Source organism: Bidens hawaiensis, unplaced genomic scaffold (genome assembly GCF_021521415.1).
Source record: "Bidens hawaiensis isolate Kalapana, Puna unplaced genomic scaffold, B.hawaiensis_p1.1 tig00005061_1, whole genome shotgun sequence".
Classification (NCBI taxonomy): Eukaryota; Viridiplantae; Streptophyta; class Magnoliopsida; order Asterales; family Asteraceae; genus Bidens; species Bidens hawaiensis.
This window is the reverse complement of record NW_027491322.1, coordinates 102,918-164,619: the sequence shown is the minus strand read 5'-3', so window position 1 is coordinate 164,619 and position 61,702 is coordinate 102,918. Positions and strand designations below refer to the sequence as shown.

At 35.7% G+C, this 61,702-nt stretch overlaps 7 protein-coding genes across 7 annotated transcripts; 3 read left to right on the top strand and 4 right to left on the bottom strand.

The window, feature by feature from the left end:
* Positions 1–15,345: 15,345 nt before the first annotated feature.
* LOC143628798 (putative nucleolar protein 5-2) lies at positions 15,346–18,952 on the top strand. The gene is made up of 9 exons (XM_077098282.1): positions 15,346–15,406; positions 15,501–15,602; positions 15,703–15,744; positions 16,580–16,759; positions 16,845–17,009; positions 17,075–17,275; positions 17,357–17,854; positions 18,105–18,239; positions 18,620–18,952. Exons 2-9 carry the CDS (start codon positions 15,525–15,527, stop codon positions 18,950–18,952), a joined length of 1,632 nt encoding a protein of 543 aa, XP_076954397.1. The 5' UTR covers positions 15,346–15,406; positions 15,501–15,524.
* Positions 18,953–20,468: 1,516 nt separating this feature from the next.
* On the top strand, positions 20,469–22,294 carry LOC143628725 (large ribosomal subunit protein P2-like). Its single transcript, XM_077098228.1, has 3 exons — positions 20,469–20,557; positions 21,829–22,058; positions 22,187–22,294. The coding sequence occupies exons 1-3, from the start codon at positions 20,470–20,472 to the stop codon at positions 22,211–22,213; spliced, it is 345 nt and encodes a 114-aa protein (XP_076954343.1). The 5' UTR covers position 20,469; the 3' UTR covers positions 22,214–22,294.
* Positions 22,295–25,730: 3,436 nt separating this feature from the next.
* Positions 25,731–29,901, bottom strand: LOC143628724 (protein kinase G11A-like). Its single transcript, XM_077098227.1, has 2 exons — positions 29,417–29,901; positions 25,731–26,526 (listed from the first exon to the last, which is right to left on the bottom strand). The coding sequence occupies exons 1-2, from the start codon at positions 29,899–29,901 to the stop codon at positions 25,731–25,733; spliced, it is 1,281 nt and encodes a 426-aa protein (XP_076954342.1).
* Positions 29,902–39,356: 9,455 nt separating this feature from the next.
* On the top strand, positions 39,357–41,615 carry LOC143628723 (uncharacterized). The gene is made up of 4 exons (XM_077098226.1): positions 39,357–39,685; positions 40,438–40,548; positions 40,673–40,753; positions 41,359–41,615. Exons 1-4 carry the CDS (start codon positions 39,425–39,427, stop codon positions 41,440–41,442), a joined length of 537 nt encoding a protein of 178 aa, XP_076954341.1. The 5' UTR covers positions 39,357–39,424; the 3' UTR covers positions 41,443–41,615.
* Positions 41,616–44,857: 3,242 nt separating this feature from the next.
* On the bottom strand, positions 44,858–45,808 carry LOC143628661 (uncharacterized). Its single transcript, XM_077098189.1, has one exon. It carries the CDS (start codon positions 45,806–45,808, stop codon positions 44,858–44,860), a length of 951 nt encoding a protein of 316 aa, XP_076954304.1.
* A 948-nt stretch (positions 45,809–46,756) lies between these two features.
* LOC143628722 (uncharacterized) lies at positions 46,757–48,713 on the bottom strand. The gene is made up of 8 exons (XM_077098225.1): positions 48,646–48,713; positions 48,300–48,428; positions 48,105–48,220; positions 47,934–48,015; positions 47,801–47,860; positions 47,592–47,699; positions 47,267–47,312; positions 46,757–46,984 (listed from the first exon to the last, which is right to left on the bottom strand). Exons 1-8 carry the CDS (start codon positions 48,700–48,702, stop codon positions 46,773–46,775), a joined length of 810 nt encoding a protein of 269 aa, XP_076954340.1. The 5' UTR covers positions 48,703–48,713; the 3' UTR covers positions 46,757–46,772.
* A 3,141-nt stretch (positions 48,714–51,854) lies between these two features.
* LOC143628797 (nucleobase-ascorbate transporter 12-like) lies at positions 51,855–59,417 on the bottom strand. Its single transcript, XM_077098281.1, has 9 exons — positions 58,997–59,417; positions 58,597–58,694; positions 58,342–58,512; positions 57,154–57,254; positions 56,735–56,870; positions 56,599–56,649; positions 56,231–56,518; positions 55,008–55,529; positions 51,855–52,112 (listed from the first exon to the last, which is right to left on the bottom strand). The coding sequence occupies exons 1-9, from the start codon at positions 59,415–59,417 to the stop codon at positions 51,891–51,893; spliced, it is 2,010 nt and encodes a 669-aa protein (XP_076954396.1). The 3' UTR covers positions 51,855–51,890.
* Between the last annotated feature and the right edge of the window lie 2,285 nt (positions 59,418–61,702).

The window sequence follows — 61,702 nt, the reverse complement described above, 5'->3', positions numbered from 1 at the left end:
ACAAAGTTTGGACCGACTAAACCGAACACTCGATTAACGGACGTTGTTAGTTCTAAAACAATAGAACTACATACTTGGTTAAGTCTCTTTAAGATTTATTGAGTTATCTCATACATTTATTATTTTGGGAAAGTTGACTTTGGGTTTGGTCAAGTCACCAAGACCCGACCGACCACCCGAACACTCGTTAAAACCCGTTTTAGTATCTATATTATAAAGGGACTTGTTTTCTTGCATTTTTACCCACCTTATTGCTTAACATAGGTTGAGTAAAATTAAGGACTAGATACTTTAACCCGGTTTCGAACAAACTTACATTTTTAAAGGACTATTATTATAATTTCTTAAATATTTACATTTTGAACCTTAAACTTTAAATTGTTTATATTTCTTATCATTTATTTTCATTTAAAGACTTCCAAGACAACTTTTCTAATACAAGACTTCTTCTCCTTTAGGCTTCGTTTGTTAAACTCATCGTTCCGGTTAATCACCGAATCATCAAATCTTTTAAGTTTATTACTTGAATGTGAGTACTTTCATCCCCCGTTTTCACTCTTTTATATTTTTGGGGTGACATTGCAAACTTATTCAAATCCAAATGATTTATACTTGAGTCTTAAACCACAAACTTTATTGTATGCTTCACTTAAATAAATGCTCGATTTGGTGATTATATGCTTATATGCTTAAGTGCTAATGTGTTTACCGCTTTTGGATGGTTGATTCATAAATCCGAGTATATCTGGCATCCCCTTATAGAAAGGTGTCGTTAATGTATTCTTATTAACGATTTCATACAAAATCCGAGTATATTTGGCATCCCCTTATAGAAAGGTGTCGCTAATGTATTCTTATTAACGATTTCATTTATCTAAATTGTTGCTATTATTTATTGTTTTGTATACAAGTTGTGGAATTTCATATTATATATCTATTGTTCAAAAACTATGAAATTGCTCACCAACCTTTGTGTTGACAAAATCTATTTATGCAATGTTACAGGTTTGACTTTAGGTTGACTCGAGGACTTGAAGGAAAAAAAAACGTTATCGAGACTATTAGGATATTAGCAAAACGAACAATATATTATTTACTATATTTTGAATTCGGTTATTGTATGAACAAGTTATGTGACTCTTTGTGTTTTTATGAATTTAAATGAGTTGATTAAATATTGTCACTTAATAGTGTCCTGTGCGATGAACAATCGGTTGCGCCCCGACGTTTCCGTCATGGTCGGGGTGTGACAGATTGGTATCAGAGTCCATCGACTATAAGATTGGTGGTTAGACGTAACGACCTAGTATAGTTTAGGCTTTAGGGTCCTTATACGTGATGCTTATACGTGTTTACCCTACTTGATTGTTTATTGCACTTATTTATTTATAAACTTGATTAAAATTCATTTTTAAATCATAAATGTACACATACACAAACTTTCATAGTATTCTAAGGTATCCTTACCTTTAAACGCAAAACATTAGTTTTTTTTTATTATGTTTTATGGATCACAAGCTTAACTTGGATTCCGTTGTTTAAAATCTCCTTAAAGATCGGCTCTATAATATTCGTTGCGATGACCGTAGGGACTGAACACTTGGGAACGGCCTTTTGACAAAAAAGATTCCAAGAATCGAAGGTGATATACTTACCTGGGAAGGTCGAGTTTAAGTGTTCTTTTCTAGGCCAAACGACTTACGTTATATGAGACGACAACTTTAAGTAGTCGAATGCAAGCGTTCCGGTTGCCTCCATATTTTGGTGTTGAAAACATGAAAGCCACGGTGATACGTGGACTAGTGTTTTTGACATCTCGTTGTATCTCCGTTTTATTATATGTTATTATCGCAATTTGAGTCAACGACATAAAAGACGCGGTGATACGTGCATATGTTCGACTCCATATATATATATATATTACATTTATATACAAATTTTATTGTCGGGATATCAAATCATGGTGGTTCATGTACGACTTTCCCGACTATATGTAAATTTCTATACTTCAAAACCCCCCAATTTTTAAACTCCAAAACTTTGAAACATATACTTATACACATTTTATTATTTGGTTTATGTACAAACTTTAATAAATAAATAAATAAATAAATAAATAAATAAAAAATTTTCTTACTAACATCTCATCCTCACTAACTCTAGGAATTCACAATCAAAACTTGAAATTTTATTTTATCTTTATACACCCTCATAATTATTTCCAATTTCTTCAAACTCATTCTATTTTCTTTATAAATTTTTTTTAGAATGCCTCCACTACGACGTCAACCACGCAAGAACTCCAACCGGCGTATGGCATCTTTCATCGTCAAGCAAATGGCCGATGTGATTCCCGAACTACTAACCCAACTTCAAGCTATCCAACCTCCTCCCGTTGCACCTTCCGTTGTTGCACCCGTTGAACCCAAACTCGCATCCTATACTTATAAACAATTTACCGGTGCTAACCCAACCAAATTCGTCGGCACGAACTGTGCAACTACCTTGTTGCAATGGTTTGAGAAAATGGAGAGTGTGTTCCGACACAGCGAATGCCCCGAAGTGAAGAAAACTAATTTCGCTTCACGCATGTTTGAGGAAACTGCTCTTACATGGTGGGGTAGTGTTATGCATCTCCAAGGGGCGGAAATTACCATGGCGCTTCCATGGACCGAACTTAAGGAACTCATGATGAAGAAGTTTTGTCCCAAACACGAGCTCCAAAAGCTTGAAGCCGAATTTTGGGAATTGAAACAAGAAAGTGGTGATAATGCCGCTTACTCGCTCCGTTTTCATAAATTAAGCACCCTTGTACCTCATTTGGTTACCCCGCTCGAACGTAAAATCGACAGATACATCGGGGGTTTACCCATGCTAATTCGGGACTCAGTCATGAGTAGCAAACCCGAGAACCTTGAGGATGCAATTACTCTAGCCGGTGCGCTATCGGAGAACCATGTTAAGGCGGGTACCCTAACCATCAAGAAGAAAAGTGATAAAAGCAAAACCGAACCCGCACCTCAAGCCAAAGTTGACCCACCACCTCAAGCCATCAACTACTCAAACTCTTCCCGCCACAACAACAAAAAGAAGCCCAAACAAAACCACCGAAACTATGCCGTTACCCAACCGCAACCGCAACAACAATCCCAAGCTCTCCCACAAAATCAAAAACTCTATACCGGTACTTTTCCACTATGCAACAATTGTCAACTTCATCACCCATCTCACTTACCTTGTCGCCATTGCACCATTTGTAACCGTTTTGGCCATCTAAATAACACATGCCGTTCCGCACAACGTACTCAACCGAACCAACTAAGAACCACTCCACAAAACACCCAAAACCGCTTTGCACCTTACCCACAAAACCCTCCTCAACAACCCGAGCTTGCTTTAACTGTGGTGACCCAAATCATTTCCGCAACAATTGCCCACGACTCACTCTTGCAAACCAAGCCCAAACCATAACCATACCCTACTATCAAACCCAAGCCTACCAAGTCCAAACCTACCAACCTCAACTTCCCCAACTCAATGCACCACTCATCCAACCCATGCAAGCCATCCAAGCACCTCCTCCTCCACCACCTCATGCACCTCAAGGAAATCCCGGTAACCAAGGACGAGCTTTTATGATGAATGCTAATCAAGCTCAAGTGGCAAACGATGTTGTGAACGGTATGTTTTTAGTGAACGAGCATTTGGCTTCTATATTATTTGATACGGGTGCCGATAGAAGTTTTATTTCATTAAAGTTTGAATCTACTCTTGCTGTACCTCGCACTAAGCTTTCTTGACCCTTTTCTATCGAAGTCGCCAATGGAAATTCTATCACCATAAACTCGGTCCTTCGTAATTGTTCTCACACTCTTTGTAAGCGTAAATTCTCCATCGATCTCATTCCGATGCAAATGGGAAGTTTCGATGTCATAGTAGGCATGGATTGGTTATCTTTGCACCGTGCCGAAGTCGTTTGTTATGATAAATTCATTCGGATTCCGCTTGTCAACGGTAAAACTCTCAAGGTCTATGGCAAAATGTTTCCTAAAAGGCTCAATCTCATGTCGTGTTCTCAATCGCAAAAATACTTACGCCAAAAGTATGTTCCGTTCCTAGCCCAAGCAGTGGTAAAAGACCACAAGGAAAGAAAAATCCAAGATATCTCCATTGTTTGTGATTTCCTCGACGTCTTTCCAGATGATGTTACCGATCTTCCACCCATTCGTCCGGTTGAATTTCGAATCGATCTTGTGCCCGGCGCAATGCCCGTGGCCAAGGCTCCTTACCGTTTAGCCCCGTCGGAAATGCAAGAGTTATCAAACCAACTCGAAGAACTTTCCGATAAAGGTTTCATTCGTCCAAGCTCTTCTCCTTGGGGCGCTCCCGTCCTCTTCGTGAAAAAGAAAGATGGCTCGTTTCGCATGTGCATCGATTATCGTGAACTCAATAAACTTACTATCAAAAATCGTTATCCTTTGCCACGAATCGACGACCTCTTCGATCAACTCCAAGGCGCAACGTGTTTCTCCAAAATCGAACTTCTATCGGGATATCATCAGTTGCGTGTTCACGAAGAAGACATTCCAAAAACCGCATTCCGTACGATGGACATTTCGAATTTTTGGTCATGCCCTTCGGGTTAACTAATGCACCCGCGGTATTTATGGATCTCATGAACCGCGTTTGCAAACCGTTTCTAGATAAATTCGTTATTGTCTTTATTGATGACATTCTCATCTTCTCTAAATCCAAAGCCGAGCATGGGCATCACTTGCGTTCCATTCTTGAACTCTTAAGGCAAGAACAACTTTATGCCAAATTCTCCAAATGCGAATTTTGGTTGGAAGAAGTTCAATTTTTGGGACATATCGTAAGCGACAAAGGTATTCATGTTGATCCCGCTAAAATTGAGGCCGTTAAGGATTGGAAGACTCCATCAACTACCACGGAAATTCGATCCTTCCTCGGTTCGGCCGGATATTATCGGCGTTTCATTCGAAATTTTTCCAAGATCTCTTTACCCCTCACCTCCCTAACTCATAAAGGAAAACCATTCGATTGGGGATCCAAACAAGAAGAAGCCTTTCACACTCTCAAGGACATGCTTTGCAATGCTCCCGTTCTAACACTTCCCGACGGAAACGACGATTTTGTTGTATTTTGCGATGCTTCTCATCAAGGTCTCGGTTGTGTTCTCATGCAACGAGGACAAGTCATTGCTTACCCATCGAGGCAACTAAAGGTCAATGAGAAGAACTACACGACTCATGATCTCGAACTGGGTGCTGTTGTTTTTGCTCTCAAAATCTGGAGACATTACCTTTACGGTACAAAATGTGTTGTGTTTACCGATCACAAAAGCCTTCAACATATTTTTTACCAAAAAGATCTCAACATGAGACAACGACGTTGGGCCGAATTACTTAGTGACTACGATTGCGAAATTCGCTACCATCCCGGTAAAGCAAATATTGTCGCCGATGCCCTTAGTCGAAATGTTAATGTCAAATCCGTTTTGCTCCTTAGCGTCATTATTCAAACCGATCTTCAAATTCGTATATTTCAAGCTCAGCGTACCTCCGTTGAAGAAGGCAACATGTATGACGAAATGTCGTGTGGAGCCGAACTGCAACTTGAAACCAAACCCGATGGTCTTTTGTACTTTCTCAATCGTTTGTAGGTTCCCGATCGCGATGACCTTCGTACTTGTATACTCGACGAAGCTCACAAGTCGCGGTATTCTGTTCATCCCAGTGCGAATAAGATGTACTTCGATCTTCGTGCTACCTTTTGGTGGCCGGGTATGAAAAAGGACGTAGCCTTGTATGTATCTAAATGTCTTACTTGCTCAAAAGTCAAAGCCGAACATCAAAGACCTTTTGGTTTACTCGAGCAACCACCGATTCCCGTTTGGAAATGGGAAGACATTGCTATGGACTTTATCACTAAACTACCCAACACCCAAAAAGGGAACGATAACATTTGGGTGATTATCGATCGTTTAACCAAATCTGCTCATTTCATTCCGATCCGCGAGAAGCATTCTGTTGAGCAGCTTGCTCAAATCTATGTTCAGGAAATTGTGTGCCGACACGGTTTACCATTGACTATCATTTCCGATCGCGATGCTTGTTTTACTTCTCATTTTTGACGATCTCTTCAAGAAACCTTGGGAACACGTCTCGATCTTAGCACCGCTTATCATCCTCAAACGGATAGACAATCCGAACGTACGATTCAAACACTCGAGGATATGCTGCGAGCGTGTGTTCTTGATTTCGGTGGGAATTGGGATTCCCACATCCCTTTTATTGAGTTTTCTTATAATAATAGTTTCCACTCTAGCATTGGCATGGCTCCCTTAGAAGCCCTCTACGGTCGTAAATGTCGTTCCCCGATTTGTTGGAACGAGATTGGTGAAGCTCAAATCGCTGGTCCCGAACTGGTTCAAGAAACCACTGACCGTATCGATCAAATCCGTAAATATCTTCTGGCCGCTAGAAGTCGTCAAAAGAGTTACGCCGACAAACGACGGAAACCTATTGAGTTTAATGTTGACGACCTTGTTCTTCTCAAAGTATCTCCTTGGAAGGGGGTAGTTCGTTTTGGAAAGAAGGGAAAACTAGCTCCTCGATTTGTTGGTCCTTTTAAAATTCTTGAACGGGTTGGAAAGGTGGCTTATCGACTCGAATTACCGGAAGAGCTTACTAGTGTTCATCCAACTTTTCATGTTTCGAATCTCAAAAAGTTCTTAGCCGAAGGTAATCTCCATATACCTCTCGACGAAGTACATGTCGATGAAACGATGATCATGGTTGAAAGACCTGTCGAAATCGTGGACCGAAACGAAAAGAAAACCAAACGTAGTCGCATCCGGTAAGTTAACGTTCGATGGGAATCACGGCGTGGCGCAGAGTTTACATGGGAACGAGAAGACGCAATGAAAGAGAAGTATTCACATCTATTTGCCTCATCATCATCATCATCATAATTTCGGGACGAAATTTCCTAAAGTAGGGGATACTGTGACAATCCTCGATTTCGGGTCAAATTGTATTTATTTTGTATTTGTTTTTATGTTGTAAACCGACCCGATTTATATCCCGAACATTTCAAATATATAAAATATTGGATTTTATGTTACTAAAACATTCCCGCTTGTCTAATTTGAGAAACCCCTTTTACGGATTCGAAAACGGACTTAAAACGCTCAATATACATCAAAAACGAACTTCCGGACGCGAACCGACGTGCTGACCAGCAGCCCATTTTTTTTGTTTTTATTTTTTTGTTGTTTTGTGACTTGTCTTGACCCCTCTTGCATGCAAACCTTGATATCACACCCCATGCTTGACCCTTTCAACTCACTCTATATATACACCCCTATCCCCTTCATTAATCCTTGCTCATTCATCTCTTTCTCTTCCAATTCTCAAGCATTCAAAGGTGTTCTTTCTATTTTTTTTGGCAGTTTGACTTTCCAAAGTCAAACTGACCATAGTCTTACATTATAATCAACTTGTTAACACTTATTTATGCTTGAAGATTGTTACACAACATATATATAATAGCACCCTTTGTACCTTCGGTGGGCATTTCTCCGGTCTCGGTCGGTTAAGTGTCCGGCCCATAAGACAAAGCTACATGGAGGACTCGTAGTAGTCCTTGATTATATATATTTTCCTTATCTAACTATCAAACTAGTTATACTTGTTTAACTTCTGCTCATCTTAGTTTTATTTTACATTTTGAGTTCCATGGTTATGGGTTTGTAGAGACTAGCCTCGGTTATTTCGTAAATAGCTTCAAACCGGAAGCCGAACTCTTGTTTACTAGTTTGTTTAAATAGTTGTATAAACATGTTTTATGTAAGATTTGAGTTTCTAAAATCATTTTAATTAGTTCCATGGTTATGGGTTTGTAGAATCTAACCTCGGTCTTATCCCGAAACAAGATCCGAACAGGAAACCGAACTTTCGTTTAAAGACTTTGTTGTTGACTTTTTGTATGTAAAACTTTGGTATTATTATTTATAAATTATTTTACAAGTTCTATGATGTTTGGACATGTGGTAACCATTCTTGGCCTTATTCCAAGATAAAAACCGAACCAAACCGAACTAAACCAAGTTTACTCGCTTAAGACACACAAGTGTGTTTTTAACCATTAAAGCTTATATATTTCTTTAAAAATACTTTATAAACTGATTTTAATTATTTTCACAAAGTACTCGGAATGTTGAATCCAACTTGATCCTATAACAAAGTTTGGACCGACTAAACCGAACACTCGATTAACGGACGTTGTTAGTTCTAAAACAATAGAACTACATACTTGGTTAAGTCTCTTTAAGATTTATTGAGTTATCTCATACATTTATTATTTTGGGAAAGTTGACTTTGAATTTGGTCAAGTCCCCAAGACCCGAACCGACCACCCGAACACTCGTTAAAACCCGTTTTAGTATCTATATTATAAAGGGACTTGTTTTCTTGCATTTTTACCCACCTTATTACTTAACATAGGTTGAGTAAAATTAAGGGCTAGATACTTTAACCCGGTTTCGAACAAACTTACATTTTTAAAGGACTATTATTATAATTTCTTAAATATTTACATTTTGAACCTTAAACTTTAAATTGTTTATATTTCTTATCATTTATTTTCATTTAAAGACTTCCAAGACAACTTTTCTAATACAAGACTTCTTCTCCTATAGGCTTCGTTTGTTAAACTCATCATTCCAGTTAATCTCCAAATCATCAAATTTTTCAAGTTTATTACTTGAATGTGAGTACTTTCATCCCCTGTTTTCACTCTTTTATATTTTTGGGTGACATTGCAAACTTATTCAAATCCAAATGATTTATACTTGAGTCTTAAACCACAAACTTTATTGTATGCTTCACTTAAATAAATGCTCGATTTGGTGATTCTATGCTTATATGCTTAAGTGCTAATGTGTTTACCGCTTTTGGATGGTTGATTCATAAATCCGAGTATATCTGGCATCCCCTTATAGAAAGGTGTCGTTAATGTATTCTTATTAACGATTTCATACAAAATCCGAGTATATTTGGCATCCCCTTATAGAAAGGTGTCGTTAATGTATTCTTATTAACGATTTCATTCATCTAAATTGTTGCTATTATTTATTGTTTTGTATACAAGTTGTGGAATTTCATATTATATATCTATTGTTCAAAAACTATGAAATTGCTCACCAACCTTTGTGTTGACAAAATCTATTTATGCAATGTTACAGGTTTGACTTTAGGTTGACTCGAGGACTTGAAGGAAAAAAAAACGTTATCGAGACTCTTAGGATATTAGCAAAACGAACAATATATTATTTACTATGATTTGAATTCGGTTATTGTATGAACACGTTATGTGACTCTTTGTGTTTTTATGAATTTAAATGAGTTGATTAAATATTGTCACTTAATAGTGTCGTGTGCGATAAACAATCGGTTGCGCCCCGACGTTTCCGTCATGGTCGGGGTGTGACAAGTGATCTTTAGGACTCTTGTGTCACTTAGATTGGAGGACTTGTTAACGGCTAGAGGTTAGAGTGACTTGACAAGGGAACGCTAGATTGTAGAAACACAAGAAGCATATATATATGTATTGCTTAGATGATATTATAAGTGATTTAAGTTACAAGTCACTTCAGTTATTATAGTGAAAGTGGCCATCCGTATTTGCAGTAGTTTGTTGGATTCTAGGAGCTTCTATATCTAGTATACTACTATACAAAACATCTAAGCATTTGTGTATAAATGTCTAACAAAATATCTCGCTACTATGCATCATATGAGAATAGTGAGTTTCTTCACCTTGAAGCAACTTTCCTAGTAAGAAAAAGTAGTAGATCAAGTCCCGATTGATAATCAAATGCGAAATAAATAAATAAATAAATAAGATAATCGGAAACTGAACTTCATTGTTAACACACATATCTAATGTCACATTTGATTTTGGCGTGCTAAATGAAAAGGAAGCATGATATAGGAGCCCCGAAGGGGAAGAAAGGGTATTTTGATAATTATAAGCATTCGAATGAAGAGTTTCATATTCCATCCATTAAGTGAGGAATGCCAAGTTCCAATGAATGAGGGAAAACATTTCGATACCAATTCCAGTACGTTACAACTTACTACCAAAGACAAATCCTAATGGAATCATTCCATTCCAATTCCACTTATGCGAAACCAAACTACCTTAGGGGGCGTTCAGTTCACTTAATTTTTTAAAATGACTTAAAATTGTAATTTGAATTGGATTTTGAAATGAAAATAGAATGGATTCTTTAAAAGTTCATATTGTGTTTTGTTGGTAAACTTGTTGAGGGAATTGGAATTCTCCTCCTCTTATCTCATTTCCTTAGGACTGACAACGGATCGAGTCAGGTCGGGACCCGCTCTGAATCAAAACCCGATCTACACAAATCCCATCACGACCCGAACCCATGCCGAGCTGAGATCCATCCCAGCACGAACCCGTTCCGAATGAAACCCATTCCAACCAGAGATCGTGCCTAGTCGAAACCTGCTATGCTCTAAAACTCGTTTCAACCTGAAAACTCGTCCTAACTTGAACTTGTGCCGAGGCTAAACCCGTGTAAGGCCTAAATATGTTACGATCCAAAACCAATCCGACCTGAAACCGTCTCGACCCGAACCCTGTTCCGACCTAAAACCCGAATCAAGCCAAATCTCGTTCCAATCCGAAACCTGACCCGACCTAAAACACGCTCCAACTCGAAACTTGGTCCGACCCGATTCCGTACCGAGTCAAAACCCGCTCCAACTTGAAACCTGCCTTATCTGAACCCATGTCGAGCCGAAACCCGTTTTGATCCGAGCCGAACTCAAACCAAATTAAACATTTCAACGTTTTTTAGCGTTTCTTTTGAAAACGGAAGGATTCTTGAATTTTTAATTCTTTCCATATCTAAACGAACAAGTCATATCAAGGGATTAAAATTCCATTTCCTCAAAAACCAAGCCAAGATGGTCCATAGTTGTTCAGAATAGCTTATACCATGTTTTAGAACGTCTAAAATGGTTAAAGGAGTTGAAGATACAATTTTGGATTTAAAAAAACAAACAAAAGCCACGTCCAACACCCCACAGACCGTGTAGTTGGTCCAACGGTCCATGTAACATCATTTTTCAATAATATGTAATTACATGCGCTCATGGATTGCGTGACGTATGTGGTACAAACCCTTATACGATCCGTATAATATTCAAATCTGAATAGTTTTCTGAGATAAACAATTTTAAACTCGTAAATGAACTAATGTTTTATACAACATTTCTATCCATAAGACTAGACCCTGTGAATGTATGAATCTAAATCGCACATGATTACCCAAATCCAAATACTCGTTTACCTAGACCATACACATGAGCGGTTTTAATTTTATTTTTATTTTTTATAAACCCTTGTTTATTAATTCTTCATTTTAGTTGGTTTATTGTATGAAAATTTAATTTTTATTCCAAAATGTGTATTTAATAACATCACTTGTATTTTATGTCTTGTGAAGTATATACATAAAACTATAGGGATATTATTTATTCATGATAACACTTATATGTGTGTAGGGTATTGTATTTTAATTTGTGTAGCTGTTATATAAATAAAAAGTATACAACAAATATAATGGGAAAAGGAATTTACCTGGACTGAGATTACATACAGGTATTTTTTTAACAAACTAACGGGAAATCATCAAGTGTGAAACTAAGATTACAAATGATTGACTCGAACTCGCCCCATAGCCATCTAGAAAATAAGAAGAAAAAACAAAGTAGATATGACAACGAAACCCAAACCGATGAACAAACCCAAAATCCAACATAACCGAGACATGTAATACCTGAACCATTAGGGTTTGGGATTAGTTTTGAATTTTTTCGTGGGTTTGTAACGAGTTTAGGATTTGTAATATACCCGATTACCTGATAACATTGACCACCCGATTATATACCAGGTGTACCTGACACAACTTATCGAGACTTATTTAAGACAATTATTTGAGACATCTATTTTTATGGTAATCATTGTTTTTCATCACAAAGTTATATTTTTTCAAAGCTTGATAGGTTTTTATTTTTATGGTAATCATTGTTTTTCATCACAAAGTTATATTTTTTCAAAGCTCGATAGGTTTTTGGGCCGGGTATACCTTACGGATATTTTGTTAAAACTTGATAGGAAACTCGAAACACAATGGGAAAACCCAATGAGTTTGAGAAGGGTTTGGAACAATATTTAATAATCGGGTATTGGTTTGGAAAGACCTAAACCGAACCATAGTCACTTTAAAAAAACCAAAATATATAGAACAACTAGTATTTAGTACCCGCGCGTTGCGCGGGTAAGTGTCAAGATATTAGGAAGCAACTTTGTAAAAACAATATAAACAAAAGAGTTATGGTTTATACGTCGGTATGTCAATGCCATAATTACAAAATAAAAGCCTTTATTGTCTTAGTTGCCATTCATCCATTTAGACAGTAGCACACCTGCAAGACCAAGTTGTAAAATTTAGATGCTGCCAAATATATACATGTAACAATTTGTGTCATTCTTAATTAACCATACTAAACATATACGATGGTGGTCGAATTAACCATGTCAAATGTGCTTTTCTGAACCAATTGCCATATAACAGTTGAAGCACAGAACAATTAAAAGTCACGTAAAAAAAGGGAAAACCTTAATTGCCTTACTGCTACTTATTTACCATTTTTGTTTGTTATACAATAGATCTAATACGGAACTAAGGTTATGTGCTAGCAGTTTTAGTTGAAGAGTTTTGAGTAATTTTTTTGTATATCATACTTATACGAAATTTGGGAGGTCCATATTGTCAGTCGTCTTGCAATAAAAATTTTATCATGAGCCTTTTGCATATGCATCTTTTTCGGACACTTGGGATGTTGTACCTGGTACCAATTTCTGTCCACTTGCATTATCATATATGCGTCCCAGTAATGTATGGATGTTTTGTACAGCGATGCAATATGTTAGTACTAAATTACTAAATTAACTAAAGAGATGTTGTCCTTACTCATCCTTCTTGAATATTCATCCAGATCAATTGCGATTGGCACGTGTTCACGTCGATATCAGCCGTTGATGTCCTTGGTAGGTTCCTCAACCTGAGATCCATCACAATATTAGCATAGGAAGTCATAACTCATATGCCTAATAATAGACTTTTAAATTGAGCATTATGCAACTACAGATTAGGTCTTACCTGTTTACTTGGTGTGTCATTTCTACATAGGCTGGTTTGATTGTCACGGGTCACCATTGTTGTTGGGTTGTAGTTTATCTTAAACGAAGATGCATGTGTTGTATTAATCTCAGCTAGCCTCGCAATCTGAAATAAACCTTTAGTACTTTAGTATTTTGATTCTTTTGATTGCTAAATTGATTTGTGCATATACGGAGGGTTGGTTTCAATATAAAATAAGCATATGTTAATGTGTATTGGTGTTTTAAGTTACCTTAGAGCATTTCGAAGATCAGCGAAATCAAAGTGATTGTTTCAGACCTAATAATGCAGAAATGACCAAAATACCCTTTGTGCAAAAGCTGAATAGTCATCAAATTCGCTGCAGCCTGACACTAAACTGCACATAAGCAAACCCGTATTAATAATAATAATAATAATAATAATAATAGACTTAAAACTTCCAACATTTATGTAAATGTATATGACATTAAGAATGTATAAAACAATTTTAATTAATAAATAATTTAAATATCTATGACAATTCCATTTTTTTGAAGCAACCCTCATCTCTTCCTGTTTTTCACTGAGCATGCCCAAATTTTGTTAGCTACCTTAGAGAAATATTAAAGTGCACATATAAGCATACCTTTAAAGTCAAATGATCAAATTTTTGGTCTGCTCTGTTTTCACTTAATAGATGTTGAAACATAAAAATATAAAAACAGATTCCCGACATGCTACACAACAACACAAGGACATCAAAATCCAATGTTCATATAGCGACCGGGTGTAAAAACATAGCCTAGTACACAAAACAGCATTTCCAAATACAAAAACAAACTAAAACACAAAAAACAAAAACGAAGGGCATTTCATCGAACACATGGCATGCACCAACAAAACTGTTATTGACACCTTCTTATTTAAAGTGTAATTCAAGTCTTGTTAGTCTAAGAGATCTGAGTTTGATGAAGTTTCAATTGTCTATAATACATCCATCAAAATAAGAAATTAAAGTCAAAGATAAGTCACCTCCTCGCCGATTTCCGGTATTGTCAACATCTTATGACAGACCCGGTGAACAAAGCCACAAAGACCCAGATTCAGTCAATAAGAACACACACATGCCGGTCGAAGCTCATGAGACGATCATCTTCATAGAAAACAATTACCATTATATGCTTAAGCATAACCATGAGGATCCAAAAAACTTCCAGACACAAAATCGATTAGAAAAGGAGGCACAGATAATCAATTATCAATGGCTAGTGGTCGATAAGCTTGGTTGTCGCCACCCGCCGCCTACAATTTCAAAACAAAACCCGGCAACATTACAAACTACCGGTGTTCAAATGTCGAGCCACCGCCACGGCCGCCTAGGGTTCCTAAATTGAACCCGGCAACGGTAAGATTACAATAAGATTTGAGAGTTATGCGTTTTCAGGAGTTAGCCCCATTGAAATATCGATAACAATGAAGTGACAACTAAATGTCAGAACCTTCAAATGGGTTCCTTTATAAACAGTAAAAAATCATACGCCACCAGCAAACCGCCGCCGCCACCACATAGGGTTTACAAATAGAACCCGATAGGTTAGACGTCTACACCCAACCCATCGGCGCAAATCTACAGCAGTAAAAGACCAGGCGCCGGAAAACACAACCGTACCACCACCGCCGCCGCCTAGGGTTTCCAAATAAAACCCGGCAACGACAGGTGGGGTTGAAGATGGTGGTACCGGAGAGACGGAGCAATCGAGGTGGAAGCGGTGGTAGAGAGAAGACGGTGTGTGATCAATATCTAGAAAGAAAGAATGAAAAGCAAGTGTAATGCTACAAAGGTGGAATGAAACAATTAAGTGGAACGGACACGTGTAGGAACACGTGGGATGCTTAAGGGCTGTGTTAAAATGTACAACAAAAGCAGCTACATACATAATATCTAAAGCAGGGTTTACAACAAAATAAGCTAAAGGTATAGCTTTTCTTGTTCTCTTTTAATATATATAATAATTTAGCAAAAAGAAAAAAAAAATTGTATAATTAATTATTTATATCTCATACACACTGCCTCCTTATTCTTTAAACCCTAGACCCTAATTCTCGCCCCACCTCTTCTTCACCAGCGGCTGCAACTCTTCACAGGTAAATCAGCTTCTAGGGTTCCTTCCTATCACTAATTTTATGATTTCTAGTTAAAAACAGCAATAAAAATCACTGCTTTATGTCTTGTTTTCAGGAATAAGTTCAAGAAACCAACAAAATGTTGGTTCTTTTTGAAACCCCAGCTGGGTTTGCCCTCTTTAAAGTACTTGATGAAGGAAAGCTTTCCAAGATTGATGTAAGTGTACATATACATATAAATACACATAAGATCTGTTGTTACTTGCATATGTAAAGGTATTTGTGTGTTTCTGATTGTGTTTATTATATGCTTGTAGGATTTGTGGAAGGAGTTCTCATCTGCTGATTCAGCCAGACAGGTTTGTTTGTTTGTTTTAATATTAGTATTCTAATTGAATATTATGGCTTATGAGTATTATTATTATTATTATTATTATTATTATTATTATTATTATCAACTATGCATCTTTGGTTAATTTATTGATTTTGTGTTCATGCATTCTTGTTTGTTACCAATAGGGGTGTAAAGTAGCTGAGCTTAACTTACGCAGAGCTAGAGCTCGGCTTGTTTCAAGCTCGATTTCTAAAACTTGAGCTCGGGTCATGAGTAGTTTTTCAAGCTTGAGCTTGGCTTGTTTATTAGTTTTAATTAAAGTTTTATATATAAAATAATGTATATTATTTATTTTTGTCATAGTTTTTATATATAATGGTTATTATTAAATAAATAAATATTTGGTACCGGGCCTGGGCCTGTGCTTGGGCTGTTTATTAAATAAGCTTAGTTTTAGCCTAAAAGTGATGAGCTCGAGATGGTACTAGTACTGATCCCAAAATTTGAAATATTTGGTACCGGTACCGAAGTGTTCGGTTCAGTACCGGTATTTCGTGCAAAATTCGGGAAATATCGGTACCGTACTGGTTCCGGTACAGTACCGGTACCGTTAAGTCAAAACTTGGTACCGAATTCGGTACCGGTACCAATCGGTACTGGTATTGAAAACGCTCATCCCTAGTTTTAGGCTCAATCTTTGGCTCGACTTCATTGAAGCTTGGCTCGATTCAAGCTTTTTGCGAGCCGATCTCAAGTAGCTTGCAGGCGGCTTGGCTTGTTTACGCTCATAGTTAGCAATAATTAGCTCTAATGAATATCATTAAACATGTACTTATGGAACTCAATTTAAACACAAACAGATTGTAAAGCTAAAAGCTTTCTCCAAATTTGAGAACACATCAGAAGCACTATCAGCAGCTACTTTGTTACTCGACAGCAAGCCGAGCAAAGGCCTACGCAAGTTCTTGCGTGCGCATTGTGATGGTGAGTCGCTAGCTGTTGCAGACTCCAAACTTGGAAATGCTATCAAGGAAAAACTGGTAAGTTGTACATACTGGTAAAATAGTTGTACTTCGTATAAATATGTCGGGATTTTGAGTTTTGACTTGAAACTAATTGCTGCAGCAAATCGACTGTGTTCATAACCAAGGTGTTATGGAGCTTATGAGGGGAGTCAGAAGTCAGTTGACTGAACTCATAACCGGTTTAGGTGCACAAGATTTAGCTCCAATGAGCTTAGGTTTATCTCATAGTTTGTCTAGATACAAGCTTAAGTTCAGCCCCGATAAGGTATGGTACTTGTATGCATATGATTTTGAAAGTGTTAATTTTTTAATAATATGATTGTGTATTAGGTGGATACAATGATCATTCAAGCTATTGGCTTGTTAGATGATCTTGATAAAGAGCTTAACACTTATGCTATGAGGGTTCGCGAGTGGTACGGGTGGCATTTTCCCGAGCTTGCGAAGATTGTACAAGATAACATTCTTTACGCGAAGGCGGTAAAGCTCATGGGTTACCGCACAAACGCTGCAAAACTTGATTTTTCTGAGGTGGGTAGCTCTCTTTTTGGCGTCTTATACATAAATTTCACTGCTTTATTTTAATGACTTTTACTTTTAAATTTTTAACAGATACTCCCGGAAGAAGTTGAGGCGGAATTAAAAGAGGCTGCTGTGGTTTCAATGGGAACCGAAGTTAGTGATCTTGATTTGGTGAATATTAAGGATCTTTGTGATCAAGTGTTATCTCTTTCAGAATACCGAGCACAATTGTATGATTATTTAAAAAGTAGGATGAATACAATTGCACCAAATTTGACTGCTATTGTTGGAGAGCTTGTTGGTGCTCGTCTTATTGCTCACGGTGGCAGTTTGTTGAATCTTGCAAAACAGCCCGGGAGTACGGTTCAGATTCTTGGTGCTGAAAAGGCTCTTTTTAGGGCTTTAAAGACGAAACACGCGACCCCTAAATACGGGCTTATTTATCATGCGAGTTTGATTGGTCAAGCTGCACCAAAACATAAGGGGAAAATTTCGAGATCGCTTGCTGCTAAAACCGCATTGGCTATTAGATATGATGCTCTTGGTGATAACCAAGATAATTCTATGGGGATGGAGAATTGTCTCAAGGTATTCTTGATATTATCTGTGCTCGTAAGATGTTTCTTTATGCAAAAGTTGTTGACTTTCGAACAATCGATTGGACACGGACAACTAAACAAACAGGGTTTTTTTTGTTTGTTGTGTTCTTTCGTTAAGCAAATGAATGTGTTTGTGTTCGTTTATGTTTGTTTGCTAACGTTATAAATGGCTGGTTCACATAACCAGACATGTTTCTTTTTACCAGAATGTTAAATATATTTTTTTTGTCCATTTTTAGCTTGAAGCAAGACTAAGAAATCTTGAAGGCCGGGAACTTGGTCGGTCAGCAGGGTCAACTAAAGGCAAGCCCAATTTTGAAGCTTACAATAAGGATTTCAAGAAGGGAGATGGTGCAATGATCACTCCTGCAAAGGTTTGCGTTTTTCTTTTTTTCGGTATTTTTTATAAAAATGTTAAGCCTTTTGGGATATACATATCTAAATCTTGAATGAAAGATGATTCAGGAGGTTTCTTTATGCATAAAGCATAACACTTTGTTTGACTTTCAACTCTTTTATGTGTAACTATTTGTTTCTAGGCTCATTTGACCTATTTATAAGTAAAGTGTCATCTTTACTTCAAATGTTGGTTTTTGTATGAATAAGACATAATATTTTGTTTAACTTTTAACTCTTTCTTTTGTAACTATATATGTTTTCATGTTTTATTAGAGCTATTTATAAGTAAAGTTGTCACCTTTACTTCAAATGTTAACTCAGTGATGTATGAAGCTGATATCGAGATGTTTTGCAGACTTACAATGCATCAGCAGATTCGGTTCTAGGGCGGATAGAAGCAGAGGCCGAGAAAGACACGGAGATGGCGGCCCCACCATCCGACGAGGCGAAAAAGGACAAAAAGAAAAAGAAGAACATTGCCGATGAAGAAGAAACCGCAGCAGATGAGGATGTCGGTAAAAAGAAAGACAAGAAGAGAAAGAAGCAAGCTACCGAAGAAGCTGTTGAAGAGGAGGATGTCGAGAAGAAGAAAAAGAAGAGAAAGCATGCTGACGATGACGAAGAAGAGGAAACCGAAAAACCGAGTAAGAAGAAGAAGAAAGATAAGAAAAAGAAGTCAGAAGAGTAAGAAAGAATGTATGGTTTTGAGTTTTGGGTATGCTGAGGACAGATTTGATGTTATTGTAGTTGGGTTGATTTTGGGATTTTTAGATGGTGTAAGATGGACACATTTTGAATCTGTTGGTTTGTACTTTGTAGGAAATGGTTTTGTTTTTTTACTTGATATTAGTTTCCTTTTCAAGTTAAAATTCTGCCTTAAAGCTTGCCCAAAGTTGAATCAAGTTTTGATTTGGGTGTGTGTTTATGTTTGTTTTGATTTCATGATTGATTATTTATAGATAAATAGGTTGCACATGTTTTGTTGTCATATTTGTGATATGGTAAATGTCTGAACACAAAATATATAGATCTTGTTTGGATTCATCAATTCAACAGTTAACAAAGTTGACAATAACAATTTAACAACTGTTTCATTCAAGATTTAGATATGCATAGTCTAAAATAAGTAAGGATGCAATTTCTTTATACCTTTTCAAGGTATGCGTTTACTTATTTGTCATATAACTTTATTCACTCCTTGGTCATGTTATAACTTACAATCCCCTATAAGCCTATAAGCAAAGACTATGTAGTATAGAAGCCGCCGTCCAGGTGCCCACGTGGCCCCACCACTCATTAGTCATGCTATAACTTACAAACCCCTATAAGACCATAAGCTAAGGCTATGTATAGAAGCCACCGTCCAGGTGCCCACGTGGGAGGAGCCGCCGTGGAAGACCACTCTCTAGAGTGGCCTCCTAAAGTAGAAGAAAGCGTTGCAAATGCCACACAAATCTCCCCGCCAGACATAAATATATTTTTTTAAAAGAAAATAATACCGTCGTGTAATAACAACGCTCATAAATAAATATCCGTACACATCTTTTTCCACACTTCAAAAATACAAATTTCACACTCAAATACTCAAATCTAGAAGGTGATGGATTTTTTAGCCGATGACAAATCTAATCCTATAGTGCCACTTTTTATAAAACGATCATGCCCGCTACATCCGCTATCCTAACCAAAGAGGTGAACATTCAACACCGATTACGAGAAGCAGGTCACAATTGCCTAGTAGCTGATTACACAATATGATATTGAAATAGAAAAACAGGGAGGCGAATTGTACCCATGCTACAATCGATGTTTAACAACAAGAGATTGAATATGCACAACAGGCAATAATCAATCAACAAATTCATCACTTACGAATTCATCAAAATCTTAAGTCGGATTTAGCGGATCATATTCTTGGCCTATGAAAATAATTTTTACTTATTATTATTATATGAAAATAATTGAAACACTTTTTAAACTTGGTTACTATTTTATAAGATATTCTAACATTATTATTATTATTATTATTTAAAGATACATGGGCCATCAATGGGTATAAGAGTATAGCCCAGCCCAGTTACCACACAACCAAACCTAGCCCACTAACGATGCATCAAAGATCTTAACTGTTATAATAATAACTAGGGTTACGGCCGCCATAGAACCCGCCTTTAGTTGACTGATTTGTGTTTGGTTATAGAAAAAATGAAGGTTGTGGCTGCATATTTGTTGGCTTTGTTGGGAGGTAACACCTCACCTTCTGCTGATGATTTGAAGAACATTCTTGCTTCAGGTATATTGTTATTTTAGTTATAAGCACAGTTTCATGATTCTAAAGATGTTGGATTAGTTTAATAAATGTGCATTGTTGTACAAACTAAGAGATCTTAATTATGTGTGTTTTATAAGTAAGTTTAAGTTATGTTTTGAGCTATTTTTCTTTTTTGTATTTTATAAACATGCTTAAAGTCAGGGGTGGGTGTGCATGGTGCGGTTCGATGAGGTTTTGGGCTAAAACCAAACCCGTTTGGTTTTGGTTTTTTCGGTTTTCGTATTGGTTTCAGTTTTTTTGGTTTTTTTCATTTAAGCTTGAAAATTTTTGGTCGAAAAAAGAGTTAGGTCGAAAATAATGAATTTAGGTATTAATAATTTTGATAATTATTAACTAAGTGACTATTATATATTTGGCCCAAAATATTTGAGTTATATATTTATTAATTCTTATAAATTACTTGAAATACTTTAAAAAATAATACTATTAAAAATCTAGAAATTCGGTTAGGTTCGGCTTTCTTGGTCTTTTTACATGCAAAACCAAAGTCAAACCATGTGCTCAGTTTTTTCGGTTTTTCTACATGCAAAACCAACACAGAGCAATAAGTTTGGTTTTTACAAAAAAAAAAAAAACCAAACTGCTGGTTGTTGTTTTGGTATTTTTGGTTGCTGGTCGGTTTTTTCGGTTACTTGCACACCCCAACTTAAAATTAGGTGTATTTTGAGATTTTGATTCTTTTGTGTGTTATAAGTAGGTTATGTTATGTTTGACGGGAAGTTTGTGTATGTTCGTTTAATAAATGAACACACGAACAAGGAATTTCGTTTGATTAAGAGTGGCCATGTTCGTTCAATTGTGTTTGTGAATGTTCGTTAATGCGTTTGTTTGCATCCGATTATGTTTGTTTATTTAAGATTTTTAATATTTTATAACGACTTTTCTAATTTAAAACATAGATTTAAGCAAACGTGTTATCTTTAAACAATAATAATGTATGTGACTGTTATGCGATGAATTTATATGTAAGATTAACATATGAATATGAATTAAAAAACAACACCATCATTAATCTGTAGATAGGCTTAACCGTTAACACTGACTATTTTTGGTTAGCCAAATCAAATGAAACATCGTTTTGTGTTTGTTTGTTTGTTTTCATTTCCTTAAATGAACAAACACGAACACGAAGTTTTTCTTGGTAAGCTGTTCAATTCTCTGATAAAATCTCGACGGGCATGAATAATACGGCCCCAATATTAATTGTTTGAAACTTGTGCTATGGTATGCAGTTGGAGCTGATTGCGATGATGCAAGAATTGAATTGTTTCTATCAGAAGTTAAAGGTAAGGATATCACCGAACTAATTGCATCCGGAAGGGAGAAGTTGGCTTCAGTTCCTTCAGGTGGCGGTGGTGTTGCGGTTGCTGCTGCAGCTGGTGGTGGTGCTGCACCTGCAGCCGCTGCTGCTGTGGAGTCGAAGAAAGAAGAAAAGGTTGAGGAGAAAGAAGACACTGATGATGTAAGCCTTCTTATAAATCTTTATAATTCATTTGTTTGATTGAATTCTGATTTAGTTATTATGTGTTCGTAAATTATTGATTTTTATTTCATGGTATGCTGATTCTTTTGTTATAAATTGTGTTGCAGGACATGGGATTCAGTTTGTTTGACTGAGGAGCATGGAATCTAGTATTTTCTTGTTTCATCTATATTATTTTTTGGTAGTTGTTTTTTTAAATGTTGAGTTTTGTAAGACCCTGCAAAAGTTTTTCATAACTAGTAATCAAGTGTTTCTATTCAATTTTCCTTGCTACTGTTATTATTTGTTTTTAATGTATGCTATTTACTCTAAAAAGTATAACAAATTAACAATGTATATCTATTTCATATTTTAAAGAACTTAAGTATAATAGATAGATGGGTTTGGATCAAATACAAATGAAATTAATGTGTTAAACGTGAGAAACAAATAGAGTAATTATATATACAAGTAGAGTAATTATGTAATTTCACAATAGAATAATTACTCTATTGTGAAATTACATAATTACTCTACTTGTATATATAAATATTCTACTTTATTCTCATGTTTAACACGTTAATTTAATCACTTGTGTTTTTCTTTTTACTATTTTACTATTAAAACTACTAAAAATCTATTGTTATAGCTTTTAGCTTTTTTAAATATAAAGACGGTCACCATTTAGTAATTAAATTTATATTTATATGTAACTAAATTTATTTAAGTTACTTAGTTTTATAAAAATTCAATAATTAAAAAAAAGTATTTTATTAAAATAACATTAATAAACATTTAGTTGGATAAATGACAATCAAACTGATAAACTGGATTGATAATTGTATTTGTTAAAGTTTACTCAAATCTATCTACTCTAATAAAAGAATACCACTTTGTGCCAGTTGTCACTATCTCAGCTCTCCTCATAGTTTTAAACCCATTTGCAATATATGGTTTCATTTTCGGATCCCGCGTGGGTCTTACTCGACTCAACTATTAATTTCTTGATCCATATATTGTTATAACTTTATTTCTTTTTATTCAACAAAATCACAACCCTCCCCGATTAGAAACCCTAGGTCCGCCTCTTCTTTCCAAAATCTCTTCTTTGTCTGATAACGTTTAGGGTTTCTTACATACTAATTAAACACAAAGAATCTCGACGTACGAATTTGTTTAAGGATCCTTCATCTGATAAAGTTTGGGCTTCTTACATAATTCAAAGCTACATGAAGTTAGGCCTTCAAGTGTGTTCTTCGTATCTCTCTACACGAATTTAGGGCTTCAGGTGTGTTCCTCAACGACGGATTTGTTAAGATTTTGGGTATATGCTTTTATGAAATTCGATGATCGATAGTTCTTTAGAATATTTAGTATCTGATTTTATTTTTTCAAAATATGAAAACTATACACAAATTTTTTTAAAAAACAAGTTACAGTTAGTACAAATTATATCTTTAGTATGGTTTAATTCACAACCTATGTTAATGTACTTTGTTGTATTTTTACAGTATGGATTTAAAATTCTATCATCAGTTGATGTTATTGTTATGAACTTATAATGGTAAGTATCAAATTTTGGTTATGATATGCTTTTTAAAATTCACATCTTTATTGGTCAAACTATAAGTCAATATACAGTTAAATATGTAGTCCAACTTTCCGTTAGTTACTTACAGAATTTCAACATTATTTTTCATTAGCTGACTTTTAACATTAGTATGTCTTTTTTAATTTTTCCTAGCAATTACATTCATATGAAGAATGTATGACTAATGCAAGAGTTTTATTAAGATTTATGTATGGCCTTGTCAAGAGTTCTAAGTATACATGGACAAAAGATATTGATTCTTGATAAAACAAGGTATTGATCATATATATCTTGACAAAAGATATATATGAGTGTTCACTATTTGGTTCAAACCGATTAAATCGAAAATCAAACAAAACTTATCATATTAACCAAACCTAATTACATATTCGATTTTTGTCAAAACACAATCGGGTTTTTGGTCTGATCTTCGATTCAGAGATGTGAATTCGGTTCAAGCGGAATATCAACTAGTGAATATTTAAGTTTTGACATCCAGCCCAATCCAATTACAACTTCTGCCCAATCTTACATAATAAAAATTTGTTTGGATATCAGTCGGAAACTAAAACGAATCAAAATCAAATTTGGTCTTGGACTTCGTGTATTTGTTCCGACGGAAAAAATATCAAACCGAAAAACCAAAAACCGAACCGATATTCGTGTATGTCGGTTGAACCATGTAATGATGACATGAAGTTGATCTTTGTCACATATTTTGTTCATGCCATTTTTTCAACAAGACAACCACCTACCTACCCAAAGTATGTGTTTATACACAAAACCAAATGTCATTTTTGTTTTAATAATCATAAGACAAATGACAAACCCTCCAAACCCCACCATTGCACCGCCGCTGGGAACAAACTCACATGGTGGGGACGCCGTCGAACCACCACCCGTCGCAGTGGCCACCTTTAGCTCTCCTCTTCTAAACAGTTTCAACCACAAACGTACCTTTCTGTCATTGCCACATTGTTGTGGTTGATAGACACAATGACTTGTTGATATTAATTTGTTGTAACAAGCGTATCATATCAACAAAGATTTTTCAAAGAGAACAAAAAAATCGACATGTATAAATGTATGATGTTTCAAACATTTATTAATATTGGACCTAATAATATTATTATTCAATTTGTGTATCTTTGCATATAAATACATTAAATGTTTTTTTTATTATTAAAAATCATCAATAATTTAATTCATTATATCTTTATTTAGAGACAAACTACAATCATAACAAAAAAACAAGAACTATAAGTATTAATCAACTTTCAAAGTTAGTGATAATGCAACCAGTTTATCAAATTAATTTTCAATCAATTAGTTAAATTCGGATCTGGCTACTAATCGGTTTGATTGGCATGGGCTAAACCGTCACTGGTTGGACCTACAATTTTCGACGTTGGCAGTTAAACCATTCTTGGTTGGATTAGTTTATGTGGGTCCCGCTTACTTTAAATTTCAAGGTTTTTAAAATTTTAAGAATAAGTATAAAGAGGTAAATTTACATTGATTTAACGTCCAAAACTAGCACCGTTGTGTTTTTGGATCACTGATGAAAGAGAAAATAGCATGTAAGAACCACGATGTAATTTTAAAATACTAGAGATGATATCCAAAACTTAGCCTAAACCATATAGACCATTAATATAATTTACTCAATAGATTATATGATTAAAACTCAAGAATACACATTAATATTTTGAAACCGGTTTAGCAAATTGTTGGTATTGTATTCCCGATTAGCTAAATCATTGCCTACTGGTCTAGTGATATGGTGTCGCCGTGTGAAATGGTGGGTTCAAAATGTTTGGGCCTGAAAAGATTAGCCTAAACAACAATGATATTGGTAATTGGTTATCAAACTTTTGCATCAAATTAATAAAAATAAAACCATAAATCCAATAACAAGCATTCAAACAAGTTTGTTATTTAGGTTCAGTTTTATTGGTCATTTTAGATAAGTGCCATCTTTTTACCTCATGAAATATTACTTATGATACAAAACCAAAAACATGCTACCAAAAACATGCTACCCTTTTCAAGTGAGTTAGATTCATAAGTGACTAGTCTCACTAATAATATTCCACTGGAGTATCAGGACAACTATCATCCGACACCGCTTCCCCTCCGTTAAACGGCGGCGGCACAAACGGAGGCTTCGTACATCTCAGCAATGCCCAATTCACCCCTCGAAAAAACGAATGTTGTTTAATCGCCGACGCCCCCATTGTCGACCCCAACCGCCCGACAGGATCCTTAACCAACAACTGCGATATCAAATCCTTCGCGGCAGCCGGAATAACCGGCTCCTTGGGAAAATCCAATGCCCGCGCAATAATATTAGCTAAAGTCATTTCATTATCCACCCCTTTAAAAGGCGTCACACCATAAAAAAGTTCAAAAATAAATACCCCTAGGGTCCACCAATCCACTGCGCTCCCATGCCCCTCGCCCGACACAATCTCGGGCGCTAGATACTCGTGGGTCCCCACAAATGACATTGACCGTACGTCCACAGGCTCGGCAACTAACTGTGGGCCCTGATTACGGATTCCGTGTTTCTTTTTCTTTTTTAGTTTTTTGTTGAAACATGAGACTGATGGAACAATACATGTTGGGATTATGCATGATGACGTGGCTTTTGGTGGGTCAAAAATGCGGTCTGGTGGTGGGTCGGGCCGGTTGATGTCGGTGAAGACTTGGGCTAAGGTGGCCGCGGAGACGTCACATTTTAACGAGAGGTCGAAGTCGGTGAGCATGATGTGACCGTCGGATCGGACTAGAACGTTTTCGGGTTTGAGGTCACGGTAGACAATGTCTAGCATGTGAAGGTACTCGAGGGCTGCCACCACCTCCGATGCGTAAAACCTGCATCCGAATATGTTTATTGTTATGACATTAATAATTTGCTTGAATCATGGGATTAAAATTAAAGACTTTGGTTAATGAATCACATTAATCACCATAATTTAAGGGTTTGGAATAGAATATTGTACGTGATTATATAAACATGTCACGTTTTTGTTTTATATATGATTTGAAAGAGTAAATTGTGATTTTCGTCTCGGTGGTTTGTTCAGATATGCAGTTTTAGTCCAATAATTTTAAATTTATGATTTTCGTTCTTATGGTTTCATTTCACTTGCAATTAAACCCGATCCTACTAACCTCGTTAAATCTGGTCGTTAAACCCATCATCGTGTACCTCACATTAGGGATGAGCAAAAATCGGTGCAGTACCGATTGGAACCGGTACCGAAATCGGTACCTCAAAACCCTGGTACCGACCCGGGTACCAAGGTTTTGAGTTTTCGGGACCGGTACGGTACCAGTATTTCCCGAATTTTACCTTAAATACCGGTACCGAACTGAACATTTTGGGACCGGTACCGGTACCAAAAATTTGCGATTTTCGGGATCGGGATTTTCGGTACCGGTACGGTACCGAGCTCATCCCTACCTCACGTGAGGAACAGTTTTGTACTTTTTCTCCCCAAATAAACCTCAGCGCTAATTCGCAAGCCCTCTCACGTAAAGGGCTGGAGTTTATTTGGAAGAAAAATGACAAAACTGCCCCTCACATGAGGGGCACGCTGATGGGTTTAACGACAAGACTTAATTGGGTTAGTGGGCTCGGGTTTAATTGCAAGTGAAATGAAACCACATGAACGATAATCACACATTTAAAACTATTGGAATAAACCGCATGTATGGACAAACCATAAGGACAAACACCACACGTTACTCAAAAATATTAAGTACAGTAAAAAAATTAAATATATAAAACTAGACTAGACGGGTGCCCGCGCCATGTAGTGGGAAACGTAGACCTTGATAATCACGTAATAAGTTTATGGGTGTTCATTGTTCGGTTTGAAACCGTAAAATCGTTCAAGCCAGTCTTCGATTTGATTTCATAGTTAATTTTTTTTCTTGTAACTTTTGGCCGATTGCTTTCAATTTTCAAAGGTTATGTTTTGGTTTTCGATGACAAAAAACCGCTACTACTGATTTAGCCCACAATTTAATTTAAAACCATCAAAAGCAGACCGCAAACACACCTACATATGTAAAATGTTATTTTTTTAACTGAATAAAAAACTATAACAATATTATACTCAAATTAAAGATAAAAATATACTCGTTTTTATGGTGTAATTTTTTTTAAAAAATATTAAAATATGAAAAAGTTATTAACGTTAAAAAATCATGGGGGTAATTGGGTTAAAAGTGAAAATTAAAATATGATATAGGTAAAAGATTAAGGGTAATTGTTGTAAATATTCTTTAAATTTATAAATGTTAATTATAGTTGAGGGGGAAATATTGTAAATATATGAAATAAAATTGAATAAAAAGAGAGTTTTAATTTGACAATTACTTTTTTAAGTTTGTATCATATGCAAGTTTACTTGTAAATCCCTTAATATGAAGTGTCATAATTTGCCCTCCTCTCCTCTATTATATACATATACAGTATAGATCCATCTTTCCCTTCTCATTTGGGGGGGGGTTAACTTTTTTATTTTTTTTCTTTTATTTAATTCTTTTTATTATTAAATAATGTAATAGAATGGTGAAGAATGATGTATTTTCTTAGTTGAAGGGTGATGTTGAATGATAAGTGAAAAGTTGACATGACAAATTAGGGAAATGACGTTGAGAGGCGTATACCATTTATCCTAAGTGTAAATCATAATTCAGGATCATCATTCATTATGAATAAAATTTTATTTGTCATGATCATTGAGGCCAATGAGCGAAACATAGAAACTTTAAATGTTAGTAGTTGTAGAGACAACAAGCAATAATTTTTGTATTATGAATTTCAATAAACCTACCCACTTTACCTGTCTAGATTTAAAATCAAATTAAATGTAATTAGATTAATGCAAAAAAATATTTTCCATAAATAAAATCTATTGACGCGTAACTAATAAAATCATTTCTTTTTAAGTTTAAAATTTTCAAAAACTACTTTATTTTGGTAACAAATATTGATTCATTTCAACAAATATATGTTTTAAAATACTAAATCAATTGGTGAAATTATGAGCCACGTGGCAATAACCGAGACTTGTATTCTGTGTGTACACGAACTCACATGGGCTCGTGAATATGTAACGTGAAGAATGAAAATCAGGTTTTTGGGTTCAATGTTTTCATAACCAGATCAGATACTAAACTGGACAGATAACCGGTTTACCGGTTCAATCGATTAAACTAGTTAAGCCGGGTAGGCTAAACAACTTTGGTAAAAAAAAATAATAACAGGTAGGCTGAACAAAATACTTTTCAAAAGAAAAATATTATTTTCATAGTAAACCGTTTAAACCGGTCCAGTTTTCCGTTATACATTCTACCTTTGTGATCACAGACCTCACAAGAATTACAAATACTAACCGTTGATCTTGACTAAAATAGCAATGTTTTGAAACCAGGAGGCGTACACATAGACAACCCAACTGTATAGCAATTTTGTTTAAACTTACTTTAGAAACAAGTTTTGAATTCGATTAAATACTTACGTTATAAATTCTCTATTGTGACTCTTAGTTTTATCGATTCCAACAACAATTTTTAAGCAATCCGATCCGAACCAGGTTCAGATCGAACATTCATTCATAGAATTAAAAAAAAAATAAAACACCATGAAATAGACTTTACTTATTTTGCGCTTACTGGTCCTCTTGCTAGACTAGTTGACCAGGTGAACCAGTAAGCGCATGAAAAAAGTAAGTGTAGAATGCGAATAAACCTGACGGTGGATTCAGGGAAGCGTTTACACTGCTGGCGTTGGCGGAGAACATGAAGGTCACCACCCGGACAAAACTCCGTCAACAAACACGACCATTTCGGGGACTCTACCGACGCGTACAGCGTCGGTAGAAACGGGTGATCCAGCATTTGTAAAACCTCTTTTTCTGTCTTCTCTCGGCCTGCCTTATTACGACTAGCTAACTCTTTCTTATCCATCACCTTTGCGGCAAACACCGCGGGCGAAGAAAACCGCTTGATCTCGCATAGGTACACCGAGCCGATATCGCCAGCGCCAAGGCGGTGGATGAAATGGAGGTCAGAGAAGGATAAGTTGGTGGTGGAGGAGAATGTGGTGGTGGAGGAGGTGGAGCTTGGGCTGCGGTTGGTGTCGGTGGTGGTGGAGTTGAAGCTGATGCTTTGGAGGTCGTCGGTTAGGCCGTCGAGCCACGATGATGGTAGTGGTGGTGGTGGTGGTGGTTCCATGGGTGGTGGAAAATATTGGTTTGAGGCTATAAGGAGTAATGAGATTGAGAAATATATGTTTTTGAGTTGAGTACATAAATGGTGGGATTTGGAGTATCTCATACATTTGATATCTTTCTTTGTTATATTTTTAAAGCGTCTGGAATCTCATGCAATACCTGAGTAAGTCTTTCTAAGATAGGATAGCAACTGTTCATACTGATTTTTAACGTTTTAGGTCGGGTTTATTTAGAAACACCAAGGAAGAGAGTCAGAAACCCACTATTGTGGGAAAATCTCTTACAGTTGGGTTTTAAACATGAAACTAGACATGTAAACGAACCAAACGTTTGGTGAACTGTTCATGAACTGTTAGATGGGAATTTCGTAGCGAACGAACATAAACAAAAAAATTATTTTCGTTTAATTAAATGAACGAACATGAATGTACACATTTTTGCTCGTTCATTTATGTTCACGAACATTCGTTTATTTATGTTCGTTTACATACTAACAGAAAATAAGTAAATATTATCTTTAAAAAGTAATCTACTTAATAGTTTTATATTTGTTTATTTGTGTTTATTTAAGTGTGTATATATGTTTGTTCATGTTTGTTTGTGTTCATATATGTTCATTTATGTTTTTATCTTTGTTCAGTTACGTTTGTTTGAATTCCAAGCATTAACCATCTCCACCATGTTATTAGACCGGAAGGCTTGCTCATGCATTTGATATTATATAACTTTTAAAGATTGTAAGTTTAAGGGTTATGGCTTTAATTCAGTAATATGTTTGGGTCCAAAAGTGACTTTTGTTAAGGTCGTACTAGATGATTAAAATATCTTTAAAAGACTATTTGTGTAACTAACTTAAATATTTACACTTTAGACCATTTAATATCCATCTCCAAGAGCAAATAAAATCAATTTTCAGTATAAATGGTAAGGAAGACACGAGTCGATTTTAACAATTCTACCAAGAACTTCTACAAATCGAATAACGACTGAATACCCGTGATGTAGCGTGAAAAAATCCTACTAGTTATCGTTTACTTATTAAAAAAGTTACACGTGGTATTAAATCTATGTTGTTCAAAAAACTATAATACATCTTTAAAATATTTAAGTAAACAACTGAACATGTGACATGAATTAAGGCATGAGTTGTCTCCACAACAACTACGTGAGACAAATGACTTTCGATTTAAAAATGTTTTAAAACTTAAACAATACTCACATCAATAAAGGTTAAGTGTCTATCAAGTGTCTTTCTATTTGGCATGTCTCCTTATTTAAAAACATTTATTCTTTATGTTATGTTGTTTCCTTTATTATCTTTTGTTATGGTGGTTATTGGTCCGGTTACAACTTACAAGACATTAGCTGGTTATTTATTTATTTATTTTTTTGAGAAGTACATTAGCTGGTTATTTAAATTTTAATATTAAAAAATTGCATTTGACTCGTTTCTATCTCTATTTTTAAAATTCGAGCTCGGCTCGTGAGTATTTTTTTAAACTTGAGCTCGGCTTGTGCTCGACTTGTTTACTATCCTAATTTATTGTTATATATTTATAATTATTTTTTATATATTATTTTAGTTATAATTTTATATATAAGATAAGATATATGATTGAGTTATTTTTTCATAATATTAAATAGATTAATTAGTAATTAATATATATATATATATATATTATAAAATGATTATGTTAATGACATGCATGACATGCTCATTTAGGCTCGCGAGCCGGCTCAAGCTCGTTAAGTGAAACCCGGACTCATTTATTAAGCGAGCTTACTTTAAGTCTCGAACTCGAGCTCGGGCTTTTTTAAGCTCGGCTTGATCGAGTATTTTCACGAGTCGATCTTGAGTAGCTAACGAGCAGCTCGGCTCATTTGCACCCCTACCTTGCAAATTTGGCGTTAACAAAGTTAAGCGTCAAAGACCTGTCTCTGTCTGAGGTTTGGCGTCATCATCGAACGTCAAACTAACAATGGACGATTGTAATTTTGTCTGAGGTGGATATAGGCTATGAATATGCATGTCACCAGGCCCAATACGTCGCCAAAACCTATGTGATTTGTGGCGTACATATAAAAAATATTTTGTGTATTTATCTAAGGAAACCAAAATATTATCTAAGTAAATTTAGAAAAAAAAACGATTTAATTGAGTGTAGGTTTGGTAGTAAGGTCACTTGTTAACAAATGCTTTGAAAATAGCAACATCGTTGCGTTTTCTTCTTCGCAATTGAGTGGTTATTGTTTGAAGCCAGTTGTATACTTGATATTCGCTTTTAATTCTAGTGTCACATCTCAATTCAGGGCCTGGACGTGTGATCCATAGTTGGTACATGTTTTGTAAATATGTCAGAGTTTATGGTTGTAAAGCGGAAGACTTTAATTATTATATTATTATAATCAAAACCCGAGGTTTTTAAAACACCCGTTAAGTTATACAAAAATGTTTTGATATTAAAACCATGATTTACATTATTTTAATATTAAAACATCCATTAAGCCATCAGATCCTCTAACGGCTATCATGTGTCTCGAAATACCTATTCTTCATTACCTGAAAAATAGTTATAAAAATACGTCAGCAACACATGCTGGTGAACACGATGACACAAAACATTTTAAGTTACTTAGTCATCCCCTCGGGTATCTTATGACCCGACCATCGTGGCTTAGGAAACAACCAAGTTAAATATACTATTATAAACCTCCAGTTATACTCGAAACCTCTCAGCAATACCGCAGCATCGAGGTCTTAGCAACTATTCAATATACACAAGATAATCCCCTCTCGGACATTACTTAGGTCCGGCCCAACGTGGCGGAGGCGTTAGCAAGTGTGGTGCGGTGTGCCCACCGTCTATCCACATATGTAAGGATCCAGACAAACGTATACAATAGCCTGAGAGCCAGTATTACTTTTGTTTATAAAGTTTTAGGGATATAATCCCATGCAAACATTCAAGACTTTGTTTTAATAAAAGTTGGACATATTCACCTTTCTTCTTGGTTGGTGTTTCTCACCAATTTGTCTCGTTACCTCGGACCTATAGTACGAGAATAACATTTTATAAGTACTAGATCAACGATCTAGTTTCAGACCTTTAGTCCGATTGCATAGCCTTTACCTTGACATTTTGTCTCTTCATAAATATAAGGAGATCTAGTCATTTCTTTTGTTATTCATTCATAACTCTTTGTTTCTTCTTCGTGAAGACACGTATATCTCAAATTTCTTTGTTTATAAGAAAACATTTAATAAAATCTTTATATAAAATAAAGAAATATTACTTTATTCATCATCTCGACTTTATGAAATTTTATTTTACTTTATAAAATCAAGGTATGGGCTATATCCCCGACTAAGGTCTAAGCCACTTATAATATAATATTCGGGCAGAACCCCTACCTTGAATGGCTTATTTATATAAATGCTTGTGTTTTACTTGAACAGCACTTCTACTTGAAGGTAAGTCGAGAGGGTATTTAAGTAGGGTTATGACACGCATTTCGAGGTAAGGCTTGGGGGGATATCGCCATATCGGGGTCGTGGCACGTATATCGAGGCAACGTGTGAGATTTGAAGTGTGTTGGATGAATGGGGATCACCCCCATGGCCGGCCTATTTATAGAAATTTTTCTGCATCTTCGCGTATCGCGAAGATGCACTAGCTTCGCTGAGTCGCCGCAACTTGCCATATCTTGATCTCATCATCATCCAAAAATACAAAGGCGGCTCTTGGCGATGCGAGCGTGCGAAGTGCAAAGTGCGCCATCAAAGTGCCCATCGCCCGTGCACGTCGGGTGCTTCGCACCCTCCGCTAGGACTAGGGAGAGTGGTTGGCCACATAAGAACATTTCCATAGAATGTTCTCTCCTTATAAAGTGCTTTATTTTTCTTTCTTCTTCCGATGTGGGATGGAGTATCCTTACTCCCATAAGCTTATTTCCTTCTTTACTTTATTTTACCCATTACTTATACCATAAATATTTTTAGTCACTTGACTTTATTATTTGTCAAAATTTGTCCAAAATTTTCGTGATGTTACATCCTCCCCACCTTAAAATGAATCTCGTCCTCGAGATTTGCTTAGAACAGATGAGGGTATTTCCTTCTCATCTCTGACTCTAACTCCCAAGTAAACTCGGGTCCTCTTCGAGAATTCCATCGTATCTTGACTAATTTTAGCCTTCGATGTTTAAGTTGCTTGACTTGAAAATCTTCAACTTGCAAGGGTTGTTCTACAAATTTTAGATTTTCATTGATTTCAACATCTTTTAATGGCATGGCTAAAGTTTCGTCAGCCAGACATTTACGTAAGTTAGAGATGTGAAATACATCGTGTATTCCTTTCATCTCTTTTGGCAATCGTAAGCGATAAGAAACAGTACCGATTCGTTCTAGTACTTCAAATGGTCCCACAAAACGTGGACTCAACTTTCCTTTCTTGCCGAATCGTACAACTCCTTTCCATGGTGATACTTTTAGTAAAACCTTATCGTCTACTTGAAATTCCAATGGCTTACGGCGGACATCTGCATAGCTCTTTTGTCGGTGTCTTGCCGCCTTAAGTCATTCACGGATTTGTAATACTTTATCTGTGGTTTCTTGGACTACTTCGGGTTCAGATATTTGATTATCTCCTATTTCGGACCAACACACAAGCTTTCTACATTTTCGCCCATACAAAGCTTCAAATGGTGGGGCTTGAATACTTGTGTGATAACTGTTATTATACGAGAATTCCATCAGAGGCAGATGATATCCCAACGTCCGCCCAAATCGATCACACAAGCTCGGAGCATATCCTCAAGCATTTGAATTGTTCTTTCGCTTTGCCCATCAGTTTGAGGATGATAAGCAGTGCTAAGATTCAACTTAGTTCCTAACGCTTGCTGGAAACTATTCCAGAAATGAGACGTAAATCTACTGTCTTGGTCAGATATGATAGATAATGGCACACCATGTAATGCTACGATGTTGTTCACGTAAATTCATGCCAATCTATCCATAGAATAGGATTCATTGATAGGTAAGAAATGAGCGGATTTAGTTAACCTATCAACGATTACCCAAATAGCATTGTGCTGTCGGGTAGTCTTGGGGAGTTTCGTAATGAAATCCATTGTTATCATCTCCTATTTCCATATAGGAAGTTCATGTTGTTGAAGCAAACCTGAAGGATTTTGATGTTCTGCCTTGACTTGTAAACATGTTAAGCATTTAGCAACGTACAAAGCAATACCTCTCTTCATCCCATTCCACCAGTAGTTTGGTTTAAGATTTTGATACATTTTATCACTACCGGGATGCATCATGTATTTTGATTTATGAGCTTCACTCATGATCCTTTCGCATAAATCACCAACAATTAGTACCCAGATTCGGTTTCCAAGTCTGAGTATGTCGTCATCTCCTTTTACTAAAGAATCAATGGTGCCGTTACGCTTTTCTTCGGAGATATGGTTTTCTTCAATTGCTTGCTTCTGAGCTTTCTTGATTTGTTTGATTAGATCTATTTGTAGTTCTAATCTCAAAGCTCGAATTCTTTTGGGTCTCTCACGTTCCTTTCGGCTCAATGCGTCAGTTACAACATTTGCCTTTCCTTCATGATAGATGATTTCACAGTCGTAATAGTTTAAAGTTTCCATCCATCTTCTTTGACGCATGTTAAGTTCCTTCTGATAAAATATATGCTTTAAGCTCTTATGATCAGTGTACACGATAAACTTGACTCCATAAAGATAGTGTCTCCATAACTTTAAGGCAAAGATTATGGCTCCCAACTCTAGATCGTGAGTCGTATAATTCTTTTCGTGTACTTTCAATTGACGAGAAGCATAAGCTATTACTTTCTTTCTTTTCATTAGTACGCAACCTAAACCTGAATAAGATGCGTCACTAAATACGATGAAATCTTCCGTACCCTCTGGCAAGGCCAGTATAGGTGCATTTGTAAGCTTTTGTTTAAGTAAATCAAATGCTTCTTGCTGCTTGGTTCCCCATTCATACTTAACGTTCTTCCGGGTTAGAGAAGTTAAGGGAACTGCTATACGGGAGAAGTTTTCGATGAATCTTCTATAATATCCTGCCAAACCTAGGAAACTTCGGACCTCGGTTGGCGACCTAGGAATCTCCCATTTAGCTATTGCTTCAATCTTTGAATCTGTTCATTTTTAGTCCCTGATCTTTTGGTAACTTGCCATATCTTGATCTCATCATCATCCAAAAATACAAAGGCGGCTCTTGGCGATGCATCAAAGCGCCATATTGCGCCCATCGCCCGTGCCCGTGGACTAGGGAGAGTGGTTGGCCACATAAGAACATTTCCATGGAATATTCTCTCTTTATAAAGTGCTTTATTTTTCTTTCTTCTTCCGATGTGGGATGGAGTATCCTTACTCCCATAAGCTATTTCCTTCTTTACTTTATTTTACCCATTACTTATACCATAAATATTTTTAGTCCCTTGACTTTATTACTTGTCAAAATTTGTCCAAAATTTTCGTGATGTTATATCTGGTGCAACCAAGCCTATTTAATGTTTATAAATGCAACCCAAAATGAAAAAAGAAAAAGAAAAGCAATATCTTATGAAGAATGTGAAAAGAAAATGTTTGTCAAATGGTTGATGACTTGATGTGCAGACCGAAAGAGCAAAAAGAAATACTGCTATTTGGCTTTTTTCAGTGCTAAAATTTCTGCAGTATGTAAATCACATTTGTAGAAATTTGTAAAAGAAGAGGTGGACTAAACCCTGGTGGTCTGTAAAAAAAGAATGTTTACTTTTTAACATTTGTATACTGCTAGAATAAACTGGTGGTGGTGTACGAAAGTGATAGTGGGTGGTGGTAGACGGTGGACGGAGGTGGTGGATTGAGTTGTGGTGGACGGTAGTGGTGGGTGGTGATGTGGTGGTGGACGGTGGTTGTGTCGTACAGTGTGTGTGTGGTGGTGGTGGTGGTGGTGGACAATGGGTGTTGGTAGGTGGTGGTGACTGGTGGTGTTTAGCCCTCTATAGACCTTAAGGGTATGTTTGGTTGGAGGTAATGGAATGAAGGGGGAATGGAATGGGATAAGGAATGAAATGGACAAGAAAATGAAATGAATCATTACCATTTCTTTGTCTTGTTTGGTTAACCTATGGGAATGAAATGAATTATTATTTTATGTTGTTTGGTATCCAAAAAAATTGTAGGAATGAAATAAAAATAATAAAAACACTCCTATCAAAAAATATATTTTTTTTACAAAAAAAAAAAAAAAAACCCGCAATGGCGATGGTGATAGCTCCGGCGACGAAAATGGTGGCGACGGTGGTGGTGGGCGGTGGTGGTGGTGGGGGTGGCAGTGGTCAAGTGGTGGTAGCATTGGTAGTGATGGCGATGGTAGGGCGGTGGCGGCGGTGACGGAGGTGGTGGCAACGACGGTGGCGGTCGGGTGGTGGTGGCAGCAATGGTAGTGGTGGTGGTCGTTGTTAGGTGGTGGTGGTGTTGTTGAAGAAATAGGGTGAAGGAGGAACGAAATGAAAAAAAAAGAAGGGGTTGGGAAGGAATGGTTTTGATGGAATGAGATTCCATGTGTAATGAATGATTCAATTACATTGAGCAACCAAACACCACTTTTTTCATTCTTATGTAATGCATCATTTCATTTCCACTATTATTCCTGCATACCAAACGCTACCTAAAAGATCTTAGAAGTAAATGGGGCAAGTCTTCATCAAAAAAGTTCGCATAAATGTTTTTTAATGAAATGTTTTTGAAAAAACAAGCAGTCTACATATAGCAATGTCTGCGCGTGGTCTGCACAGCACAGACATTTTCTAGAAAAACAAACACCGCCTTAATGGTGGCGTAATTTTCCTTACTTCTCAATGGCATGGAGTGATGATTAATGTTGCAGATTTTTGTAGTCTCATATTCGAAACCTGACTTTAAGGGGTTTTTCCATAATGATGGGTTTCCTCCTTAATAATATTTGGTAAGTCAGAACTGAAACGCTAAAATTAATATAGTCAGTTGACATCCCTTCTAAATAAGGTTCACTCAAGTATTAAGGTTCGTTCCAAATGTTGTTAAAAAAAGGTAAAGTTGTTTTTTGTTAAACTAAAAAAATTAATAATACTAGATAATGCTGTTGGGCTTCTCATGCATATCAATGAATGCCATGAATCATGATGTTGGTTTTCTTGGCCTTTTTTTCCAGTGCTGGTTTTATTGGGCTTGCCAATTTTTCCATGTTGTTTTCTTGGGCTTATCAATTCTTTTTAATCTTTTGGTTGTCACTCAAGGGGTCAACCCTTCAGAATATTTGTGTCGTAGGTTAGTTTTGTGTTTTAGGCGGGCGGCTTCGGGGGGAAAAACTGTTCTCGAACTAAAACCGATTACAAAATCAAAATTCCGTGGATTACTTCTATTCTTCATGAGCTACAGTTATCCTATTACTAATCCACCTACACTATGATGTGACAACATTGCTGTCCTATGATGTTTCATCAACATAAAACTTGAGAGTGACTTGCATTTCATACGAGATATGGTTTCCACTCAAACTCACAAGGTTCGCTACGTTCCTACCTCCGTTCATATTGTAGATCTTCTGATCAAAGCGTTGTCTTTCACACCGTTTGACACTTTTCAGTCCAAGATTTATGTCAATGCAGGCGTCCAACTTGAGGGGACTCATAAGAGTTTATGTCTTTAGAGTTTCATTGTTTTTGTTGAGGCATTTATTGTGAAATTTGTGAACAATATTTTATTTTATGTATTAGTTATGAATAATTAGGCTAAATTTGCGAACAATATTCTACTATAAGTATTAGCTATGAAATTAATGGCAACATTTGTAGCCCTAGTTTATTTTATGTTCTAAACCACTTATTTAATCGAATTAGTTTGGTCTTTATCGGGTTCTGTCGGTCCAAGCCCAAGATCAAAACCGAGAAGGCCTTAGAATAGGAACCAAGGAACAACCTTCGCTCGGGTTTTCTCTGTTCTTTATCGGGTTTTATTGGGTCAGGTTTTCTCGGTCCAACCCGAGAATTGGCTAGCCCTGTTAATATATATCTTAAATTATTTGGTGGGCCTTAAGTGTTTTGCTTTTGGGCCCTTTTAAGCTCATTTTGGGCCATTTAAATTTGCAGTCACAACTCACATGTCACATATATTTGAAAAGAGTACTACCCGCTAATATTTGAAAACAATATTCTCAATTTTGAGCAAACCCTTTGATTTAGAGCCCATCTTATTTGCTTTTTAATAAAAGCCTGGTCCCTTCAACTCATCTTTATTTAAAAAAAGATGAATGGTAATAATTTGGTCTCACCTTTTTATAATAAAAAATAAAATACATGCATTGGTGAGTTGGGCATAATAGCACAATGGGCTTTCCACCTCATCTATATTTTTAATATAAAAAAGTTAGCTACTACTTGTTCTCATTTTAAACACAACCTTGCATAGAAGCAAAAGAGAGCCATTATTGTACTAAAAAAGGTTACTCTTCATTGTTGGATATAATGGCATGCTTGTCTACTACATTGGATCAACAACAACAACAATCGTCTAAAAAGATGATCCAGTTAAAGAGTTCGGGAGCAAGCACTTGTCACACTAGTCCATTGATTGATTGTGACGATGAGTTATCGAAATCGGCCTTGTTTGCTTTTCGGGCTAAAGAAGAAGAGATCACAAAGAAGAAGATGGAGGTCAAGGAGAGAGTTCAAGCTCAATTAAGCCGTGTTGAACAAGAAACCAAAAAGTTAGCCGAAATTCGTAATGTGAGTATTTGAATATTTTTGAAAACTGAATTTGTCGGTTTGGTTTAATTTACCTTTTTCTTTTTAGAACAACAATTCCTAGTTTTTCTAGAATAAATACGCCCCAATCTGCATTATGTAGGATTTGAACCCTCAATTAGTTTTCATTTACTTACTTTTATAAAAGTATAAAACCGAATTAATCAAGAACTTTTGCTTGTGGCCTAATCATTAAAATTTTGCCACAATTTTTTTTGTTGCTGTTAGGAAATATTTGACTAATGGGCAACAATATCCAGGACTAATATATATTAAATTTGTTGAAATATATTACTTCAAAAACCAAGTCTACATAAACTTGATTCGTTAAGCCAAATCTAAGTATGAAGGTCTAGTGGTTGGTTAACCAAACCATAACCAAATTGTTTTAATACAATTAACCGATACGTAACATTAAAAAAATAGCGGAACTCATCGGGTTTAGTGATTTACATTTTCAAAAGCTAAAACTTAAGATTTTGGCTTGGTTCCGGGTTAAAAACTTAAAAGTGATCCAAAAGTATAACCATGGGCAGACCCAAGTGTAGTGAATGGGAGTCGGCTGCTCTTTGTGAAAAAAAAAATAGTAATATATATGTATTAAAATCCCGACCAATCCCATACATTTTTACACCAACCCCTATAAAATAAATTTTCTAAATTTTCTAGATCTGCCACTGAAAAATAGTTACTAAACATGAAAATGTGAATAATGAGAATAAATGTGAGTGTAGGATCTTGAAGCACTTGAGGATCCAAGGTGGAAGGAAGGGTTGATGGTTAGAAAGAAGGTTGACTTGGTCAATAAAGAACTAAAGTCATTGGGGCAAAACTGTCAAAAGAAGGTGAGAATTTGTTACAAAGAAGGTTGACTTGGTCAAACATAGGATTCCAAAGTGTTCATGTTGTACTAAATTTGTTTGTTAAACTTTATTTCTTTATTAATTAATATTTTGTTGTTATGTGTAGGAAAAAGAGTATAAAGAAGCTTTGGATGCATTTAACGAGAAAAACAAAGAGAAAGCACAGCTAATTGCCAGATTAATGGAGGTAATTTTACTTATTTATAATTTTTAGTTTTAATCAAATAATTTAATTATTATTTAGGGATGAATGAAAAAAAGAATAAGCAAATCGTAACCAAAATAATTGATCTGACTAAGTAACTTATGGCTCGTTTCATGATTTCTATAACCACATTTATGGTTCGGTTGTAGTTATATGCATATAAATTATCGAATTAACTTAATTGGCATTAATAATACATACACTTTTTATAAATAATATGTTATATATTTGAAAATTTTGTTATTTATATTTTATATGAATAATATATTAGTTGTTCATTCGGCTTTACAAATTAAAAGTTGAAAGAGTCGATACTGTTTTATTTGATCAAATATATGATTGTATTTATTAATTGAAATTAGCTTCAATCTACTCATGTCCAAAGCAGACAGTTACTATAGTTAATCAAACCATATTTTCCCAATAACTAAACTGATCCGTAATTAAAATTGAAAAATTAAACATCGATTATAGGTTTAATTCTAAGTTCTAACCCTAATCGAACCAAACTGACTAATGCTCACCCATGTATATCACTATTTTATTTACTTACGTAAAGTAAAGCAATTCCGTTCAATTTTTTGCAGCTGGTTACCGAAAGCGAAATGGTGAGAATGAAGAAAATCGAAGAATTAAATGAAAAGTTTGAGCTATTTGTCAAGAAACAATGAATAAATTTATTATTATTTTGTTGTATTATCAAAAGAATTATGAATTTGTGATTAGTTTGTAACATAAATACTGCGAGGGTAAAATTAGGGAATGAAGGTTGCTTTTGTAAAACAATTATTTGCATATCTCGTATTTGTTGTAAGTTTGGGTTTATAATTTATAGATTTTGTGTATTGTTTCTTGCATTTCTAAATTAATCCTTCATGTTTCCAATTTGGGCTTGTTCAATCATCTAATGTATTCTGGATGATTGACCCAATAGCAATTGCATCTGGTGGGCCTGTTACTATGCTCGACTGCTCGAGCTCGGCTCGTTTAACTTATACAGAGCTCAAGTTTGAGCTTGGTTCATTTCGAGCTCTATTTTCAAAGATCGAGCTCGGCTCGTTTACTATATATCAATTATTTTTATATAATTATAATTATATATATATATATATATAGTTCTATTATAGTTTTATGTATAAAAAATATATATTATTTAGTTGTTTTTATTTTTTTCATAACATTATATATATATTAATTAATAATTATTAAATATATATTTTAAAAATTATATAAATGACATGCTTGTTTAAGCTCGCGAGCCGGCACGAGCTTGATGAATGATGCTCGGGCTCGGGCTCGAGTATTAAACGAGCTTACTTTTGGGCTCGAGCTCGATTATTAAACGAGCTTACTTTTGGGCTCGAGCTCGATTATTAAACGAGCTTACTTTTGGGCTCGAGCTTGGGTTCGGGCTCGATTGAGCTTTGAACAAGCCGATCTCGAGTAGCTCGCGAGCAACTCGGCTCGTTTGCACCCCTAGTTTTAAATAACATCAACACCAAGTAGGCTGGACTATGGATAAAATCCAAAAACCATACTCATAAGTTAGATTAATTTCCTCCATAATTACTATATTAAATTAAATGCTAGTATAGTAAACAAGCCAACATTTCTTAATTTACTCAAAAAAGGTTACTTAAAATAATACTTTAGCATAACCCATTAAGTTCTTCAACCAACTTACTTTATTTTATTAACTTTTGAAGCAACCCCAATATCTAAGTAAGTCTTTCTGAGACGGAATGTTGACTGCCTATATTGATTTTGACGTCTGAAGCTTGACTTAGAAACACCATCAAGAAGGAAGAACAATTTGCAACCCAACTTACTATACTAAAGTTTCTACACTTGTGTTTAAAATACATGTACTTATTTTTTTTTAAAGAAAAATTAATGACTCGTCATAGTTTAATTTTGTCAAAATAAGATTATATATTTTTTTTTGTTAAAAAATTGAATCTCAATTCTCACCTCATCTAATTCTAACTACTCAAGGGGTAAAATATTATTATCTTTATATATATTTTTGACAATTAAATGTAAAAGTCATGTTAGAAAGTTTAATTCCAGTTATTAATTACTCAATATAGATATGTAGTTTGTCAAGTGTAACCTACATTCAATAAATTCAATAAAGGTACCGATTACCGAAACCAGTTACACGAATACATCTATTACTCTATTAGATTCGATTCACCCTGACTTTGAGTACGACTAAGCGATAGTTTTAAGCACGTATTCAAATTAGTTGATCATTACTACTTTTCATTTGCTTATGGTTGAAGATTTGTTGTATTGTTTGATCATTCTTGTTAGCTACAAACAATATGTTTGTGAGAAAGTGTACGTATTACATTATTACATGCATATGTGCATGAAAAAAGGGCACATGCTTACAAGTTACTTTAAAAACATGATAATGAGTCTCATGAATGCTACATGAGTACACGACCATAAAGAGGAAGATACAACTATACAAGTGCCTATATGCGATAGCTAGTGTTTCGGACGGGTACTCGTAGACACGTGTCAACTTTTGTATGGGATATTGAGTGCCAATGATGTAACCAACCGCTAACATATGTAATCAATAGCCTCCTAATTTATGTGTACATGTACTTAATTGCTGTGTAAATAATTTGTTGATAGATGTTACATAATTACTACTATTATTATTATTATTATTTATTTATTTATTTACTTTTATAACAATTGAGAAGTTTGGTGCCACCAAGTCCCGATTGGGTCACTTGGTGGCATCATATTGGTTATTGACAATTTTTTTTTTGTTTTATTTATATTTTTTGTTTTAGTTACGGTACTGTAACAAATGTAACGAAATGAAGCCGCTACGTCACCATTGGGCAACTTGAAGGCACCATATTGTACTATGTTGTTTAGGCTATTTTTTACTTCCGATACCGTAACGTAAACGGACCGAATGCCAATTCTATTTTTGTTTTTTAGTTCCGATATTGTAACGAACGCGACGAAAACCGACTGAATTCGCGTAGACTCACTGCATTTTGTTTTAATTCCGGTACTATAATGAACGTAAAGAAAACCCACAAAATGCCGATTATTTTCTTTTCCAATATCATAACAAACGTAACGTAAAAGACCGAATTTGCATGAACTCACCATCTTAATGCCCGAGATTGACAACACTCGGGTCTTCCTAACACCCAATTTTTACCGACTGACATATACCATTGGTACACCTCAATTTATATATATATATATATATATATATATATATATATATATAGGGGAGGGTTAAAATATAAAAGAATTAGTTTCCTAGGAATGCTAGGAATAAATCATAGTCATTAGATCATGTTAATCAATAGTTGAGATTTAAAATTACCAAAAACCGACATAGTTTCATAGAATTATTCTTTCACCATAGGTTATAATGCCACATGTAAAAAATCTATTGGTTCTTACCATTCATAGGAAACTCCTTATTCTTATTTGAACCCTTTTCTATATATATATATATATATATATATTGGTTTTATTTTTTGTTTTTAGTTCCAATATCATAACGCATGCAATCAAAACCATTCATATTCCGTTGACTTACAGCCTAAACGCAGGGAACTGACAACGCTTGGATTTATCACTGCACGGGTTTTACCGACCTGCCCGGCACAACACACCGATAAACCACTAGTTTGTTTATAATTTTAGCTTGTAATGTTCTATAACATGTTAGAATTTGCAATTGAAGTACAACAATTTGTTCATCGGATGTTAATACCATTTAGATCTTGATGAATATCAAACTTATATAGTTATATTATTCAGATCTTTTAACACCACTATAGCAATTTTTGCACCTTTTAACCATTATCCGTGTCAAATGTTTCGGGTTTTCTTTTCGAATTTGAAATGTTTTCGGATTCTTGGATCAACCAATACTCATATACAACTTTTATCACATAACATTCAAATTTCTAATAGCCTAGAAAAAATTAACTTAGACCATCCACACGTCGGCCTCTCTCCCGCTCGCATTCTCCTCTTTCTCACACCCGTGAAGACTTCTTTCAAATAGCCTCTCTACTCGTCACGTCCTCACCATCAGTCTCTCTTCCACGTCAGTCCACATCCATCCCGTGTTGTTAGCTTTTGGTGGCATAAATTAACAATGAGAATCCTTTTTTTCTGATCATCACACTTCTCTTCCAACCACAAACTACTATTCAACCCACTTCTTGTCCTAAATATAAACACTCCATGACCCGACCCAGACTCGGACCCGGAACCTGAATATGGGTTAAAGAACCAGTCATGAACATCCCACATCAAATCCACCAATAGCCCATCTAAAAATATGGGTTGATTCCCTCTAAAATTCCATTGCAACCTCTTCACCCGAACGACAACCCGTTTGTCTATGCAAACGAGTAAAGCCGGATACCTCAACCTATCGTTTTCCCGGGTGCACCGGATCATAATATCATGCCAGCTCCCAGTATCCTCAAACCGCGCCTTCGTGGAATACACCATGTTACTAGAAAAGTATTCCTTACACGAAATTAACGAAAACTTACCGATTCGTTTACGGGTTTTGAGTTTCATAATGGTCGGTTCATCCGTCATGTCCCCAACTACTAATCCGAGTTCTGAATCAACCGTGATCAAAATGTAGTACCCTTCAACCAGCTTGACACCGGGACCATATGGAGCCGATGAGAGATCATAGTAAATTTCAAACTTTGAACCGTTGATTTTGAAGGATTTCCCGCCTTTTTTCTTCCAGAAGAGTCCAGAATGCGTGCTTAAACGGAAGGCTGGTGCGGGATGGTTGCCAGAACTGATGTGGAGGCCTTGGGCAGTGGCGGTCCGGTACCATGTTACGGCGATGAGGTGGATATCTCCGGTTGAGAGGGCAGTTTTGTATAAGGATGTGACAGCTGTTTGGATGGATGGGATCAAATTTGGGGAAGTTACACATGTGTAACTTGAACATGATGATGATTCCGACACTTGAACCGCGTATTGATTGTAACACGAAACCAAATCCGACATTTTTGGTTTATGAAGTGAGGTTTTTGTATGTGATTTTGTAGGTGTTTTTGTGGATTCATAGGAACAAGGTTGAAGACATGTCTTTTTCTATTATGTCAGAAGACATGTCTGTGTTTATCTGAGATTTTCTGAGTATAATAATGCAATTGGTATTTTATATTTGGATAAGAGTTATTAATGAAATCACATAGAGACAAACTCTTGGTATGTTGAGATTGAATTGGAATATTAATCCTATTAAATGCTAAAAATATCAATGGTACTGATTGAAGATAATAATTAATAGGGAACACTTAATGGAGGTTACAACTAGAAATATATTATTGTCACACTTACTAAAAAAATTTAACTATATAAAAATATAAAAAAAAATTATGAACCAAAATTATATGAATAATCCATGAGAACATTCATATTATGAATTAACTCTTGTTTTTTGAAAACTTCCAGATTTTTGAACATTCATGTTAAAATGTGACTTGGAATGACTTCTTTTTCTGTTAATTCTGTCAATTCAAAACATTATTAGAAAAAAAAAAAACAATTGTGATATCGACGAATCATTAAACTGATATCGACGATTTCAAAGCAAAAAGGCTGACCGTTGGCCCACAAAACCGATACATATGATTAAAAGCAAATGAATAATGTGACAGTAATACACTTTCTTTTAACTCTTACCTGTTTTTACTATTTATTTCATAAAACCATCATCAGGATGATGGATCCTAAACTTGCGTTAATCAATACCGGGTCAAGTATTTTTTTGATGTAACAAGACTAATATGCATCATAATCGTGTACCATACAAGTGATAATACATCAAACTTAAGGCAATTATTATGCAGTACAAGTGTCATCTATGGATCCCAATTTTTTTTCTTCTAATCTTTGTTTCAGCACATCACAAAGCAATACTTCATAAAAGATAAACTTTTATACTATGCATGTATGTTTACCTATTTTATGCAGCAGCCATATAATGCTTTTCTTCCTCATCGAGTCGTTTTAACCATCTAAATCCAAGATCATTTCCTAATTTTGCAGCATTCTCAAATTGTTCTCTTGCCAATTGGATCGGACTAGGCTTAGGCTCACCTGATTTCTTCCTTAATTTCCTACCAGTAACCTCCTTCATTGATATAAATTTCGTTACGGACTTCGGAAGTTCATAGCCTGGTTAAAACAAGCAGATTAAATCCAATGTCATTTAGAGCAAAGGGACTTTAAAGATGATAAAAAGTTAAATGAGCGTAACAAATTTGGATATTTTCTTAAAAAAATTAGCCTAGATGTGAATGAAAGGAGATAAAAAGACTTGAATTTTGTACCAAGGTAAACATTTTGACGAAGAAAATAACGAACTAGATCAAAACAAAGTCCTTTTTTAGCTGGGATTATATGATAATTGAATATTAAACGTAGATTTTAGCTGAAAATGTAAAGTAAATATGATACCTCTAATAAGAAGAGACCCACATGCAATTGCTGCTCCAGCATGACCCTGCATATTAATAATTAATATATTATAGAAAACACAAGTTTCAAATTTACCTACATGGTATTTTCATCAACATCAAAGTACTTGCCCACAAAAACAGTAAATCTTTAAGGTTGACTTTATGAGGTAAAAAGTAGACATTTTTAAAAATGATGTGAATCTTTGGAAAACTGACAACATTTTGGAAACCATACCAAATTTTGTAAGCATCTTGTAGTTGGAACTGTAAAGAAAAGGCATATACTTTTTTTAACATAAATAACAACTAATGAGTTTTTGTACCTTCTCTGAGGCTTTATGAAAACACCATAATGCCGAGTCAATATCTTTCTCAACACAGTCGCCTGTCAAGTAAACAGCTCCCAGAAGGTATAGAGCATCGGGGTGCAACTATAACATAAAAACATCAAGCCAAAACAAAAATTAAATTATACAAATAAATCATGAGACAGCCTCATTATTCATTAGTAATTATGTCATTAGTGATATACCTGATCAGCTGCCTTTTCCAAATAATCAAAAGCTTGTTGATCTGTGTAAACACCCTCATTCTAGCCATAATAATACTAATTAATTAAAAAAAATGTTTCACAAAATATTCACAAATGAAAAGTAATGTCAAACCTCGATTCTTAAATTGCGACCCAATTCATATTGAGCATCTGCATCGCCCATATCTGCAGCTTCTACCAATAAAGCAGCTCCTCTGTAACAAAATAAAAAAAAAAACAAAAAAAAAAATAAAAATGTATTTTTACACAAATATTCTTATATTTAAGATGTATAAATTCTTACATAGCTTTGCATTGACCGGGTACATGGTACTTTAAGTGCAGTTTGGATAACCAATATCTGGCATGTGTGTTTGAATTATCAACTTCTAGAGCCATTTCAAAATTATCCTTTGCAGTCTACGATCAGAAAATAACAGAATAAAGAAAAGGTATTAACCAGGTAAGAATATCAGAAATTAATGTACTTTGCAGTTACCTTAAGGTGAGGGATGAGGCGTTTGTCTCTAGGTTCACAGTAGTCAATCACTCGGTCAACCTCCTTCAACGCATTCCACCCTTTTGCAATGTATTCCATTGCCAGCTTATTTCTGGTGTGCAGTCCACGCTGCAGTAAAAGCAAACCGATAAACAAAACTAAGGAAACAAAAAAGATGACATGTCTCTTTATGTTGAACCGTCCCTTAAGACCCGTTTCAAAAAAGCAATTATGAACATGATACACAAGTGTATTTTAGTACCAATGGTGAAATATTTTCATTAAAATGCGTAAACTCATGAAGTCAAGCATTGTAACTACCGGACAAAGGAGTACGCAATAGTACCTGCTGATTGAAAGCTTTCCGTGTAGAACTAGCCTTCAAAACCAATGACTTGAACATCTTCAAAGAGCCTGTAACCACCATACCACAATGTAAAAGGACATATTTCCTAACAAAAGGTTGCAACATTAATCGGTATTTTTTACAGTTACTCAGTGTTGGAAAAATCGGGACTAGTGGACGATTAATTGCTAGTCGGCCGGTGACTGATTAATTTTAGGGTAATCGGTAGCCAGTCCTACTCGCGCCTTATTTCCGGCCGACTTTTGCAGCAGTTTCCGGCCAGTTTCCAGCGACTCCAGCAGGATATGGTGATTCCATATATACACACATAAAAATGCGCATACATATAAAAATTACATATAAAAATGTGTGTGTGTATATATAAAATAGAAAACTATATATAAAAGTTCCAATCCAATTAATCCCGAGTAATCGCCAGTCCCCACCCCACCACCCGACTAGTGACTAGCGAGTTCTACAACACTGCAGTTACTCGTGACATAGAAAGATGAGCTTGCTGATAGGTTTTAAAAGTAAAAACAATATTTCTTGATTCAAAATCCAGTCTTTGTTTATAGTGTTTTCCAACACTCATGTTGAATAATAAGTTTGTTTATTTATCATTAATTTGATATGTGCATACTGCATAGTAAATAAGCAAATACTACTGGTATATTACAAGCAATCTTGATTGGGTACATCCTAATAACTTGCAATCATTGAAACAAACAAGCATATTCATTGAGGCATTTTATCAAACGCGTGGTGGGCATATTAAAAAATACCAATTTGGAAGTGTAGAAAGATGGGGTGAAAGTGAAATTTAGTTATTTAGTATCAGAAAACAATAATCAAACAATCGGAAACATTACCCGGAAGAGCTTCGTGTTTGATTGATAAGTTTAACGCTAAAGATCTGTGGTGAAAATTTTACAGAATGTTATAAATCTAAGGTTTAGATTGTAACTATAGGGTTTAGTTATAAATTCTTTTATAATAACTTTTTTTTAATATATATGATGTTTTGTAAAATAAATACGGTGGTGTGATGTGTTTATTTTTATTGGCGTTCTGATAAAAAGAAAAGTATAAGCAGGTACATGTCAAATATAAATCTGTGATCGGTCGGTAAATTTGATATGACTTTATTTTTTTACAAAAGTTAACTAAATGTCAAAACAACATCGTATTCCTTTTTTTATAAATATTATTTATTAAAATATATAACAAGAAATGTGATGCCAATTGGTGCACTTATAAGAAGAAGAAAAAAAAATTAGGAATGAATAGTAACTATTTTTACTTTTTTCATATATATTTGTTTGCCAGTAAATTGAATTGTGTGTAGTAGAGAGCTAAGGAATCGCCAACTGACAGATACATCAGCGTCAATAGACGCCAACATCACTACGGGATATAGCCAAAGCGGGGGCAAATGAGGATTGAAGAATTCGCTAAAGCTTTAACAGGGTAAAGATAGAATTGAAAGGAGATCCACCAATAACATACACACATATTATGAATAACATACATATTATGAACGGGTGGTTTAAGTCCCAAGTCTCATTATTTACATGACATATGTTAAAACCACTGCAGGTAGAGGTGCACAAATCGGGTTCAAATGGAAAACCCGAACCGGTTCCAAACCGGTTTTTTTACACCGGGTTGTAAAATGGCACCGGTTCCAATCAAGAACCGGTTTGGTTCCTGACCCGAACCGATGCCCAGATATGCAAACTTTTAAGAACCGGGTAGGGTATGAACCGGAACCGGTTTTTACGTAAAAACCGGTTCCACCGGTTTTTTTTTTAAATTTAAAAATTAGAGCCGTTAGGAACCGGTTCCAACGGCTATATAGCCGTTTTTGACCGTTGGAACCGGTTTTTTTAACTATAAATAGGTTATTTTCTTACTATGAATAGCAAGGTTTGTTTGTTTACTTGTTAAACCACTTCCAAAACTATAAAACACACTCCAAACCACAATTAACCTTAAACCGACAACAAATGGCAACCAATGATGACGTTGCTATGGTGATCGAAACAACAAGATGCCCCGATGTTTGGGTTCATTACGATTTGTGTCTCATGACCGACTCACATGAGTTGGCACGTTGCAAATATTGCTCGAAGTTTCTTAAAGCAGGGTCCAACTCGACATTACGAAAACATACGAATAAGTATTGTCGAGATAAAAGAAGATTGGAAGCTAAAAAAACGGAAGTGGGAGAGTCGTCCAGCTCTACAACCCAAAAATAAGTATTCCCAGATTAAAACGGGTTTGCTAAAGGAGTAGTATTTTAGTTTGTTTTTGAGTTTGGTGGTGAAACAAGTAATGGAAACAAGTTATATATAGGTTTGGGCATCAAAAACCGGTTCCAACGGCTATATTACCGTTGGAACCGGTTCCAACGGATCTATTGTCTCAAAAACCGGTTCCAACGGCTATATTACCGTTGGAACCGGTTCCAACGGCTAATTGGTGTCTAAAAAACCGGTTCCAACGGCTATATTACCGTTGGAACCGGTTCCAACGGCTAGTTTGACTTTTGTTTGACCCTTCAAAAAAAACCCGTCGGAACCGGTTTTTCCGGGTACGAACCGAACCAGTTCCAATTAAGAACCGGGTTGGAACTGGTACTGTCATACAAATAGGAGAACCGGGTACGATTTTCGGGTACAAAAATACCCAAACCGGGTATTGTTCCAACCGTGTTGGAACTGGAACCGGTTCCGGTTCGGTTCCACCAGTTAGGTTCCGGAACCGGTTTTTTTGTGCACGTCTAACTGCAGGTCTAAACCTTTGTTAACGTAAGCATACAACAGAGCACGGTTTTTTGTTTATCAAACCACCTTATTCTATATCTTAAAACCGCAAACATGTAACATTGTATTAATTTTCTTTTGAATCCGGATTATATGTAACAGAAAGCCTCTTGCAATTTTACTTGCGAATGTAACATTCAGTCGATTTCATGTCACAATATTATACAAACGACACAAAACCATAAGAAAAATGTTGGCTCCATTAAAACAAGAAAAAAAAATCCAATTACAAACTACATACAAACTCATCCTGACAGTTCTAACATTACAACACAAATCTCCCCTCTTTAATGTACAAAAATCCACCTAATTCTTCATTCTCCCCATTCGCAAACACGCTCGCTTCTAAACCACAGTCCGCCTCAGAAACCCATTCTCTTTTTGTGGCAAAAACTTTCACAGTTAATGGTCTTTCCCCTAGAGCCCGACCCACCTAACCCATCGGAACAACCTCCCAACTCTAAATGGTAGCCCATAGTCTTTAGCAACAGCCAGCTCCTGTCGAGCCGCTTCCGGTTCAGACCACACGTACACCCCTCGTTCTTGCTTACTCCCAGGCACTGTGTTGTCCAAAACCACAGCTACTAGGAATGCTATCACCATGTGGAAGGACAATAAGGTGTTCATCACATAATTTAACTGTAACCGCATAATAAACAAAAGCTTCATGAGAAAATATAGAATATAAGCAAAGGATATAAAGATAGCGTGCAAACCGTACGAAGTGAAGGAACAAAACACGCGGGAGCAAATTTCGTAATTACTCTGAATCATTCCAACAAAATACAAGCAGAGTAATACTAATTTCACTACACTCTACAAGTAGTGTAATTATTATTACTCTACGACAAATAACAAAATGCCTGTAGTGTAATAATCATTAAGCTACTTAGAAAGGGTAGCGAAATTATTATTACTCTGCTTGTATTTTATTTTTATTTTTTTGGAGCTTAATTACTCTCTATTCAGGGTAATCACGAAATTGCCATCGTGTTGACTTTTTCTTCACTTCGTAACATTTGCACGTTAAAAGTGATTACTGATTATGTTGGTAATCAAAAGACAAAACTGTTTTTGTATTAAAGAAAGGATCAAACCACCACATCTTACAAAGACACTTAAACCACCTATTTATACTAAGACATACCACTTTGAAAACTGCAGAAACCTGCTCTTGCAACTTACACAAGTTGCTACCTTATCTTCCTAGGAATGCTAACTTACTATTTCATCTTATCTATAGTATAACAACTTGACACACCAGCTGTTTACCTTACCTATTACAAAATTACCCTAGGTTAAAAGCTTTAACAGCAGTAAAATACCAAGGGTTGCAGCTGACCCGTTTCATAACCTGTGAACGTAACGATTAAAACTAACAATCACCCCCCTAATCGTTTAATGTTCACAGAAGCGTAGCGTCATCATCTTCTTGGACTAGATTGGCCTCTTCGTCCCATAGATAGAACCTGATACGAAGTACTGAACATAAGACCTATGCAAGGGAGTCAGTCCTACTCATAAAGGTGAAGGACCAAGCACTAGATCGTTGAAAACAAAAAGAAAGACTGACTTTTAGATAACTTAACTTATTTAGGAAGGAGCCATCGTAACTGCTCGCCATCGGAATAGGCTTTCAAGGCAGCTGCCAAGTCAGCCAGTAAGTAAGCAGGTAATAGTCAGCCAGCAAGCTTTAACAGCAGTAAAATACCAAGGGTTGCAGCTGACCCGTTTCATAACCTGTGAACGTAACGATTAAAACTAACAATCACCCCCCTAATCGTTTAATGTTCACAGAAGCGTAGCGTCATCATCTTCTTGGACTAGATTGGCCTCTTCCCTATTTGGCCTTGCCTTTGGGCACTCATACGCATAGTGACCAAATTCTTCACATCCATAACACATGACCCGTGACTTGTCACGTCTTCCTTTTGGCTCCCGTCCTTCACCTCTCGAACCAGACAAGCTTTCACGGCCTCTTTCCACTTCGCGATTCCGGCTTCTTCCATGACAACATTCACAATTGCCACATCTTCCTTTAATCTGTTCTCTATCACAAGTGAGCAACAACTTTTCACGAACACTTTCAGTTGAGTCTTCAGTTTTCACACGCTCCTCATAAGCCTTCAAACGTCCCACCACCTCTTCAAACGCCATATTCTCAATGTCTGAGTATTGCTCAATCGAGGCAACTATTGGCAAGTATTTCTTTGGCATGGAATTCAGAAACTTTCTCACTACTAGCTCTTCATCAAGTGAAGACCCGAGACTTTTGTACTTTGACTGCACCCCGCTTAACTTTCCCGCGAACTCATCAATCGTCTCTGACTCAGTCATCTTCATTGCTTCCAACTCACTTCTAAGTGTCTGCAAGCGAGCTTTTTGAACCCTCTCGGCTCCCAAAAATCTGACCCGTAGTGCTTCCCACACATCATTCGGATCCTTGTGCTTTGATACTTGAAGAAGAACATCTTCAGGTATAGACTGATATATCATGGCCTTTGCCATGAACTTCCTTCTTTCTTCTACCGCACCTCCCGTCACGAGATGTATGGCCTCTCGCAAACCGTGCGCTGCCAAGATTGTCTCCATCATAATTGACCATGCAGTATAGTTTGTTGTGGTCAGTTTTGGGCATTGCAAACTCACGTTGCTCGGCTCACGAGTTGGTACAACAGAACCTGCACCTTCTGCCATCTTCATATCAGCTTCAGCCATCTCCACACCAAACTACCTGATCACCCACTGGTCACAAATACGCTCCACGCGGAATGTTGGTTGTCGTCTACTTTCTCTCAACTACAACCTCACTCAGATTCTGATCACTCGTTGAACAGAACTACAACTTGAATCACTCAGGCTTCTCCGTCGGCAGTTGTTCCACACAACCAGTCCGACTCAGTCGTTTCACACGACTAAACTGTCTCACACACACCTTCTGGAAGCTGTTAACAGCCCCTCCGATTTTTCCAGCAGCTTTCACAGTTCAATCTATCACAGATCGATTTAGCAGCCTCAATCGACCACAGCAAGGTTTGCTGATAACAGTCGTCTTCACAAACGATCTATCACAGATCGCTTCTTCAACAGCCCTTGAACCAGTCACAAGTTCTGGGTTGGGTAGTAGTCAGTTTTTTTTTCTTTTCTCTCGAACAGCCCTTCGATCTTATAGCTCTGATACCAATTGTTGGTAATCAAAAGACAAAACTGTTTTTGTATTAAAGAAAGGATCAAACCACCACATCTTACAAAGACACTTAAACCACCTATTTATACTAAGGCATACCACTTTGAAAACTGCAGAAACCTGCTCTTGCAACTTATTCATCTTATCTATAGTATAACAACTTGACACACCAGCTGTTTACCTTACATATTACAAAATTACCCTAGGTTAAAAGCTTTAACAGCAGTAAAATACCAAGGGTTGCAGCTGACCCGTTTCATAACCTGTGAACGTAACGATTAAAACTAACAGATTAGTATATTATCTTAATACTATGTGTATGTAGGTAGGTAGATAATATATCATACCCCTCCATATTGTGAGCGGAAAGGACCATGAGAAGCAACAATGTAAGGCTGAAAGTAAGCGGGAACGGACGAGTTTGAATTTGGGGAGATACCGTATTGCTGAAAGTAGGCTGGAACCGATAACGAGAAAAACAAAGAAAGCCCAATAATAATAATATTGCGTGAACTTCCAGCCTCACTATAACGCAGATTCGATAAGCCCAATGCTGCAAGCATGGCCCACATAATGCATAACAGGCCCGCAACCATCACTTGAGGTATTGATGCAATAAACCCTCCTACTTTACCTACTGGAGATAAGATGATCAAAACAAATGCACCCAACTCAACCGCTCTACGACTCCCCATTTTAGTGACAGCAATCGTGTGCACGTTTTCAGTCAAAGAAGTTGACCCGGTCCCGGTTCCCCACAAGCCAGCCAAGGCGCTACATAGACCCTCGAGACCAATCCCACGGCTCACAACACCTGGCGTAGGCGGTCTAGATGCCACCAATAAAGACGACGCGTGGTATGAACCGACCTATATTAATTAAATAACACCTAAATAAATTCAAAATCACTAGCAATTTATGTTTTTTTGTACCACAAATAGTAAAGTTTTTCTTTCTTTTTTTAAATTGACCACAAAAGTTTTGTGCTTTAAAATTTGACCACAAAGGTTATTTTAACGATTTAAATTAGTATAGCTTTAATCTTTTTATAAAGTGGCAATAAAATTTTTGTTTTTAAAGTTAGGCTACGGTTTTTTTTTTTTAATTTAAATTGGTATAGTGTTCAATTTTTATAGACTGGCCACCATATTTTTATGCTTTGAAACAAAGGTTTTACTTTTTAATTTTGATTTAAAAAGAAGACTAATGCAGGTGTGTTAAAATTTTCTTTTCCCTATGTTCTGGTATAAATTTTTGTGACGAACCGATACCGACGACATCTGTACCCGTATTCGTTTTTATAATTTTCGATCGATGTAAAACACGTGCCGATGCCTTATGGGCACAACACGAGTTTATTCATTTTTATGGTTTTTGATCGATTTAAAACACATCGATATCCTCTTGAGCATATCACAACCATATAACTTTGGTTTTTCTTTCAGTTGTCATACTGAGTGCCAGTACTGTACCAGTACCATAACGAACCAAACCAATACCAACTGAAACTGAATTCCCGTTGCATTGCGCCAGGGAATTTGACTAGTTACTTATTAGTTTTGAAACTTACTGAATCAACTGAAGATATAACAGACACCATGCACATTACAATCGACATTTTCCAGTTGAAAACGGGTGTTCCCCATTGTAACGGGTATGGAAACCTAAACCATGGTGAAGATTTTAGCGCGTGTGATGTATCAGCTCTGCAACTTTTCATCCTGGCCACATGTTTTCTGCAGTGATCGGATATCATATTTGAAGTTGGTATATTTACATCACAGCCATCATACTTGTAGGCGCCGGCTTCAGTTAGAAGAAAAGATATAGCCCATGTAATAGCCAGACCCAAAGGTACCTAACATCATAAATCATAAATTAATAATGTCACTTGAACAAAATTGTTGAAAACTTGAAATTGACATTAGGTTTACTTACAGCATAAATTAGAAATACGCGGTGTCCCAAAACAGATACCTTGCGAAGGTACTGAAAGATGAGAACACATAATATTGTGAGATTTCTAAGCTAATAAGTAAACAAGGGCAAACGAGAAATGCATAAGATAACTTACTAGAGAAAAAATAATAACAATTAGAATCTGCACCATGCCGATTTCAAGACACGCGCCCATTTGTGGGAAACCATAACTGTAGAACGACAGTCCAACAGCAGCAATAGTTGGGGACACTACCACAGGGTTAATCAATCTGAAAGAGTAAGACATAAGTTAGTCCGGGCAAAGTGGGCAGGTACGGGTACGGGTCAGAGCGCGTTCGGTTCAGAATGGGTTCTGAGCAAAACAAGTTCGTCGAGAAAAAGGTTCTAACTTCTAAGTATAATGAACTTGGGCCAAAACAGGTTCGGGTTAAAGTGAGTCATTTTGGAAAAAAAGAAATCCGTTATCCTATTCCTAAAACTAATTGTTTGTATAATGTTTCAAACTTTGTAGCATAAGAGCAAGCCATTAAATGGAAGAGAAGTGACACATACCTCAAGAGCAGTGTCATTATTCCACTGTATCCAAGTAATGCTTGAAAGGCTGATGCAATAATTATGGCCCCTTGAAGCTCCTTCATTATATGCTTAAAATTCTGTAGTATCATAAACGTATAAGTTCTAGAACAATATATGGTTCATGATAGTATGATACACCATGCAATGGTCAAACTATAAAGGGCATACAATGATGGTCAAAGCAGGAATGTAACAAGGAATATAGACTTCAACATTGTGTCTAAACAGAAACATTGCCAGATGGAGGACATTAGTAAAAGCCAAAAAAAAAATGGACCACCTGCAACCTTTTTGTATCTTTTTAGACTTCAGTGGGTTATTCTTTCCTTATTCTTGTACTTTACTTAATAATGTTCAAATGAATTGTCAATTTTGAGGTATATATAGACAATGAATCTAGAACTTTGCAATAACAAACAAATTGGTTGATAAATGATAGTAACCACTAAAGTATGTTAATGGAATAATGGTAACACATACAGCTGATGTTTCGCTTTCTTAGGCTACATAGAGGACTTTTAGGTTTTAAGGTGTACCTTAAATTTTATGGTCTTATTAAAGTCATCATCTTAAAAGAGTCACAAGCACACAAACTATTGAAGTTATTTTATGCTAATGTGGGTTTGCAATCAGATTCACCTAGCATGAATTATATATTTTTGAGCTTGTATGGGTTATTCTTTTCTTATTCTTGTACTTTCACATAACATGATAACAATGTACAAGTGAATTGTCAATTTAAAGGTATATGTACTATGTAAACAAATGAATCTAGAACTTTGCAATGAAAAAACCAACAGGTTGATAAATGGGCACCACTAAGTATGTTAATCGTAAGTTGATAGCATATATAGTTGATGTTTTACTGTCTTGGCTACCTAGAGGACTTTTAGGTTTTAGGTGTACCTTAAATTTTATGGTCTTATTAACGTCATCATCTTCAAAAAGTCACAACCACACAAACCATAGAAGTTCTTTTATGGTAATGTGGGTTTGCAATAATATTCACCTAGCATTAATTATATACCTTCACAATATCAGAAAACTTATTCATATCCACATTAAGCATAAAACAAAAAAGTCATCATGAGTGATAATCTAAAGAGAAAATGCTTACTCATGCTAATAGATAATATAAAACTAATAATAAAAACATATGCTTACATTTCCACTCAATCCAAGAAACTCGGGGGATTTTATTATCGCGAGTGCAGGAGCGAGATATACAAAAGATGGACCTTGTATGAGGGGTAGTCTTGATCCAAAATTAGCTTGTAGAAGTGTGGTCATTCCGGAAACAAAAAGCACAGTGGAAACCACCATTGACGTGTCTTCCTACAACCACTAACTCTCATCAGACTAATTCAAGTGAAGACACAAAGTATTAAAGATAACCAGAGATAACAATCGAGTGCTTACATGATCACCACCCATTGCAGGAACAATAACAAGAGGGATTAAAACCAATGAGCCCAGCATTGATAGATAGTGTTGCAATCCATAGAAACCAATGGGCACTAAAAACAATAAACAAAGCAGAGCAATTATTACACATGCAAGTAAAAAAGAATGAATTTTAACAAAATTATGTTCATTCATCTAAGTTCAATTATCTCCGTTCGTTTATACTATTAACAAACGAACACGAACAAGAAAACCTCATTCGCTTTATTATTCGTGTTCTATGCTCACGTATTCATGTTACGTGTCATATATAAATTATCCGTCACGGCATAATAATAATAATAATAATAATAATAATAATAATAATAATATAAATCATAATAATAATAATAATAATAATAATAATAATAATTACCAAAACCAGGAGTGTCTCTAAGCTCATACTTCATAGGCGGATGACGTGGCACATACTCATCCTCCACAATATGCGGCAACGCATTTTCCACGTCACCATTCCTAACCGCTCGCTGTCCGGCCTGAGCCGCCACAGCCGCCGCCGGCTTAGCCGGAACCCTAGCCGCCGCCTGCGTCTCATCTCTCTTCTTCTTCACCGACTCATCCTTACCGGATTCCACCGGCACACTCACCGGAACCGTCGCCGGAGCATTGCCGTTGACACGTGGATCAACCGGAGGCTTGTTAATTTGACCGGAATCACCGGCATTGGCCTCGCCGGAAAACCTAGGGCGAAAGCCGGTGCGTTTGGCCCAGGAAGACGAAGGTATTGCAGGTGCGTCGGGTTTGGGGCGGGTATTCGGGTCGGAGGTTTGTGCCATAGTTAGTTAATGATCTGATTCATTGTAATGTATAGATCTGGAATTAGGGTTTTGAGTTTAAATAAACATGAAATTGGTACACAATTGGAGTGTGATTTAGCTTTAGCAAATAATAATAATAATAATAATCACATTAGAGAGAGTGAATTGAGTGTTAAAAGAGTTAAGTGTGTGTGTGTTTATGGGGAAGAGAAGACAGCTCATATAACGAGTGTAAAATGTGGTTTTAGCAAATGTTTACCTTTGTCTTTTGAAATGGTACACCTACTCCCTATGGGTTTAAGTTTACCTATTTGTCACACAAGCCGTCTACATCATCAAACAGAAAAGTTAACTTTAAGTTGGTAAAATATGTTTAAAATTAGGACTGTCTATAAATATTTGTTAAGTTTGGTTTAATCCCGATCAATAGGTCTAAACTGGAATCATTATAATCACATAACTTTGTTTGTATATTGTTAGAAAGAACAAAAGTAAAACTCATGTTATGAATGAATATACAAGATGAAAAAGTTGATATTTTGAATAGTATATATATATATAGAGGATGAGTTAGTTTGGTATGGTTTATAGGTCAAAAGTCAGCCTCATATTTTGGTTTTTAGATTTTATAAATTATTACATTTGTTATGAATGATTCGGTCCAGATATAAAGACTCAGCAATATCAAGCTTGTTTTGGTCAAACAAAAACTAACAAACGTGTTAATAGGAAAAAAAAATAAGGTAAGATATCTATTATTTATGACAAATTGTAATAAACACTTTTAAATGAAATATATATTTTATAGAATATTGATCTATTATATGACAAATTGTAATAAGCACTTTTAAATGAAATACATTATTTTATAGAATATTGATTTTCAATTGCAGACCAGTAGTTTGGATATTTCAATTTTTACACGTATGTAATTATAACCGAACCTTAAAACTCGGTTATTAAATAATACATCACGTCATAACGGATTCTCATTAGTTAATTTAATTATTATGATTTTGATTTTATACCAATGATTATTGAGATTTTGATTTAAGATGTATACAATAATACAACTAATTATTGAAATCAATCCAAATGGTTTAGTGGAGTTTTTTACCAAATGAGTGTAGTTAGAAAAAATATTTACTAATTTGGTGTAGTTTGAAAACTATTTACTAAAATGGGTACATTTTTAAAACTTGTTTGTTTCTCTCTTTTTATAATTGGATAAACCCAATTCAAAAGAATTAAACTAAAATAATGCTAAAATAAAATTATTAGTTGAGAATACTGCTATTTATTTATTTATTTATTTTTATTTATTATTATTATTATTAATTTTACCGTCATTTAATCATATATTTAAATATTATCAAACGGAAATTCTTTATTAAAAATTATATACTTATTTTAGCTAACCCAGGAAAACCCCGTAAATATTTGTTCTTAAAATCATCTTAATCATCCTAAGAAGTTATTTTCTTTTAAAATAGTATGTTCTTTTTTTTTAATATAGAAGTCTGTGTTATCCTGATAATATTAATATTATAACAAGTAAAAGCTTAGGTGAATATTAGTGGTCCATTAAACTTTTTTCTTTTTTCATTTTTCAAGTTAATTTTCTTATTCTTATTTCTAATATAGTGAACGTGGTCAAATTTTTTTTTGTAACATCCCGAAATTTTCAAAGTAATATTAATTATATTACTTAATAACAGATGGAAAGTTTACTCGGGTTATCGGGAAATAAATTAAATAGAGTAGGAGTTGGTATGGGTCGGGCTAGTGTTGGGTAACGGATATGGGTTATGGACTTGGGTTATGAAAGAAGGAAGGAGAGTCCATGGGCTTAAGCCCATGATCCCTAAATATAAATGCCATTAATCACCATTTAATCCTCATTCTCACATATTCCATACACCACCAAAACACACACAACACCATCTTATAACCGAACCAAGATCCGAAGGCGAAAACCCGAGCTTGTTGGTGCTGGAACGACGTGACGGACCACAACAACATCAAGGCTTAACCGTGTTCGTAGTTCGGCTCGTTAAAGGTACGTTTATAGTTAGAAATCGTTCGTATAGGTTCGGTTTGATTTGAGAAGTGATAGATCTGAGTTTGTATGGTAAAAACGAATCCAACAAAGCTAAACTTACTGAAAGTGGTTATGATTTGATGGGTTAATCGATTGATAAAAAGAACCCGTAACCTTTATGCCTAAATCGCACCCCTTATGTAACACCCCGACCAAAGGCGGATTATACATCGGGGCGCCACGTATTGTTTCATTACTCGTG

Coding starts and splice junctions, on each gene's coding strand:
- LOC143628798 (XM_077098282.1), top strand. CDS start 15,525: ATGTTGGTTCTTTTTGAAACCCCAGCTGGGTTTGCCCTCTTTAAAGTA. Junction 15,603..15,702: donor GAAAGCTTTCCAAGATTGAT/GTAAGTGTACAT, acceptor ATATGCTTGTAG/GATTTGTGGAAGGAGTTCTC. Junction 17,855..18,104: donor GGATGGAGAATTGTCTCAAG/GTATTCTTGATA, acceptor GTCCATTTTTAG/CTTGAAGCAAGACTAAGAAA.
- LOC143628725 (XM_077098228.1), top strand. CDS start 20,470: ATGAAGGTTGTGGCTGCATATTTGTTGGCTTTGTTGGGAGGTAACACC. Junction 20,558..21,828: donor GAAGAACATTCTTGCTTCAG/GTATATTGTTAT, acceptor TATGGTATGCAG/TTGGAGCTGATTGCGATGAT. Junction 22,059..22,186: donor AGAAAGAAGACACTGATGAT/GTAAGCCTTCTT, acceptor ATTGTGTTGCAG/GACATGGGATTCAGTTTGTT.
- LOC143628724 (XM_077098227.1), bottom strand. CDS start 29,901: ATGGAACCACCACCACCACCACCACTACCATCATCGTGGCTCGACGGC. Junction 26,527..29,416: donor TTCCCTGAATCCACCGTCAG/GTTTATTCGCAT, acceptor ATTCGGATGCAG/GTTTTACGCATCGGAGGTGG.
- LOC143628723 (XM_077098226.1), top strand. CDS start 39,425: ATGGCATGCTTGTCTACTACATTGGATCAACAACAACAACAATCGTCT. Junction 39,686..40,437: donor AGTTAGCCGAAATTCGTAAT/GTGAGTATTTGA, acceptor ATGTGAGTGTAG/GATCTTGAAGCACTTGAGGA. Junction 40,754..41,358: donor TAATTGCCAGATTAATGGAG/GTAATTTTACTT, acceptor AATTTTTTGCAG/CTGGTTACCGAAAGCGAAAT.
- LOC143628661 (XM_077098189.1), bottom strand. CDS start 45,808: ATGTCGGATTTGGTTTCGTGTTACAATCAATACGCGGTTCAAGTGTCG.
- LOC143628722 (XM_077098225.1), bottom strand. CDS start 48,702: ATGTTCAAGTCATTGGTTTTGAAGGCTAGTTCTACACGGAAAGCTTTC. Junction 48,016..48,104: donor CCCGGTCAATGCAAAGCTAT/GTAAGAATTTAT, acceptor ATTTTGTTACAG/AGGAGCTGCTTTATTGGTAG. Junction 47,700..47,800: donor TGGAAAAGGCAGCTGATCAG/GTATATCACTAA, acceptor TTTATGTTATAG/TTGCACCCCGATGCTCTATA.
- LOC143628797 (XM_077098281.1), bottom strand. CDS start 59,417: ATGGCACAAACCTCCGACCCGAATACCCGCCCCAAACCCGACGCACCT. Junction 56,871..57,153: donor ATAATGACACTGCTCTTGAG/GTATGTGTCACT, acceptor TTACTCTTTCAG/ATTGATTAACCCTGTGGTAG. Junction 56,519..56,598: donor GCGTATTTCTAATTTATGCT/GTAAGTAAACCT, acceptor TTATGATGTTAG/GTACCTTTGGGTCTGGCTAT.